This window comes from Lacerta agilis, chromosome 1, assembly GCF_009819535.1.
Source record: "Lacerta agilis isolate rLacAgi1 chromosome 1, rLacAgi1.pri, whole genome shotgun sequence".
In the NCBI taxonomy this organism is placed as follows: Eukaryota; Metazoa; Chordata; class Lepidosauria; order Squamata; family Lacertidae; genus Lacerta; species Lacerta agilis.
Window position 1 is genome coordinate 30403281 of NC_046312.1, and position 70537 is coordinate 30473817.

Below are 70537 nucleotides of genomic sequence, written 5' to 3' on the forward strand. Positions count from 1 at the left end.
AGGATGTCAATGAATGGTGCTTCGCAGACACACAAGACCTAATACTTGAAGAGAGTGGGGTGTCTGAGCATGTGCGAAGAGGGAGCCTGATCTACATTTCCATTTCATCAAATACACATACAACATGCATTGCAAAAAATAAATCCTGAGGAGAACGTGTGACACGAATACCACAGCAAATTATTAGTTTAAAAGAAGGATAAATAATATCTGCATTTTTAAAATGAGGGTCCAAAGGCTCTCAACCTCGTCTACTTACAAGGGAATAGAAAATTGTCAGTGCTTTGTATTACTGATAAAAAGTTTTTTTAAAAAATAGTCCAGTTTTTTTGTAGCCTGGAAATAACAGCTAAGTCGAATCCTCTTCTCTTCCTCTTGAGTGCTACACACTGAAGTTCATGTATCCCTTCCTCGCCCACCCCCACCCCTAAAGCCTTCAATGGAAGCATCATCAGGGACTTTGCCAAGCCATCACTGCTTTCTTCAAGGAGCAGTTTCTCTGCAGGTGAAAAAGATGCTCTTTATTGCCATCCACTCTGGGGAAGACTTGCCTGTAAGGAAAAAGGGGCTCCAGGTGTTCCTGATGCTGGGGGATATGTAGTAAAACCATCTGGTTGGGATGCATAGTTCTCCAGAGCAGACGCAGTGTGTGCCTTTTAAAGAAAAACAAAACAAAACAAAAGTATGTTTAAAAGAAGACCACAAGCAGGGCCCTTGCTCCTCTTAGTTTGTTTATATTTGCATACTTGGTTCTTAACCTATTTAGTTTATGCAAAATTTAGAATTTCTAAATAAGGATGATTACAGAAGATTGTTTTAAACTAATTTATTGGCAAACAAAACGATCTACATCTTTGAATAAACTTATTTTGCATTTTCAGACTCTCCCAACCCTGAAAACATAAATTTCACTCATTTAGAATTTTAATTGAGTTGGATTGGTAGTTTTGCTATTAGCTGTCCTGTGCATGGGATGAAGCAGGATATAATCGCTTAGAAAGTAAATGAATGTTTTGTGATGCGTACTGAGGCATAAATGATTGCAAGCATTACAGGACTTGTAATGATCAGTTGTCACAAAACCGGGGGGGGGATGCCACTTTCATTTTAATAGCACGCTTTATCCTCATGGTTATGGAAGAAACCTGTTAGAAGTGGCTAGTTAACTACAAAAGGCTTAAAAGACATCTGGGTGGCACATTTGAGTCTGGGGACTAAGATTCTTGCAATAGCCCCTCTGACTCCACTCTACTAATATAAAATGAGCCCAGATTTTCCTTCCCTAATTCCTATAATCTAGTACCAAGTTCTGGTCTAACCAGAATAAAGCATGCATATACGTTTGCAGAAATCTCCTTAACTGATTATCATTGTAGGCATTGGAACTTTTAGCATGGAGTTCTTGCTGTTTCCTTGTCCTTTGTTACCAATTCAGAAAGTGCCTACATTTTCCTTTTATGTTCTGTATTTACCTGCAGTAATGCAGACTGTGCAGCTGCACTGTGCTGAAGTTCCTGCAGGGAAGACTGTGTAGCACTCTGGGCAAGTCCAGGGATGCCAGGAAGAGAGAGGAGTCCAGGGAAAACTGTATTTCCAGGGGCCTGAAGCCCAGAAGTCAGGCTAAAATAATCAGAGGTAGAACATGTTAAACTCCAGGCACTGCGGCAACAATATACAAAATTCCAAAGTGTTTTATAGTGATTAGATTCTATGCTATGATCATAAGGTCATATACAACTAAATAGTTGCATTATTGCAAGGATTGGCACTAGCACAACAGGATGTTCCCTCCTCTCTTTCCCCTGCACATCCCATGCTTTCCCCAAATCTGCTTTGGGGGGTTGGGGGAACCCTCAGAACCAATTTAGGGAGAAAAGAGGTAGGGAAGAACATCTGATTGTGCGAGGAGAAAGCCTTGCTCAAACTGAATGTTCACCTTAGCACTATGTGGCATATAACTCTTACAATTTAAACACTGTATGCACAAATTTATTTGTGTGCTCAAGCACTGAATAGACAAGTTATCATTTTGCCAAGAGGGATTTTGCATGTGGAAATTGTTTTGCCAATGTCTGATATTTGGAGTTTGATTACCTCAGACAACAGATATGTGTAAAATACAGCCCAGTGCCATATTTGTTGGTTCTTACTTTAGGACTTCTCTCAAGGAACCTAGTACAAATTTAAGAGCCATATATCCTCTAGCAGGAAGACATTCAGTACTTATCAAGTTAGTAGGGTAGGTTTAAAGGAAATTATAAACTTATAGACAGGTCTCTGCCCGTGTTGAAAAATTTAGCCTGCAACACAGCGAGCTAAGAAACAGGGTATTCAAAACAAGTTATCAATACTTCATTATCCTTATGTTTAGAACTTCACAACCACCATATTAAAGATAATCAACAATTTGCCAAAGAGACCCCCTGACCTCTTGGAGCAACAACATACCCGGCCTGTGCAACAAGTGCAGAGTTGAAGTTTGAGCTAAAGGCCGAGGCAAACCCTGGCAGCACTGGAGCCGGAGATGGGGCTGTGGCAGCTGCCGGCAGTGGTGCAACTGCTGCTACTGTAGAAGATGCCTGGAGCCCAGGGAAAGAAGGGAGAGCAGGAGTGACAGAGGGAGTGTTAGAGACAGGGAAAGGAGGGAAGGATGAGCTGCATGAGCCTAGAGGTACTTGAGGAACAGAAAACAGCGAAGGGACGGCGCTGCACAAGTTAAGGGGGAATGGTGGAGTTGGAGCAGCCGCTGAAGCAATGAGCGTCGGGAGGGCACTGGTCGCAGAGCTCACATGGGGAGCAGGAATGCCTGATGTAGTCGTAGGTGGAATGGGCAAGAGAGACCCCGTTGGGGTAAGTGCTGGGTTGCCGGCAAAAGCAAAACTGCTGGCCAGTGACGTGAATGGAGGAAGTGCATTATATACTGGGGCTATTGGAGCAGATGAGCCATGCGGGGCGATGGAAGGAGAGCTGTTGAGAGAAGAGCTCAAGGAGGAGAGGCTAGAGAGTGCTGGATTCAGGGAACTGCCTGGCAAAGAACTAGTGGAGGTATATGCATGGCCAAGTGCTGACAAGCCTGAAGTGCTATGAGAAGGTCCGGAAGAATGGGAAGGGCCTTTGAAACCTGAAATTGTAGGGCTGGTGGGCTCAGTTTTGACCAGCACAGGAATTGCTGTGGCAGCTGGTGTGGATGAGGCCTGCTGTTCGGGATTAGCAGGACTTGGGCAATGTCTGTGAGCAGCTGAGGAAACACAACTGATGGGCATAATGGAGGATGGCCCTGAGGTTAAAGGGGACTGTGTTGGGGGAGTTGCGCTATTGTTAACCCCAGGCTGAGATGGAAGCCCTGGGAAAATGGACAGCCCTGAAGTGGAAGGGTGCTGGAGGGCAGAGGTAGCAGTTGGAGTGTAACATTTGTTACCGGACGAAGAGGGGGCTTCAGAATTCTGGCTGGCAAGACCAGATAGAGAGGCAAGTTCAGCTGTCACAGCCGAAGGCAGTGCAGCCGAATTCATTATTGAGCTATCGTTTACGGACAGGAATCCCTTTAAGACTGACAGGAGTGGGTTAGGCAAGTTAAGTGGGCAAGGCAGGCTAGTGGCAGGAGAACCAGCAATGGCGGATGGAAGGGGACTAGCTATCCCTTGAGGAGTGGGTGTCAAGGACAAAGGAAGGCCAGCAAAAGCAGATGACAATGAATTAGGGTTATTAGCTGAGGCAGTGACAGATGCGGCGGAAAAGGGCAGGGTGGCAAATGGTGTAGAAGCAGATGCAAAAGCTTCGCTCGGTACAGGAGTGGCACATGGCGTGGAGAGCCCTTGCGGAGCTGCTGTGGCAGGCAGCATGGAAGCCAGCCCAGAAAAAGTTGAAGGGAGGGGAGCAGAGGTGGCACAATGAGCAGATGTGGCAGGAACACCAGGCAGCGAATGGGATTTGATGACAGTAGGAGTCGGAGTCGATGGCTGTGATGGGTGGACCGAAGAGATAACCTGCCCAGAGAAGGCAGGAAGGACAGGGGTGGACATGCTTATCCCTGGGATGGTTGGCGATGCAAGTGCCGACGAGTGGCTTATTGCCTTAACAGATGATGGGGTTGGGGCTGGAGTAGCAGCAGGGTTAGAACCATGAGGTGTAAAGAGATGATTCGTTTGTGTAGCAAAAGCTGGAAAGAAACAAAACCAGTAAGAATTCTTGGAAACTAGCAGAAATGTTTGTATTCAACATGAATGCATTGTAACACAGTTTACACAACAGCAAAATAAAAGATGCTACCACCGTAACTTGCAAGAAGTAAAATGGTATGCAAAATGAGACACAAAACACTAGATCATTTATTGTTCTTTGCATTGTTAAAGAATAACTGTAGGACAAGCAAATATAAATACCAGTTTCACTTTCATATTCCATTATTGCTGCTGTCAGTTTAACTATATGGTTGTTGTTGTTTTTCCCCTCCCCCTCCCTCCTCAACTATATGGTTGTTAAAAAAATTAATGCCCATTCGTTTTTTCCAAATATGACGTCCATTTTTCTCCTAAGCATATAATAAATATTGGATAGATTACCAGACGTGTTGCCAGACAACTAGCAAGCAGGACTAGTACTGAGAAATAAGCCCTGCCCTTTTATACTAGCTTCATTAGAAGAGCAAAATTATTCACAACACATTTTATTCTAGGTATCAGAAATAGCTGGATTTCAGACTATCTTAGTTTTAAAATTATGTTTAGCCATCTTTTTTCTAAAAATATTTTCAGAAATACAGACAGTCTGCAAGGAGTTCTTATGTTTAGGAAGTGATCATGCCGTAATATATATTGGCCCATCTTTCTCTTGCTATCCCAGGTACCCAGCAATATATTGTCAGTGGTCCCTCATTTGTCTGTTTCTCCTGTTGCTGTACCTTCCAGTGTCTAGGTAGCCTTACATATCAGGACTAAAAGGAGGAATGCAAATGAGTACATTCATATACAACTTATTGATTTCCTTTAGGCCAGGACTGGTGAACCTTTGGCTCTCCAGTTGTTGTACATCAGCCCCAGACAGCATGGCCAATGGTTAGGGATGATGCGAGTTGTAGTCTAGTAGCATCTGGAGGGTCAAAGGTTCCCAAGACCTGCTGTAGGCATACAATATGCATTCTCTTACTTCAAAATCCTAGTTTTTCAAGACAAGGCTGGGACAGACATAATACCACTCCTTATTAACTATTGTTAAGAAATTAGGAGTCAGCCTTAGGGACACTTGTGCTTCATTGAATCACCTCCTCTCCCTGGAAATAGGTGTCCTCTCCACTTTCTGTGGTTAAGCAGAATTTGTCAGGATAGCAATTTTTGAGGATGAATGGCAGCGAATTTAATCTGAACACACTTTTTCAAGCAAGTTTTGTGTTTTAATAAGAACAAAAAGTGTGCTGTGAAGTGCTCTGGGATCATTTAGATGACGGGCAGATTATAAAATATTTTAAATAGATGCGCAAACCTAATTTCAGTTACTAAATTCTACATAATACTATTGAAAGTAGAATCGCTTGCAGAAGGCACTGAAAAGTCCTAAGTCGTCATGTTGCACTCGCAACACTTGAGAAATTTGGGGGTTTTAACAGGAAAGGAAAAACAGTATAACATGAAAAAGCATAGTGGGGTTGAAGATAGGGAGCTGGCCATTAGTTCTGGGTAAATGTGCTGCAATAGTTGATAAGCAACTAGGTGATGAAACATACCTTTGACTAGTTCTGCTAAACAGGGAGAAAAAGCAATCAACTTCTCTTTCTTTATAGCAATCTTACTAAGCAATTGGAGCCATTGCTGTCACCAATGCTTTCCAATTTTCCTGCAAGGCTATGTCAAAAACGTTTTACATTAGTTGAAGTTTGCTTTGGTAGCATCAAAACTGCTGACATTCATGAGGGTGAGAGCACAGGGAGCGGAACTAGTTATGCATGGAAGCCACTACAGACTCTCTACTCCAGGCATGGAGACTCAATGTGCTCACTCATTGGGGGGGGGCTGTAAAAATGGAGACTTCAGTAGATTTGGCCTTATTTCAATTGTGTACCTTGCTATTTCTCTGCCAAAGATGACAATAGCAGTCATTCGCTTCTCTGCCAGTAAGTGAAATGCTATAGTACAGGCTGCTGTTCAGGTCGTAGGGAGCAGGTTCTGCCCTCACCAACCTGATGTTCCAGAGTCTTTTTTTTGCACTACATTGTATGTTGAACGGTTACCACTGACTTCTGAGATAGCATGCAAAGCAGCACTGTGCCCCAAGCTCATGAAAGACATGAGCTTCGACCACAGTAAAGGGCTTTGGGAATAACAAATGAAAGAGAAAGTAGCTTATATTACTGTCAGGAAGGTACATGTTTTATGCAAACTTTTCCCCACCACCACCCACCCCAATGTTTATTTCCTGTTAAACCAAAAGTGATTAAGTTGAAATGAGGCTATTAGCATTTCCTGGGAAGGGAAGAAACTTGAAGCTCCTACCTAAATTAAATACAAGAAATTCAACTGGGTACTAGTAGCAGCATGTTTTTTGTCCCCTTGTGATAAACAAATACTTTTAACTTATGGGCTGAACTGTAAAAATCACCTCCTCCTCCCCCATCCTCAAATATTGCAAAATCTTAACACAATACTGCTTTAGGGTCCACGTTTATTGTCTATTCCATTATGTATTTAGAATTCACTATTATCAATGAAGCTAAGTTCACTCACAGGGACCACCAAATTATACATAGAAACATAGAATCTGAAGTGCTTCCGTTGTGATTATTCAACAGTGCTCAAAACCAGATAATGATAGTAGCTTTTAATTAAACATTATTGCATCAAAATTGAGCAAGTATAGACAATAGCAGTGATTTTTTTCACATGCCAAAGTTTTATGTATCTAACAATTTGGGCTAAGAAAGGTACTTATTTTTTCTGTACCTCAGCATGACATACACCGTATTTTTCCGTGTATAAGACTATGTTTTCCCCCCAATTTTTTAAAGTTTAAAATTGGGGGTCATCTTATACATGGAATGTTTGAAATATTTATTTCTTAATTTTGGACTCAAAAAATAGGGGTCGTCTTATAGACAAAAAAATATGGTACTTATGAATTTACTGCTGGTTTAGATAAAGCATCAGAAAAAGAAATTCTAAGCAATTGGTTTTAAAAAAAACCCAACACTCAGGAACATAGGTTGCTTACCTTAACATTTGCTGCTATTCAAATACAAATGGATTTATTTATTTATTTTTAAAGCAGCATTCAGCAGAATTAATAATGTTTATCATCCTCACAAACATATGCATTTAAGTTTCTACAGCTACAGCTTGTCTCTGCAAGTGGACAGCTTACCTTGGCTTTGGGAAGATTTTGTCTGATTGGAAAGTTCTTCGTTTTCTACATAAAGAACATAATTAATGATGTTAAAACAGAATTCTGTTGAGACTACCAAGTTGTTTAAAAAACAACAACTCCCTTTCATTGTTTTCATTTTAACGATCATTATGCCTTGAGAGACGGGAGGCCTTCCCCTCCACCTCAGGCCACTCCTCTCACTCCTGCCTACCTGTGACAAGCAGACTACAACTCTCATCAGCCCCAATGAGCATGACCAATGGTCATGGATGATGGGAGCTGTAGTCCAACAACACTTGGAGGGCATTATGGTGGCGACCCCTCCCCTCAAGCCCATTCTGAAGCAAATCTCTTCACGCTTCCCACCCTGCAGAAACTATTACTGGGAGGGAGGGAGCCTGACAGTGACTTGCTAGTTGTCAAGAGCAGGCTTGCGGCCCAAGACATCGGCACAGATCCTCCCACCGATTGATGATGCTGGTGTGTAACCAAGACACACGGGGCTTTCGTAGGGTTCTTGCTTTACCTGTTCCTACATGACTAGAAGCATATGGTGGTGGAGCTGGCAAGCCTGGAGCTATGACATTGGCCAGTGGAACAAGACCAGCATTGTTGTAAGCACCTAAGTAAAAGAAAACGGAAGGCAAACAAAGATGGTGTAATGAAGTTTCACAGATCATCTCCAAACAGCATATCAGTTACTCAATACTTTCAAGGGCTGCCTTCTTCCATAAGTTCTTTCCTATCCTTGCTTCAGATATCACCGCCAATGAGATATGGTGGGCAGCCACCTGGAGCAGGCAAAGGCACACACTTCAGGAAGCATCCTCTCAAGATGCTTCAACTTTGTTGTTGTAAATGCCTGGCAGAGACACGGCTGTTCTGAAAGTCTTGTTCATTGCTTTCTTAACCTCGTTGTGTTATTTTTAGTAATGTTTACCTCCATGGCTGATATACAGTACCTGATAATATTTTAAGTTGATACTCTTTTTTTTTTTACTTCTGGTATGACATGCTCTTACGAAAAGCTTGAATTCACTTTGTGAAAGAAGGCAGTTGTTTTAAATGAAGAAATAAATATAGCAAGTTGTTTGAATGGTTGAAACCGCATGCAGAATATCACCTTACACTGAATTCTCAAGCAGTCACAGAATCCAGAGCTTTCATCGCTAAACTAGTTAATTTAAAAGGTTACATCAGCTCCCCACCCCCTGCAAAAAATCCCGAGCTTTCAGTATTTCTTTAACAGATTAAAGTGTCGTTAAGTATTCAGCTGAAATTCCCCACATTTAAGATTAGAAACTATGAAAAGGCAGGTATATAAGGTGTCAAAAACTAGCAGCAAAGTGGATTTCTGCTCTCCCACCCAAGTGTCCAAACCCCTCAAGCAACTGCGCTCCAATATTTCAGAAATCTCATTTTTCTTTCACTGCTCCTGATTTTTCAAAAAACAAAGCAGGAACTATTCTTTCAGTTTAATTACTCATTAAGAGTCAATAAAGTATGCATAAGGGATTGTTTTAGGGTGGGTAGGAAGCAGAAACGAGTAGGAGAATCAGCTCCAAGACTCAGCAGCTATAGAACGATCTATGGAGAATTGTTTTGAGCTGCAAACATCACAACTGAAGGACATTAACAAGCTGGACAACATTTAGAGAGCTATGAAAGTCATTGAATTTTACTCCATCATGCAAATAGTGCAAACAGTAAGAGATCTGAAGCATATATTTAAGAAAAAACAAAATCGAAAATTCTTTCTAGTAGCACCTTAGAGACCAACTGAGTTTGTTCCTGGTATGAGCTTTCGTGTGCATGCACACTTCTTCAGATACACTGAAGAAGTGTGTATCTGAAGAAGTGTGCATGCACACGAAAGCTCATACCAGGAACAAACTCAGTTGGTCTCTAAGGTGCTACTAGAAAGAATTTTCGATTTTGTTTTGACTATGGCAGACCAACACGGCTACCCACCTGTATATTTAAGAAAATAAGTGAGAGCATTGCCTATCGAGAATGTGAACATTCTTCCACAGTGTAAAGGGGAAATGATCACAGAAAACAAACAGGAATGATGGGCTTACTTGGTGCAATGGTTGCATGTGGTCGACAAGGAGGGATGGGATAAGGAACAGGCTTGTGTGGATTGTATGTTGCTGGGGCCTAAACAAGAGGGACAAGAGTTTGTCAAAACTGAACATTTACACATTAATCTATTGCAAAGGCAACGGTAAATTCCCCCTTCATTTTGTAGCAGAAATTATATATTGTTTTTTTCACTACTGAAATATTTCGAAGGGAAGTGCATTTTGCTCAGTTCTCAAAATTCCAGCTGACCATTTTCACAGGCTTTCTTACTTGGTTTCGACTTCTGCATTGGAAGCCTACTGCCCTACACTGTAGTTTGCCTTTAACATGCCCCAATAACCAGTAATTCACATGTCTTATCATATGGCTTTAATCTCTATGGTGGAAAACCCTCTCTCAGATAGATTTAAGACTTCTTGAGCCACTACCCTTCTGCTATGAACAAATCAACTGAACTCAGGAATTTCTGATCTTGCCAACTGTAGCGAAGAGCTGCACTTTAGCAACAGATCATATGCTTTGGATGCAAAAGGTCTAAGATTCAACTCTTTTTGCAATCTTCAGGTAGGACTGGGAAAGATTCCTGTCTGAAACACTTGAGGGCCAGCACCAGTCACTGCAGACAGAACTGAACTAGATGGACCAGTAATCCAAGAGGTCTCTGCTTGTTTTTTTCCTGGAATGTCCTCTTCTTCCACCACATAATTCAGGATGGTGCCCTAACCTCCAATGGAGCATTTTTGGGGTACGGCCAGGGAAAAAGTAGTCAGCTTATGCTAGCTCCGTGACATTTGTTCAGCTGTGGATACAATGCACTATCACTGATTCTTCTCCTTCATTGCATTCAAACAGTATTTGGAAACTTATCTTTACCACCTCCTTTTCTCCTTCCTTAAAAATAAAAAACACCAAACTTTACATTGTAAGCATGCAAAAGTCATTCTTTTAAACTATTTTTATTACAGTCCCTTTTTGTTCTTGCACCATTTTCACCCTGCTGATACTTCTCTCCCAAGTAGATTCTGTTTTCAACAACAGGAGCAACCCCAATAATGAAGCTTATAAAAATGTAATTTTGTAGACCTACTGGTTTGGATGGTCCAAGGATACGAGCTGCTATTCCCTTGCCTTCATTAGTGTAGTCTTCATTCTCCTTTTTGACAGGTGACCCCTGGAAAAAGGAGGACCCACTATTAAAGACCAAGCTCTCTACTGTGTGGAAAGCAAATGCAGGTTACAGAAAGCACAGGGGCATTTGTAAGAGAGACAGACAGACAGACAGACAGACAGACAGGATATACTTAGAGTAGTTCTGTCACTCATTATCAGGAAAACGTCCCCACTGGACCATGAAAGGCAGCTTCACCAGAATAAATTAAGATTTTCTGTGACATTTAAGCAACGAAGGCTACAATCCGATACATTCAATTAGAAGTAAACCCGCTAAATACAGTAGAACAGTTTCTGAGTAAACACGCCTTTGGAGTGAAGTTTCAGACCACATGTTCTAAGGCAGTGGTTTCAACCAGGGTCCTGTGGAACCCTTAGGTTCTACAAGCATCCCTCAGGAGTTCCACAAAACTTTACAATAAATTGATGCAACCTGGAGTACTCTAGTCATGCAGGGTTCCAGGTTGCAAGGATGCCTTGATGCACACAGCTAAATGTGCAACAGCCCCTTTCCCATAGCCACTTGCCCTTTAAGTAAGCAGACACAAGTGGGAGGTGCTACTGGTCATGCCCAATGCTGAGGGGATGGCACTGCTCCCCCTTTGCATGGTGGGAGAATATATGTGCAATTCTTCTCAAGAGAACTACTACTGGAGTGATTTTTGGGTTTTGTGCTTTTAACAGGAACTGGATATTTTCTTCTTCACAACCAGTTATTCCAAGTAGAATTTAGTTACTGTATTCCAATTAGTATATGCTTCCCTATAATGAGGCATGTTTGTTGTTGTTTCTTTTTAACTAAAGAGAAACAAATTAGGAATTACATTATCTTTTAAACAAAATGTTCTTTTTATTATTTGCCCAATATTGATGAAGACAGGCTTGCCATTATTCTTTCATTTTTGTAGGCGATTTATTGCAGCAGTGCTACTTTTATATTCCACCACCAATCCCCAAACTGAAAATGACAAGTATATTCAGTAAGATCATACTGGGAAAATTCCATTTATGCGGCTGGGCTTTCCTTTTGGGTAAGGGTTTCCAGGAATCATGCCACAGGAAGATATCATAGCGTGAGGTGCTTTGCACCCTGCTTTGGAAGCCTGCAATATAAACAAAACAAAGGGCAGCATTAGATTCCGACACAACTATATTGAGTGGTGGCAAAATAGCATGTTTTATGAATATACAAGAATGGGTGTAAAGGTCAAGCTATCAGATTCCAAGGGCATCATGAACATTTCAGTACAGCCCAGACGGCTTGTTCTCACAAGCCACTGCCTCTCCATTCCCCTTCTCTAAGGCCTGATAATTCCCTTACAGCAGAGCTGAGTGGTGGTGGCCCAGTGGACATACCCTAGCGGAACATCTTTCTGCACCAGGGACTGGGATTAGCATAATCCTTAGGTGGAAAGCCTGCACTAAGCATGGGCCTTCTACCTGGGGGAAAGGTCATGTGGTGCAGCAGTTTCATATTAGGGATTTTGAAGAGATGTTCTGAGATGCTCTGGAGACACCATAAGCTTTTTGAAGCTGTTTGCTTTCAATTATCTCAAACATGAGACTTTCTTATTTGACTTTCCTATTATTACAGTATTGCATTCCAGATTATAATAGGCTGTGTTTGTGACTGGGTAAGTCATAAACTTGGCACAAAGGTTCAATTCCTACTCATCAAGGGACCAGTCAATGAAATGCCTCATAGAGCTACCGCATACATGTTTGTATGTATGAGTAGTGCATCTTTTAAAATCCAGAGACAGATGTAAAACAAAGAACCACAGCCCCATAGTAGCAGCAGAGCAAACTGACAATACAAGGGCAAATTATACATTAAAGGGAGAATGCAAAACTTGTAGAGAAAGTCTCAATTTCTCCATAGGCTCAGTCTCTTTGTATTGAGATGCATACAATATCATGCAATGTCCTGAAAACCTCCAAAACTATGCATTTTTGTCCCTGTGAGCTTCAAAGTTTTCATAAATGCAGCCATGCAGTAATACCTGTTCAAGAATTCTCCTGCATCTCTTCTTCTCAGACATGCTAGTTCTGAAGAGATCTTCAATAAGGCGGTAATTCTGAGCATCAATAATATTGCTATAAAATGAAGCAGTATGTTAAGAAACTGTTAGTGGCTCTCATGCATACAGTCAATAGTATTTATCAGAGCTTGTTGTGCTACTTAATATTCCTCAGCAGCATAATCATAACAACAAAGCTAATTTGAACAGAAAGGAGATGGACCAGTACTATACAAATATACACACACCAACAAGCTATCAGTGCAAGAAAATACCCCCCAGTCACAGCCCGTGAGGTCAAGGATCTTAACCATTCAAACCAAAACACCAAGAGGACATATACTAGTACTAACAGTAAGAGTCTGCATGGAATGCTAATCAACAGCCGATACTTACGAAGCCAACAGTTCTAGTGCAATAAGCTTGTCTTTGCTAAAAGTGAAGCAGTTCAGGATGTTGACCACTTTTGCTGCAGAAACAGCTACCATTTTCTAGAAAGAAAAGAAAAGAAAGTTTCAGCAATCCCTATTCACCTACATTGGTTGCACATGGCAGCATTAAGAGGATTATTATTATTTTTTTACAATCAAGTGGTATATAAAGTGTATGGGGGTGGGGAAGATCACTGAGTTTTTGGCAACCAACAATTGGATCAGAGTGCACAGACTTATCAAAGGTAACCAATGTGGTGCCCATCCTGATGTTGTGCTGCAACTCCCATCAGTTGCAGCCTGCATAAGCAATGATCAGGGATGGCTGGAACTGCAGCCTCCAGATGATGGACTAAATGCTGGCTACCTGGGTACAGACTAACGCTTCAACAGCTTGTTGAACAAGGCTTTTGTTCATAATGATAGCATGGAAAGGCAGTAGAGAACCTGAAAGTCACCTAGATCTAACCACTACACTGTAGCAGAACAGACAATTTACAAGCATAATCTTATTTCCAGCTGTAGGCCCACAGCACCCACAAGCTACCACCAGAATGTACATGAGATCACAACAAAGGTTGCATTGCTTTGCAACAGGACTTCCCCTTCCTCCCCACTGCATATCCCATTCTCTGCCAAATTTTTTCCACTTGCCTGCAACTCCCTCACTCCTCTCAAATCCAGAGAAGTTGGCAGACACAGGGGAGAGGTGTGGAAGAGAAAATCCTCTGGATACAAGCTACAGTATTTGAAAAATTCAGTACTGACTGAGCTAGTCTTTACAAAGCAGGGAGAATAGGATGGAATGCACAGCATTGGCTGAACAGGGAGGCTAAACGGCCCCCAAAAAGTGAGCATGTCAGAATCATGCACAATCAGGATTTGAAGTCATCTTTAAGGACTGTGGTGATAAAACAAATGAGCAGTCCAATCCAAACTTGCTGCTGGAAACCAAGTAAATGCTACTATGGCTATAGGACCAGAGAAATGCAATTCAACAAAATCTACTGCTTCAATGAAAAAACTTACATGTTGCAATGCCTTCATTGCTTTTAACTGTGGTTCAGCCCAAGAAAAGTACCTCAGTAATTCAACAATCTGCAATGAAAGAAATCCGACAGTTCATCACTCATGCAAAATCTGTCACTGAACAAATGCACACATTTGTAGCTAGAAGTAAAAAGGTTTTCTCAGAAACTTTTGTAGATTTGTTTTTGTTGATTCTTTAATAGATGTGAACTAGTTTGACGAAATTTAAATCTAAAATAGTACCACACAATTAAACATTTTTAGAAACAGAATTTCAAAGTTATCCAAATCATAAACCTGTTTAATAAGCTATTCTTTTGTAACTGAAATCTGAATGCAGGTGCAGCTACATTCATGGCAGCATCTGCCTTGTTGTAAGGCAGTACTTCTCAAACAGTGGACCTCAGATGCTACAGCCTGCCCAATGCCTCCTCACTTGTCTGCCTAGCCTGTCCCCTAGCCATCCCACAGCCTTTTGGTTGGACCAGTGCTAGCATCAGTGACTCCTTGCATGCTGCAAGGTGGCTGGGAGACAAACATTTTGGGCGGCTGGGGGGGGGGCAAGGAGGAGGAGGAAAGGAAGGTCTCCATCCTCTGAGGGAAAAGAGCTGGAAGAGTTGTGGAAGGAAATCAGAAAGTGATATATTTATTAATTCTTATTATTAATAATAAACTGAACATAGAAGGAAAGGGGAAAAGAGAAGAAATCTGCAATAGCAGGAAGCAGTGAATCTAACAGGAACATTTAGGAATAATGAAAGAAATTGTCAGTTGGGAGGGAATAAGATACAAACGTAAAAGAAGAAATTACAGAAAATGAGGAAAGATATTTTAATAGACATTGCAGGGGACAAGGGAAAAAATATGAAAGAAAAAGACTTCTCCATTTAGGGTCTCTGAATCGGCAGATTCTACCTAAAACTTCACAGTATTATGACTTGAAGAAAGTTGATCTTCTGAGCTCCTTGACGAAAATAAAACTGTGGTAAAGAATTCAGCCATTTCCATAGGTGGATTAGGTAACTGTAGAAACCACCCATGTCAGTAACTGACAGTTGCTCAGAAACTGAATCCATCTTGTGAATGGCTCTGCCCTACACCACCATTTTGTGACCAGTGGATTTCAGTAATTTCCAGCTGTCTCAAGTGGGCATTGTGGGTACAGAGTCTGAGAACCCCTGGTGTAAGGATCTGGTCCCACTACTGGAGCATAAACTTCACCCATACCCAGCAGAGCACAGACTCAGGCTTCATAAATATACTATTTTATTGCTTCACAGGACAGGGCCCTAAATTAGAGGGGGAAACTCAACATTTACACTCATCTCACTATCCCAAGCTGAGAGGAAAAACAAGGCACCTTTCACAGGATTGTTCATGCTGTAGCACAGATATCAGGAAGCTGTGGCCCTCCAGACATTGTTGGACTCCCAACTCCCAAGAGTTCCAGCCAGCATGGCCAACTACCAAAGATGAAGGGAGTTACAATCTAACAACACCTGAAGAGCCCCTGCTGTAGTGACAGTTGCCTTGTCATACTTTCCAGAGCTTTGCACAACTTAATTGTTCTTCAGCATTACCTGTTCGCTAGAAAAGTATCCATGTACATATTCAATAGCTTTTAATTTGTATTCCATCAACACAGCCTATGAAACACAAAAAACAATAGGTTAGTTTGCAAAACTATAGTAATGAAGGCATAAAACTATCAGAAATCAGAGCATATAGCAAGGGTGGCACACTGTAGGCCCAGGTCTTCTCTATACCTTCCTTGGATGCTTCTGCCAGGCTGGAATGTGTATTTAAATTTTGATAATGCCTTTGGCTTCCCTAGATTACATTGTGTGTATGTAAACCTCTTATGTTTGCATGGCTTTAATGTAACCTAGTGCACAAAGTAAAAGTCAGTTGCTCTGCATACTTTTGCCCCCAACCCCACCCAGTTTTGTCTCTGGCTCTGCCCACTAGAAGCATGTGGTGCTTGGAGGTTTGTCCATAGGAAAATGGAAAAGGTCTTCATCCCTGCTATAAATTCTGCAATGCTACACATACTTAGTACGAAACAAGTCCTATAAAAAATGAGGCTTTGGTTTCACTAAAGCATCTTTACTAACTCTGGCCCTGCTCAGAGTTGACCTACTGAAGTTAATGGACATGACTATCTTAGGACGACAGAGGATGAGATGGTTGGACAGTGTTCTCGAAGCGACTAACATGAGTTTGGCTAAACTGTGGGAGGCAGTGAAAGATAGGCGTGCCTGGCGTGCTCTGGTCCATGGGGTCACGAAGAGTTGGACACGACTGAACAACAACATCTTAGGTTCATTAATTTCAAGGCTTCTACTTAGAGTAGGGCTTTGCTGAGTATCAATATGTAAGGGATACCAAAGCAGTGGTGGGATGTGTGAAGCCACACGATGACCAATGGGTTCTTGTTAAAATCCTGGGAATTACTGGTTTTATAAGAAGGCACATTATATGCCATTTAAATGTTTTATGTTAAAGACACAGAACTCATGCAACAGAATATAGAAGACATATCCACACAATATTAAGTCTAATGTTTTTACATTTTTTACAGTTGCGCTACTGTTCAGTTATATTGGTTTAATCACTAATTACCTTTCTAATTTCATCAAGCACCATCTCAAATGCTTTTTTATCCATTTTGCTTTCTTCAAGATGTAACCCTTTGTCAGTTCCAGACAGTCTTTTGCAGAATTGCCTTCTGTTGAAAAAACACAAATAAAATAAAATGTGAATTCCTGCTCACACTGTGCACCTCACTGACCATGAAGTTCATCACTAAGTCTAGAATCGGGAATTGTTAACATTGAGAGAGCCTCAACTTCTGAAATATCTGCTTCAAAGGTAATTCCAAAACTCTTTATTCATTCTCTCATTGAAGCCGTATTTCCTATCCTCCCTAGCCCCAGCGTGGAAAAATGGCATGGTACTGTCCTCAAGCTCAAGGTAATACACAATGTCCTCAAACAGTCACAAATTGAGCAGCCTTCTGTCATAAAAGAACTTACCCAAGCCTTCTCAAATGTAACAGCAGTTCCTTTGAACTCACTCAGACGCACAACACAGAATCTGCATGATGCTGATTGGCAGCAAGATGGCCAGCAGCTATATTTTATTTATTTTAACATTAACGCACTGCCAATGTCGCTCCATGGAGCCCTCAGGACATCCATTTCTAGGTAGAATCCAAAAGACAGAAAAAACAGAACTCAGTAGAAGCTAACACCTCCTAAAGGAAGTTTATATAATATGCTGAGCATTCTTGCAACATTTCCTGTTGTCAAATGCTGTGACATACTATCCAACTTTCCGTAAAACAGATCTACTGTACATTGAAGCCTCTCTCCTAGTAAATTCTGAACCTTTAAAGGACATGTGAATAAAAGATATTTTCTAGTATTTTAAAAGAACTCCTGAATTCTAGAGAACAGTTTCAAATAGTACTATAACTTGGACCCAAAAGGGCCTTACATGTGCAGAATGATGCTTCTCTTGATACAAGGGAAGTTGCCGCCAAATTCTGTGAGTACCCTGAGTCCCACTCCTTGCCATTTCATTAGGTCCTTAAACCCTTTGGAGCTTTTTGGAGCAATATCTATGAAAGCCCCATTGTGCAAGTGAGGGTCTCCTCACACTTCTTTGGATCCAACCTGAATCATTTTTTTCCAAAATCCTCTATTTGCCTCTTTTTTTAAAAAAGGAAAGCACAGATCTGAGGTGCTCATAATTATGGAATTTTGTATTCAACCAGTGGTAAAGATAAGGAATTTGACATTATATTATAATATAGCTAGGGCACATAGCTAAACCATTACTGTCTGTTAAAAGTTTTACCTACAGCCCAATCCAAAAATGGCTCCGATCGAAGCCCATGGAATTTATTCCTAAGTGATCACAGAACTCCAGTCTCATAACACAATCCTGTCTACGCAAAAGTAAGTCCTAATTCAATGAGACTTACTTGCAGGCAAACAGAGCTTTGTTATATCTTGTGATTGCTGGTTAAGGCTGAAAACCTTACCACTTCAATACCTCCCAGCTCACCATGGCTTGATACCCTTCCACAATGCCCCATTTATCTCTGTAACTGGGCTGAGTAACTGAAGAGGGACCATGTGCAGCTCTCCACATCCCCTACAATGTCTCATTAGAGATCTGGGTGACCATCCTCAAGGGGGGGGGGGGCTTTCCCCTGACACTCCAGAGATATTTTGTGACAGGCTGAACAGGGTTGAGGACATCCTTGTGCAGCAGTGTTTGTATAAAATAACATGCAATTTTCTCTTTGCTTCTGTGTACTGAACGCACAAATTGTTTTTATCATATTTGAATGGAATTCTACAATAGCCAAGGATGATACTCAAAACTCCTGAGGGCTAATGTAGAGTGTGGGTCATCAATATCCAGACATTCAGGGGGAAGTAAAATCTGCCCATTCTACTACTTCTATCTCTCCCATCACCACTTTACACTTTCTTCTATCATCAAGCTGGGCAGACTAGACACAATATCCAATCTGTTCCAGCATGATATTCATTGCAGCCTAGTTTGATTCAACCATTCTCACTAAAACTATTTCGGAATTCCACCTTCGAAATAACTGAAGTTGAACCAAATCCAAACACAACCAGGAGTGAACACACACTAATAGGTATAACCCGAGCCACTCTGTGGACAGATCACCAAGCTTCTTTGGCACACCTGCTTCAAGGGATCCTCTCTGTGATGAACAACTAACTGATACCGCCCGGCAGAATCCTCTAATGCTTATTTCCGTAGGGCAAGGATGGGAAACCTGTTATCCTCCAGCTTCATGTTCCAGCAGCTGCATCCAGCAAAGGCAACAGCCAGGAACAAGACCAGTCGTAGTCCTACTACTTTCAGGGGTCCAGAAGTTCCCCATATTCGATAAGTCCCTCTGATGACCTAAATGAAAAATTGCCCTCGTCACCAGCCCAGCACCAACAGCTTCTGCATTGTGGGCTCTAAACAGATGGCTACATCAGGCAGCCGCCTTGCGTTGGACGCCTATGCTAAAGGCTGCCATTCAGGGCACACGGCCTCCCCTCAATCCAATCCAGGGGGACTTGCTTTCGAATAAACCTGAACAAAACCTCGTGCTCACACACGTATCGCGTTTGCTGTGACTTGAATCCCACTGAGTTCAACGGGGTTTAACTCCATCCCGAGGGGGCTCGCACGACGGGTTCCGGATTAACCAAGAACTCGAAGGGCGACCCTTGCCATGCCTACTCGGCAGTAAGTCCCACTGGACTTAGCGGCGTTAAACCCCGGGAAACACGTGCTTCGGGGCTGCCGCTCTGACCGAGGGAAGCGGCTCTGGGAGTCCGCGCCCCGCGTCGCTTCAAGGCTGCAGCACCCGAACCAGGCGGCGCAGGCAGGCCCGAAGCCCTCCTCGCCAATTATGGACGGCTCGGGGCCGCTTCGACCCCCGCCTTCCCCGCGCCCCTCCAGCCGGTGCTCGGCTTACCATCCGCGGCGGCCGGCAGGCGAGGAGCGGCCCCTGGCCGGCGTCAAGGCAACCCGCGCGCAACCCCCAGCAGCCCCCACCGCACGGAGCCAAACTTCGCGACTCGTCGCCTCCTGATGACATCACCAGAGAGTCACCGCCATAAGAGGCCTTCCTCCCGCCCCCCCCCCGTTCGGAGTGGATGCCGGGAAGGAGGAGACGCACCTGCTCCTGGAGTCAGCCCCGCCCACCCCTTTCCCACAGGAGGCTATTAAGAGGCCGGCTGCATCTTGTGAGGACTCAGCGAGGCTTATGGGCTCCCTGGGGGCGATGTTAGAAACTAAGATACGAAAACTAGGAGTTCAGTGACACCTTAAACTTAAGATATGGGCGCAACAACGGAATGTCTAGGCGCGCTTTTTTATAACAAGAATACAAAGCTGAAAATGAATGTACTGCAGCTAAAATATTATGAAACAAAATGGAAAATTCTTTTCAGTAGCACCTTAGAGACCAACTGTGTTTGTTCTTGGTATGAGCTTTCGTGTGCAGTTGGTCTCTAAGGTGCTACTGAAAAGAATTTTCCATTTTGTTTCGACTATGGCAGACCAACATGGCTACCCACCTGTACCTAAAATATTATGTTCATTTTTCACATGGTCTAGTTCTTCCCCTGCCCACACTCCTCATATTCTTAAGAGGGTCTCTTCTCCAGTCGTCAGAGAGTAGCTGAATTGGGGAGGCAGAAAAAAAGTAAAGTACGGTACTCCTTTCCTTCCACTCTGCAATTTTGAATCTGAAAGGCGTAGTACTGCGCCCAGGGCTCAGAAACTGCTCACACTAATGAAATTCCCTGTTGCAAAATGCGCATAGAACAATGGGAGTTTTGGACACTGCCTGGGGGTGTTAAAAAGGTGATGAGAGGCAGCCTCACTTGGGAGGATTCCTTTATTGCATTTACAGTCTACTATCCCACCTTTTCCTCTAAGGAGCTCATGGTGGTATACATGGTTCTGCCCCCTCCTCATTTTAATCCCCACAATGACCCTGTGAGGTAGGTTAGGCTGAGAAGCAATGGCTGGCCCAATGTCATCCAATAAGCTTCATGGCCAAGTGGGGATTTGAACTCTGGTGTCCCAGTCCTAGTCCCACACTAGGCCAGAGGTTTTCAACCTTTTGGGGTCCATGACTCCCTTGACCAACTACTGTACATTCTTTCTGCGGCACCCTGTGGGGCTCAAGAGCTCAGTTATGTCACCCCTTGCCTGCAGAGCTGGCAGCCTCTCACCCTTTTTTGAATATCCTTCCTTGTGGAGTGTTCCTTCAGCCTCCTCTCCTTGGGAGTCCTCCGGGCAGCCGCTGCTGCCACCCCTGGTCTCTGAGCTGCCCCTGCTGCCCCAAAGAGAGGTACCTCCTCACATTGCCCCACTGGGTCCTGAGACTTGTCTGTCCATTCCCAACAGCAAGGGCTGGCGGACTAGCTGGCTGGGCTCCCTGACCCACTTGCTTGCTTACGTTGAGGCTGCCACAGCTCTGACAAACAGCGCCCCTTGACCAGCCCCAGAGGCACCATTCGCCTGTGGAGCTTGTAGCCAGGGCTGCTGCAACAAACGGCTGTGCAAGCCTTCGGGAGACAGAGATGTGAGATGGCATCAGAGGAGGGAGGAGGAGGGAGGGAAGGAAAGAGGGACATAGGCCAGTGTTGCCCGTGGCACCCCTGGCCATCATTCAAGGCATCCCAGGGTGCCATGGCACACTGGCTGAAAACCACTGACTAGGCTGACTCATGTAGGGTTGACACCTTTGTTCTGACAAAATACAGGGCGGGGGGGGGGGTTGATGTTGTTGTTTTTTTAATCTGGTGCTGAAGTGACTTCAAAGCAATCTATTAAAATCTATTGCAGCCTAACAGGGTGTCCCTTCTGGAAATTTTCACACACATACACATGAATTTGTAAATCTGTCTGTTCTTTGCTACCCAGAACTTAAATACCTGACCTTTCACTACCCTTTTAAACACATGCATTTGGAGAGGTTCCCTAACTTGGCAGAGAAAGAGAAGACCTGAAATACAAGACAAACTGTATCAATAGCAGGACGTAGCATTTTACATTGAAATATGGGACGATCCTGTGATATACAGGACAGATGGCAATCCTACTCATGCATTATAGCAGTGTATAAGCTGCCATTTGAAAATCACATTTTCAGTTTCTAAAGGGTTCCATTAGTCTCATTTTCTTCAGCGTCTTTGATGAAACCAAAATATATTAAGATATACAAACAGTAAAAAACAAACAAACACCCTTCTATTGGACCTAATTTATTCAGCCTCCTGGAGTCCTGGGAGTATATTATCAAGGTTGCAGTCTCTACTGTGTTTACACAACCTCAGCCAAATTGCACTTTTGTAAAGTTTAGAAAATAGATGAAAAATGAAGCAAGGTGTACAAAAACATGCCATTAATCATTAAAAGAACACTGTGTACTATTCCAGTATACACATGAGATGCTTGGGAATTGGGTGGGGAAAGTGCTGTTGTGCTCATGTCTATCTTGTGGGCTTCTCCAAAGAGATGTCTGGTTGGCTCCCAAGATAAGAGTGTTGGACCAGATGTTTTCTTATGTTCTAATGACAAACTGTTTTCTACAAGGTTTTGTGTAGATAAAAGATTGTTTTGTCCTGCTTTATATGCACTTTTTCGGAGACAATAGCTTTACCGTAGTGCCATCTTTATGGTGTATTTTTGGAAAGTTCAAGAAATATCAGTTGAGTACTACTGTATTGTTCATATAATAGTTTACGTATTTTGGTTGCTGGTTTTTTGTTTTGCATTTTGCGTTAATTCAGATTATTGATTCTTATGGTGTTCTCACTATTTTCGGCTACAGGTAACTTTTTAATACTAAGATAATCAGTTAGGTTCGGGTGGATCGTTTTCGCTTCTGCTATTCCGTTCTTTTGGGTCTCCTTGTGAAAATAGTACTAAATGCCCTCCCTGTTGTACTCTGTTAACTGTAAACTTGTGTTAAATATGTTGGTCCTCCTGAGCGGAACCCAGTAGCTTCGGTGGGGGGCGAGGGCAGGTGGAAGGAGCAGAGATAAATAGGCAGGGAAAAATTAGGCTGAAATGTGACTGGATGCGGCTAATAAATATTTCCCTTAAGATATTAAAAGAAATCCATCCCTGCCTCTTGGGCTATGGAGCCAATGAGTGTCTAGTCATCCCCTTGCTTGCTTATCACGTGCAGATCAAGCAAAGGATCAAGATACCGGCATCGTAGGCAGGGTGGTGTGGGGAAGCAAAACTCCGTCGGACTCGGCAGCCGAAACAAAGACGGCCACTCGAACCCAGAGATAGAGGCAGAGTTGAGACCGCGGCTTGTCAGGGAAGAGCGCGAGGAGGCGGAGCCAGAGCGACTCCCGCATGCAGATGAGGCACCGCTGCGGAGCATTGTGGGTATGCACGAAACGGGCTTCGCGGGCCCTCGGAGAGGTCGGGATTCCGTCAGGCTGGACCTGTACATGATGCCCGACTGCGAGCGAGCGAGCGAGCGAAGGGAAGCGGGGAGGAGGCCCTCGGGCGGGGCTTGGTATGCTCGCTGTGCGTTAAAGGGGTGCGGGAAGACGGCGGCCCAGGGCCGGTCGGAGGAGAAAGCATACTTACCTGGCAGGGGAGACACCTTGATCATGAAGGAGGTTTTCCCAGGGTGAGGCTCATCCATTGCACTGCGGGTGTGCTGACCCCTGCGATTTCCCCAAATGCGGGAAACTCGACTGCATAATTTGTGGTAGTGGGGGACTGCGTTCGCGCTTTCCCCTGACATCTCGTGTGCAAAAAACAGAACTAATATGTTATATTAATATTTCTTTATGCGTTGTATTCCACGTTTAGATTTGTCGCAATTCTTATTCAAAGCAAAGAGCTCAGAAAAGTGGCCGCACTTTGCTCAGAGAAGTTGCGTGCCGACGAGTGCTAGTTGCTAGGAAGTACGAGCGCGGAATGACTCCTGTGCTCACGGCCTGCTTGTGACATTCACAAGACAGAGGCGTCCGTTTGGCCGTGACAAGAGCGTGTTGGGTTGGGTCTCACCCGCGTTTTCTTAGTGTTCTAACTACATGAACAGATTGGATTTCCACAAGAAACACTGCGAAGTTGCCCTGCCTTTATTAGCTTTTCCAGAGACAGTGGCTTTGCAGTAGCGCCATCCTACAGCGTTCATGGAAAGCACAAGATTTCAGTGGAAATCATGTAAATTTTGAATATTGTCTGCCTCCGTCTTGCTCAGTAGCTTTTACATGGGAAAGTGGCTCCGATCGCCTTCTCTCTAGTATTTTTGCTAACTACTGTATAAATTAGGTTAACAAAGTTTGTCCCGAACTGGACTCCGTAGCTGAAGGGTGGGGAATGAGAGGAGCACAGCAATAGAGGCGGACCAATTGGGCGGACCCAATGTGAGTAATAACGCCTTAGGAATCACTGAAATCTCTTCAGCGTCTGGGGGTGATAACCAGCCCCGGCCTGTCTCTTGGGCTGTGGAGCCAAAGCGCGTCTGGTCCTAGCCCTTATAATAATTGCAGGCAAGCCGCCGAGAGCTCGACGGTACAAGGACCACAACCCAGCCGGCCGCTGGAACAGAGAGACCTTTGGCCGGAGCGGGGCTCGGCAGGGAAGAGAACGAGGAGGCGGAGCCCGCATGCAGATGAGGTGCTGCCGCGCGGAGCATTATGGGGGAGCACGAAACGGGCTTCGCAGGCCTTTGGAGAGGTCGGGGCTCCGTCAGGCTGGGCCGGTGGATGATGCCCGACTGCGAGCGAGCGAGCGAAGGGAAGCGGGGAGGGGGCCCTCGGGCGGTGCTTGGTATGCTCGCTGTGCATTGAAGGGGTGCGGGAGGACGGCTGCCCGGGTCCGGCAGAAGAGGAAAGCATACTTACCTGGCAGGGGAGACACCTTGATCATGAAGGAGGTTTTCCCAGGGTGAGGCTCATCCATTGCACTGCGGGTGTGCTGACCCCTGCGATTTCCCCAAATGCGGGAAACTCGACTGCATAATTTGTGGTAGTGGGGGACTGCGTTCGCGCTTTCCCCTGATATATCGTGTGCAAAAAAAGCAGAAATAAAGATACTTTTATCTTAACCAGGAGCATTTTTTGCTGCACATGCCAGCTCCTTATCAGGATGTTTTCTGGTCCCCAATTTGACATATGAGCAGCACAGCCTACCTGTTTCGCTTAACCTGACAGTTACTTGCACCACCAAACTAGACTACTTGGATCCTAACAATGCCTCATGGCAAACTACTTTTGAAAGTAGTAGGTATCTGAAGAAGTGTGTGTGCACACAAAGCTCATACAAAGAACAAACTTAGTTGGTCTCTAAGGTGCTACTGGAAGGAATTTTTTATTTTATTTTGTTTTCACTATGGCAGACCAACAGGGCTCTACCTACCTGTAACTGGTACTTTTGAAAGCATCATTTTCAAACTGGGGGACACTAGGCTAGCCAAAGCCCTTTGCACTGGAATATGTAGTGGCTTTGATCCCTGTCTAGATCTGAATTACTGTTCTCTGTTCCTTAAGGAAATGTTGAGAGGTTTGTTTTGTTTTTTCAATCCAAGATTTCAGCAATCAGTATTCTCCATGGATGCCCTTTTCTAACCATTTCCTTCCTCACAGATCCTGAGCCCTATGTATTCCTGTCACTCCAACACTTATACTTTGAGCCTTCTTCTCCCACTAAACCGCCTCTCTTGTTTTTTTCTAGCTTGCATTCCTTCTTGTGTGAAACAACATACTATAGATCTAAAACTCTCTTCCAAGCCACATTCTGCAGAAAGAGTTAAATAAACAGGAAAGAGTGGCAGGAGACCTGTCAGGCAATTTGTCTACTTTCCTTCCAAATCTTTTGAAGACTGTGTACTGCGACCCCACTAACCAACGGGTGGACATGTTAAAGATGCCGAGCAGCGATAGCAGTACGGTAAACACAGGCCCCAAAGGGGTGATCAATGACTGGAGGAGATTCAAGCAGCTCGAGACAGAGCAGCGGGAGCAGCAGTGCCGGGAGATGGAGCATCTCATCCAAAACCTCTCATTGACATGCAGGTCCCACCTGGACGATGAGGAGGACAAGCGGAAGCAGCAGGAGCTCCAGAAAAAGCTGAATGGCAAGCTAACCCTGCAGGAGTACACTGCGCTGCGTGAGGGCCCAGATGATGAGGAGTTCCTGCAGCAATACCGCAAGCAGCGCATGGAGGAGATGCAGCGGCAGCACTTCAAGCGGGTCTTTGAGATCCACAGTGGGGAGGCCTTCCTGGACACGGTTGACAAAGGACCCAAGAATTCCCTGGTGATGGTCCACGTCTACGAGGATGATGTCCCAGGGGCTGACTCCCTCCACGGATGCATGGTCTGCCTGGCCACTGAGTACCCCCTGGTCAAGTTCTGCTGTGTGCGGAGCTCCCTGATCGGCGCCAGCTCCCGCTTCACCACCAGCGCCCTGCCAGCACTCCTGGTCTACAAGGGTGGGGAACTGGTGGGCAACTTTGTCCGTGTCACTGACCAACTGGGTGAGGACTTCTTCGCCGGGGACCTGGAGGGCTTCCTGCAGGAGTGCGGCCTGCTCCCTGAGAAGGACCAGGTGCTCCTCACCTCTGTCCTCAATGCCTCCTCCTCCTGCCTCAGCGAGGACAGTGACCTGGAGATCAACTAGGGGGAGCAGAGAGGTGCCTGTGAAGGGGCGAGTAGAAAAGCCCACCCTTTACTAGCCCCTGGAAGGCAGTTACCCAGTTGCCACCCCCCCACCCCCATTCCCAAATGGAGGAGCCACCTCAAGCCTCCTGCTGAAACCTGTCCAGCAGCCTGCAGCCCCTCTGCTCTGTGAAAAAGTGAATGAAAAATCAACAGAAAAGCAAGTATTTAACAGACATCATAAAAAATGAATGTCAAACTTGCTGTATTTTAATAAATAATTATCAAATCAAGTACTACCAACAGTCTAAATTCTGTTTTTCTAAACACGTTTGTGGAAAGCATGAACACAACACCTAGTATCAAAAATTATGCAGTTCTTGTATATCTTGTGTATACTTCTTGTGTATCTCCTGTTTTGTATAGGTAAAGGTAAAGGGACCCGCCGACTCTGGGGTTGTGGCGCTCATCTTGTGTTACTGGCCGAGGGAGCCAGTGTACAGCTTCTGGGTCATGTGGCCAGCAGGGGCGTCGCTAGGGGGGGCGGTGGGAGCGGTACGCCCCGGGTGACAGGGGAGGGTGGGGATGACAAGCAGCGGACCCTCCCGCCACTCCCACGTGCCGCTGCTCCGTCGCCCCAGGAGCAACAGTGCACGGCCAAGCGAGCATCCCGTCCTTGCAGCGCTGCTGCTCCTGGGGTGACTGGCAGCGTGGGGAGTGGCGGGAGGGGCCGTCACTTGTCACCCCCACGTGCCGCCGTTCGCCCCAATTGCCCCGGGAGCAGCAGCACCGCACACACCATGCGCTGCTGCTCCTGGGGCGACGGAGCGAGCGGCGGCGCGTGGGGGTGACAAGCGGCAGCCCCTCCCACCATTCCCACACGCTGCCACTCCCTCCGTCACCCTGGGAGCGGCAGCACACGGCCCGGCGACGGAGTGCGCTTGTGCGACATTTCATGCAGGCGCACTCTGTCGTCGGACCGCCGCTTCCATGGCCTCCTTTTGAGCCGCAGAGTGAAAAGGCGGCTCATGGGGCTGCCGTGCGTGATCCGGGTAGCGCGGAGCCTTCCTCCGCCACTGGTTGCCAGCATGACAAAGCCGCTTCTGGCGAACCAGAGCAGTGCACGGAAACGCCGTTCACCTTCCCGCCGGAGCAGTACCTACTTGCACTTTGACGTGCTTTTGAATTGCTAGGTTGGCAGGAGCTGGGACCGAGCAATGGGAGCTCACCCAGTTTTGCCAGAAGTGGCTTAGTCCTGCGGGATGAGCACAGTAACCCCAGAGCCCTCCATGACTGGATTTACTTGTCAGGGGTCCTTTACCTTTAGATTGGATTGCAGATAACTAATTTAAATACACCTCCCATATATTAACACTAGAAACTTTTGGATAAGATAGGACTGTCTCTTTCAGTCTGAAAAAACCCCCAAAGAGCAAAATGAACAGTACACAACAAAGCTACAAATAAACGGGGATAAGTAACATGCCTCAAACAGTATAAGAAGCTACATTATTTCTCAAACTTTTATTTCTGTTTTTTGCATACGATATATCAGGGGAAAGCGCGAACGCAGTCCCCCACTACCACAAATTATGCAGTCGAGTTTCCCGCATTTGGGGAAATCGCAGGGGTCAGCACACCCGCAGTGCAATGGATGAGCCTCACCCTGGGAAAACCTCCTTCATGATCAAGGTGTCTCCCCTGCCAGGTAAGTATGCTTTCCTCTTCTGCCGGACCCGGGCAGCCGTCCTCCCGCACCCCTTCAATGCACAGCGAGCATACCAAGCCCCGCCCGAGGGCCCCCTCCCCGCTTCCCTTCGCTCGCTGGCTCGCAGTCGGGCATCATCCACCGGCCCAGCCTGACGGAGCCCCGACCTCTCCGAAGGCCCGCGAAGCCCGTTTCGTGTTTCCCCATAATGCTCCGCGGCAGCGCCTTATCTGCATGCGGGCTCCGCCTCCTCGTTCTCTTCCCTGCCGAGCCCCGCTCCGGCCGCCTGGGTTGTGGTGCTGCCAGCAATTATTATAAGGGCTAGGACCAGACACCCTTTGGCTCCTCAGCCCTAGAGACAGGCCGGGGCTGGTTATCCACCCCCAGACGCTGAAGAAATAGATTTCAGTGATCCCTAAGGCGTTATTACTCACATTGGGTCCGCCCAATTGGTCCGCCTCTATTGCTGTGCTCCTCTCATTCCCCACCCTTCAGCTACGGAGTCCAGTTCGGGACAAACTTTGTTAACCTAATTTATACAGTAGTTAGCAAAAATTCTAGAGAGAAGGCGATCGGAGCCACTTTCCCATGTAAAAGCTACTGAGCAAGACGGAGGCAGACAATATTCAAAATTTACAGGATTTCCACTGAAATCTTGTGCCTTCCATGAACGCCGTAGGATGGCGCTACTGCAAAGCCATTGTCTCTGGAAAAGCTAATAAAGGCAGGGCAACTTCGCAGTGTTTCTTGTGGAAATCCAATCTGTTCATGTAGTTAGAACACTAAGAAAACGCGGGTGAGACACGTACTTGGTGCAACGCTCCCGTCACGGCGGCCAACCAGACGGACGCCTCTCTCTTGTCAGGCCGTGAGCACAGGAGCCCTTCCGCGCTCGTGCTTCCTAGCAAGTAGCACTCGTCGGCACGCAACTTCCCCGAGCAAAGTGCGGCCAGTTTTCTGAGCTCTTTGCTTTGAACATGAATTGCGACAAATCTGAACGTGGAATACAACGCATAGAAAAATACCAATACGGCAATATTAGTTCTGTTTTTTGCACACGAGAGATCAGGGGAAAGCGCGAACGCAGTCCCCCACTACCACAAATTATGCAGTCGAGTTTCCCGCATTTGGGGAAATCGCAGGGGTCAGCACACCCGCAGTGCAATGGATGAGCCTCACCCTGGGAAAACCTCCTTCATGATCAAGGTGTCTCCCCTGCCAGGTAAGTATGCTTTTTCTTCCGACCGGACCGGGGCCGCCGTCCTCCCGCACCCCTTCAAAGCACAGCGAGCATACCAAGCCCCGCCCGAGGGCCTCCTCCCCGCTTCCCTTCGCTCGCTCGCAGTCGGACATCATCTACCGGCCCAGCCTGACGGAATCCCGACCTCTCTGAGGGCCCGCTAATCTCCCGTTTCGTGTTTCCCCACAATGCTCCGCGGCGATGCCTCATCTGCATGCGGGAGTCGCTCCGCCTCCTCAACTCTCTTCCCTGACAAGCCGCGTTCCATCCAGGGGCTACCGCCTCTCAGTTCCAGCGGCCGCCTTAGTTTAGTGCACCGCCGGAGGAAAAGTTGTTTAAGAGTTAGACGGTTGCTAGCTCCCTTCGTCGTCCCCGCGCAACTGAGCCCTGGCGCCTTGTTCGCCAGGGCGATGACCAGACACTCTTGGCTCCACAACTAAAGTGTTTTCCTCGTTTATATTCTAACCCTGACCGAATCTATACATTATATCAAATGTGCTTTCAGAATATATGTGGAACCCAACCCGAAAAAGTCTGTCCTTAAAAGACATTTTTTTACACCTAAACAACAGAACCTTTGAATTCAGAAACATATTTTAAACAGTCACAAGTGGTGGGACATTTTTAGAGTTGTGGTAAACTTCGATTTGTGACACATTCAGAGTTTGAAATGTAGAGTACTGAGAATGTTGCCTCTTACCCCTGGCACTGGAATAATTCTAATAATACTTCTTATTGGGTCTTTTATATGGTTCTGAAAAAATAAACATGTTAGACAATGGTTGTGCGCATGGAGCGCAGCTCCCTTTCCCCAGATCATGGAAAACAATACTTAATTAACTGACCAATCACATCAGTTGTGCCCCTCCAACAAAAGTCCTGCCCTCCCTAATAAAGTCCTGCTCCCCCCCAAAATCCTGGGTATGCCCATGGTTGGGGGCCTGCTAACTCAAATGAAAAAGTAAAACATCAGAGGGAGTTAGGTTGGGTTTGTACAGTATATGGTGCTTATCCCTTAATACTGGCACTGTAGCAGACTTTCTCAAACTCGGCCCTCCAGATGTTTTTGGCCTACAACTCGGAGGGCCTCAAAATTATGGAGAGCTGGCTTTCCAAATTTCCAAATATACAATTACCATATAAAGTGCCCCCATAATACATTCAAATTGAGAGTCTAAATTCCAGCTGTATGTGAACATGTTGTTGTTTTGTAATTTAGTTAAAGAATAAAAGAATATCCTGGATGCCTTCTGTATACCTGTATGAGGTTACCTGGCAGGGGAGATACCATGATAACCATGAAGGTGGTTTTCGCAGGGTGAGGCTCATCCATTGCACTGAAAAGGCAGGAAACGTGAATTACCCCACCATGTAATTTGTGTTTTCCATGGGAAAGTGGCTACATTCATAAAATGTTGCTGTAAAATGTTTTCTGACAGAAGCCCAGGTCACCTAAAATGGGATGTGTTCTGGGAGAGAAATCAGACCCAGGCGCTGCTTTCCCAGTCATGGCAGCTTCATGACAAGAAATGCTGCACCTGTTGAACATATCAGTACCGTATACGAACAGCTGTCGGGAAAGGAGGAGGCAGTACTATGTTCAAGACCCCGTAAGAGTCAGGCATAGGGCTGACTTTTTCTTCTTCTTTTTCTGAGGACCAGTAACAGGCCTGTCCAGTTCTTTCCTGCATTGGGAAAAGGAGGAACCTTCCAATAGTAAAACGTGTTTATTGTGAAACACAATCTCTACAGGTGCTCCTTTAACCTAGCGGCAGCAGGAAGGTTTTAAGCTCCGGTCATCTTGGCCGTATTTGCTTTTTATTTACAGAACACTGTGTATGCCACCGTTTCATCAACAGAGGTCGATGACAACAAGGCTCGGACCAAAGCGCCTCGGCTCGCCAAAGCCCGCTTCGGCTCGCTTCCACAGCAGCCGCCGCCGCCGCCTGAGCCGTAGGCGGGGCTCCATCTTTCTCCGCCACGCTCTCATTCGCCGCCCTGCGGTGGAGGCGGGAACGAAAATGGTCCCGTCCCGAGACCCCGCCTCCCTCCGGGCTGTGCCTCGCAATGCGCGCTCCTTGCCCCTTTTGACGTGGCACCGGCTTCTCCCATCAGCCATGTTGGTTGCGTCGGCACCGCTCAGGCTGCTGGGTTCCCGTGTGAGGAGAGGCTGAGGCGAGCGGCGGAGGCGGCGGCTGCTGCTCCACTGGCTGAGCGACGCAGGTGGGTTGAAGCTGGGCGAAGGGAAGGGTTGCGCCACTTTCCGAGGAGGAGGAGGAGGAGGGGAGGCCGAAGTGGCAGCACAAGAGCAAGTCCCGCCGGAGAGCCGCTTACCGACTCGGCGTTGGGAGCGCACGCAGCGGGAGAGACGCTCCTTCTGATCCCCGGGCGCTTTGCTGCCTGTCGGGGACCCCCCCCCAGAAAAGATCCCCCAAGCCTCTCCCGTTGACTTGTAGGCTGAGGTAAGTCGTAGCAAGGGGTCAGCGACAGAGTGCGTGTTTTGTCCCACAAACCTAGAACTCAGGGTGGGTTCTCCCATGATCACCGCTCCCTTCTCCGTAATTGTGATTATAAAATACATATTTTTATATATAACTGCCCCCCCATTTCCCTCTTCCGTTCGCCCCCAGCCCAGGACGAGCGTCCCTCATACTCCCTCGCCCTCTTCTATAGGCTGTACTGTGGATGAAGTGTGTGTGAGAGGGAGAGACTGGGAGTGGGGAGGCGGTTGTGGCACACACGGTGGCTGGAGCATTTGGGAACCAAAGCCTTATTCTGCCCCTTCAACAACCCCGCCTCCCTCCCTGGTTTGGGCAGCGTTGGGTATAAAGGATTTCACAGCTGTACTTTACTGAGGGGACGACAGAGGATGAGATGGTTGGACAGAGTTCTCGAAGCGACTAGCATGAGTTTGGCCAAACTGCGGGAGGCACTGGAGGATAGGGGTGCCTGGCCTGCTCTCTGGTCCATGGGGTCACGAAGAGTCGGACACGACTGAACAACAACAACTTTACTGAGGCGAGGAGTCAGTGGCCTGAACTAGTACCTTATGCCCAAGAAACGCTGTATGTAGCCCCTTAACTGTGGGGTTAGGAGACTGAGAGATAGCACTGCTCTTCATCATCTGGATAGGCTAGAAATAAAATAGGGGATGCATAAGAAATGAAGCAGGGTGATGTACACAAAGATGTAAAGATGAAGGGGAAAGTAGGGATCTTAAAGAGGGAGCAGGAATTGTGCTACGTGACAGTGTATTTTGGTCCCTAAATCAAACTGTAATGTACAGTTTTAAAGACAACTCCCCCAATCAAACTGATGAAATAGGTAAACATTTGCTAATACATTGTTGCTTTGGTTCTTCGCTCAATGGTTTTTCTTCTTTTAGAATATCAGGAATGAATGGAATTCCTCTTCATGCGGTTGACAGATTGCCTCTGGCCCAGAAACGTTAATGCCACAAAACATTTGTTAATGCTTAAGGTGCCATAGGATTCTGTTGTCTGAGCAATGTGTGTGTATACTGTGTTCCCACACTGCAAAGCTGGCAGTATTTGGCACAAATAATGCAAATCAATTATTATTAGTAGAGTGAACAGATCTTAGAAAAAGTCATGCAGTTTCTTTCTGTAATACAAGAAGCCTCCACTGATAATCCCCCAGGGTTTTCAGAAAAACAAGCTCTCTCTCCCAAGAGCTTTATTTGCAATCATGTTTTCCTGGATTTAATATATATGTTGCAATAGCATTGAAGATTATTTTCCAAGGGAGGGCTGAATATATGTAGTTCTGTACATTCACCTTTGAAAATGATTCACTTCACAGGTAACGATATCATCTGCTATAAACAGACATGCAGTATGATACTAAACATACATTCATTGCAGCCCATTTCAGCCTTCTGACAGCTTCTATTGGTTTGTTTAGAAACTTTAGTTTAAAAGTTTTATAAATGTGGGGTATTTATTCTATATTCCACCTTTCTCCCAGTGAAGATCCCAAGGCAGCTTACAACACAAGTTAAAAACACAAATTAAAAATAAATATTAAAGTCACCCAAGCAAGTAGCACTATATAAGCAACACTGAAAACGCTGAAAACCATTTAAAAGCACAAAGAATGTCCACATCCACTCTCGGGTGACCCTTCCAGAACAGCTACTTGATGGCCAAAGGCCTGCTGGAACAAAAAAGTCCTTTCCTGCTGGTGAAAGAAAAGCAAGAGGAAGGTCAGTGAAGCCTTCCACAAGGTGGGAGCAGCCACTGACAAGACCCTCTCTCATGTCCTCAACAAAGGTACTTGTGAAGGTGGTGGAGCCAAGATAAAGGCCTCCTCAGAAGATGTCAAGGACCATAAAGGGAGATACAATTATTCAGCTACCCTGGATCCAAACCATATAGGGCTATGTCAGTCATAACCAGCAAACTGTACACACCAAAAAGTTTTCCTGAATGTTAGGTATGGAGATTTTGTTGAAGTTCAGGGTGTTAATTTTACATGTTATATTTTAGGGAGATAATAATCTCAGTTGGTGCGTAAGCATACTTAGGGCTACAGTTTCAAGCTCATTTACTAAGGAGTGAGTCCCATTGAACTCACTGGGATCTGCTTCTGTTTAAACTTGTTTAGGGGTCTTATGCTGGATTATAACTTGTTTTTAGATATGCTGTATATACTAGATGTTTGTATAGGTTTGTAGTACTTTTATGATGAGCATCACAGTTCTGGGCAAACTTACTTGGAGGTAAATGCCAGTAAAATTGGTACAACTTACAATAAAATGGGTTGTGTTGTGCCAAGTGTTTTAGGCTGTAATTCATGTTTGGAAGGCAAAAATAAAGGAAGAAGATGGGATAAATTCATTTGCCCAGATCAGGTTTTATGAGCCAAACTGTATGCATAAGCTTCGTAATGCCAGCTATGATGTGGTATTGAGAGGTAAGCATATTTTCATCCATTGGTCTTTAACTGGTGGGTTAGAACCCACAAATGATGTAAAAGGGGTTGTACTGGTGACATTGCTATCATTCCCTCCCCCCATATTTTAAGAAAAATAAAATAATTGAGAAGGGAGAGGGGAAGATAGTTAACACCAGTATAATAAACACATTAAGTTTGTGTCTTGTATTGTAGACAGGGGTTAAAGGTGAATTTCAGATCTGAAAAGTCTGAAGACGTCTGTTCTAATCAACACGTTGTGTGTACCTTGGTCTTTGTAGAATGTGTAAGCATGTAATAAAACAATGTACAGTGGCTTTTAAAAAGTGGAAGCATTTCATCTTAAGGCCCTTATCTCATGGAGAGTTAATGGATGGTATTCAGTTAAATAATTGTGTGAGGGGAATGACTTCAGCTTATGCAGTGGGACTCCCTCTCCCCTCTCTTCCCTCGCATACCTCCTAAATCTGTCCTGAGACGAGCCCCCCTAAATCTGTTATTTTCCACGTTTTGCTAAGTTATTCAACTTCTTCTCTCCATGCACCTTTTGATAACACAGTGTTGTGCTTTTTTGCATGGGCTTCGGACAGGGTAATTCTGTCAATGACAGCAGTAAAATAAGAGCTATTCATTAAAAGCAGAGCTTCAGGGAGCTGGCTGCGTATAACTGCAGGTCAGAGGGCTGCACTGGTAAGCTCTGCAACTTCAGCAGAGATTCTGCTCTCTCCTTGCTCTCTCTTTCTCTCTCCCCCCCCTCTTGCAGCATCACTTTGTACTGCTTGGCAAGCTGCTGTTGAAACCTGCAAGTTTCAAAAGTTTATTGATGCAGACTTGTTCAGTACAGCTGGATGATACAGCTATCAGAAACACCTAAATCGAAGCTTGAGGTTTCCCCCCAGTGTACTGAAGCTACAGCTGCTGCAATAAGTGGAAGGTATTTTGTGGGTAATAGCATTTTATGATTGTGGAGTTCATTATGGAGTAGGATCCTGAGAACAATCTTTATTGACCATGGTTCAAACTTCTTTCAGTAAACAGAGTTAACACTAATCATGGTTTGTCCAGGGCAAGACATAATGAGTTACTGTGGTTAGTTGAAAATGGAGGTGAAGGTTTCCACTCTTCTGGCTGCACTGGAAGAGGAGAGGGGAGCCCATGGTGCACTGTTGGATGTCAGTGCAGCCAGTATGATACAAATGCATTGTGCAATAGAGATGTGCCCAGGATAGGTTTTTGTGGTATTATCTTCCCATCTATGTGACTTCCTCAATAGTCCACTTGCAACATTGATACTTGCCTATAGTGCTTTTATTTATTTATTGCTTGATCTGTAGAACCTGCACAGCAGCTTACAATAAAATTACACACCTAGAATAAAACCATATGTGTACAATAGAAAGTATTTTGGCATTCAGCTTTGGAATTCTAACAAAGAAAACTTTTGGCTTTACGTATACAAAGCCACACGGAACTGTTGACAGGAGTTTGGTATTAAAATAACAAATATAAATCAGTCTGTTTATAAGTTTTCTCCAGGCAGGTTACAACGATATAATATTTCCCCCCTCAAAAAGTAAAACAATTAAAAGTGAAATAGAAAAATATAAATTCAATAAAAGAGGTGGGTCTCGCAAAACAAAATACCTTAACTGTCAAAGGCCAGGGTAAGGAGTTGTATCTCCAGCATACAGTGCAAGCTGCACAATGAAGATGCTGCCTAGGCACACCTCTGTGGGGAGGGAGTTTCACAGTTTAGGGGCTGCTGCAGACCCAGGATACATGAAGAATGTGTGGAATGGAGAGTACAGATAAATGGAATAATTCCTAGCCTATGTCATGAGTGGAAAGGTTGGAGGAATTTTACCGAAGACATGGCTGTCGCTGAGCTTGGTAGCTCTTGAATAAGTTCACTATTTTGTCTCCCCCCAACTCCTGTTCTGTATTGCTCTTCTAGTGTGCAAGTCTGGTTGGTCATATTTAAAAGGACAAAAGGTTTGTTGGTGTGATAATACAGAACTGTTGTATTACCTGTATACTAGATACTTTCATTGCAGTTCAATTTGTCCAGTGTGAGTGGTGTGCCATGGTGACTGTACTGCTGAGCTGCTGCCATATCTGATGTGTTTACCAAGCTTTGAATAACACAGCAATGTGTAGCAACCATATATGGTGGTGTGTATTGCATAGTACCAGTCTGAACTTGCTAGTTAAAGAACTTAAGAGGTGAATGAACCCTTCCCCTGTGCACACTGTTTTGAAATGAATGGGAGTGTGGTAATCATTGTGATATTCTTTTGGATAACATTTCTCAAATCAAAGTTACTTTGCAGGTCAGTGTACTTTCGAGCTGACACTTTATATTGCTGCAATATTACAGCTTCTTGAGAGATGTATGTATGTTATCTCTTTTTTAATATGCACACTGGCAATACTGTAGACTGCCCACTATCCAAATGCAACAGGCTCCTAGTTATTTTTTGTTTTCCTGCATGAAAATGTACTTTACTCTTATGCGTTTCGAGATAGCTAGTAATGCAGGTAACTTGGAGGTGCTCCGTAATGCCCATTCAGATGAAACAAGGATTGGTTTCTAATTCATTCTCCAAAGCTGGCATGTATCAATTAATGTGTGCTTCTGTTTCAGAAATAAGAACGCAGTGATGGCAACCTTCCTCGAGTTCATTCAGCAGAATGAAGACAGGGATGGTGTTCGATTCAGCTGGAATGTATGGCCTTCCAGTCGTCTTGAGGCTACAAGGATGGTGGTTCCTGTGGCCTCTCTGTTTACACCATTAAAAGAGCGGCCTGACTTGCCTCCCATTCAGTATGAGCCAGTCCTGTGCAGCAGAACTACTTGCAGAGCTGTTCTAAATCCATTATGGTAATTTCAGATAAAGAGTTTTAAACTTTGCATGGATATTAGTACTTTATTATTGTTAAAAAAGTATTTTATCTGTCATATATGTTTGGGAGTTTGAAAGACAAATTTATTTTCTCACCTTCAATATAAAAAAATGTTACAAATAGTATCTTGGGCATTAAAAAAACACCCTCACAAACCAATAGAAAATTATGCACAGCACATAAAAGATATTATCTGAAGTGCAGCTCATTATGGGTGATATCCAGCTTCAGTCATGCTTGGAGTAGACCTACTGAAATCAATTGAGTTACGTGACTTCATTGATTTCAATGAGTTTGTTTGGAGTATGATTTGGATACTTTCTAAAGTTGACAGTATCTGTTAGCATGCCTTATCTACAGAATTTTTCTTGCTCCATAAAGTTATCCATGACTGCAGTTAGAAAAAAAATGGCCAAAAAGTGTAAATGGTAAAAACAATTCTTATTTTGTAGTATTTTTTTCAATGGTCTTAATACCTTATTCCCACAAGATCTTTTTTAAATCTTTTAAGTCCTGTTGATTTTAACAGGACTTTAAAGACATAATTATAATGTATGGTTCTGTACTGAAGCTGTTTTCTCATGGATAAATTAACTGAAATCATACTGCCTCATGTGCACACAGAGCTTCTACCGGTATGTGATGCTTCATATGTGCGCTATTAAAACACTTATTGTTTATTTATTTTTGTAGCCAAGTGGATTACCGAGCAAAACTATGGGCTTGCAATTTTTGTTACCAGAGAAATCAGGTAAGAGAACTTTCAAGTGAATGCATTTTAAGATTGATATATGAGTGGTAGTAATATTAACATGTAAAGGGTGGGGTGGAAAAGACTAGTACTGTATAGATAAACCCTTTCCAGCTTGTTGCTCTGCAGATATTTTGAACTTCAGCTATCAAGAGCCCCACATATTGTGGCCATATGTCAGGGATGTTGAGAGTTAAATTCTAAAGCAATTGGAGGGCACCAGGCTAGGAAAGGCTGACTGGTATAGAAATTTATGCTTCAAAGTCTTTTTTGTTTGAATTTTTCATTTGATTGGATCCCTTTTCTCCTGCAGTTTCCTCCTACATATGCAGGCATATCTGAGATGAACCAGCCTGCAGAACTCTTACCTCAGTTTTCTAGCATTGAATATGTAGTACAGGTAAATACCATGATTAAAATCTTCGGGATACTTGGGTCAGAAAAGTAGCCACTGTGATGGTCTCCAATATGTGGAGTTTGGACAAGGACTCAGCTATATATTTTATTTAGGACTTTAAAACGGATACAACCATGTTAAAGCCGGTTTTGCATGAGTATTCCCAAGAAAGCATTTGATCAGTTATAGTTTGGGGATAGTTACAATAAGGCTGTTTCTGACTTTTTCCAGTAACGTTAATGCTGCAATCTTGTTCACTTTTTCTTAAAGCGTGGACCTCAGATGCCTTTGATATTTCTTTATGTTGTTGACACATGTATGGAAGATGAAGACTTGCAAGCTTTGAAGGAATCCATGCAAATGTCGTTAAGTCTCCTACCTCCAACTGCTTTGGTTGGACTGATTACTTTTGGGAGAATGGTGCAAGTTCATGAGCTTGGCTGTGAGGGGATTTACAAAAGTTATGTTTTCAGAGGCACAAAGGATCTGTCTGCAAAACAGCTTCAGGTAAATATAAAATTAATATTAAAAATGGTATTTCCAGTTTTGGAGCTGCTCTGTCTTTGAAGATGGAAGTAAAAAAAATCTGTACCTTACTGAACAGTTAAGGAATTAAGTAAACATTTTCAATGTGTAAAATGAGACAATTAATATTATAAAGACGTTTCTAAACTTTTTTTAAAAAAGGAAGATTTTTTTAATTAAAAAGATGGGGTGTAAATGAATAAGAAATATTTCTTAATTTTCTTTAAAATGTTATTGCTGTTTATATGCTGAATATGTAACTATATTCAACTTTATTATGTTAAATATACTCACAGGAAATGTTAGGACTTACAAAAATGAATGTTGCACAAGTGGGTCGTGGCCCTCAAGCTCAGCAGCCACCACCATCAAACAGGTATTTGTTTTTATTAAGAATAATAATGTACTAAATTGTTTTACAGTAAGCCCTGCTTTGTAATTTTGCAGTATAAGAGTACTCGGAGGAAAGGTGAGTTATAAGCATAATAATAAATAGATGAATAAAAAACATTAAAGTCTAAGATACTGAGGTCAATCCCTGTTCCCAACTCTCTCTTGCAAGCAAGTGTACTCAAGATGCAAACCTTAGTTTGAGCCAAATCCTATTCATTCATTCATTCATTCATTCATTCACTTACTTACTTATATATATATGCATGCCACCCAATAACAAGCTTTCTGAGTGACTCACAATGAAAGTAAATCAGTTGCCAACTTAAGTCATACTTGGGGTAGAAGCACTGAAATCAATGGGCTTAAGTTAGTCATGAATAATAATAATAATGAGTAGCTTGCAACATAATATAAAAACACAGGGAGACATCAAGCATGAACTAACCTACTGTAAGTCTATTGATTTTGGTAGTTCTACTCCAAGTATTACTTAGTTGGATACCACCCATGTAACATTAAATTTATAACAAAATTAAATTTGTATTTAAAACACTATAATTGTAGGTCAGTACTTTGCAAATATATACCGTATTTTTTGCTCCATAAGACGCACTTTTTTCCTCCTAAAAAGTAAGGGGAAATGCCTGTGCGTCTTATGGAGCGAATGGTGGTCCCTGGAGCTGAATTGCCCAGGGGCCAAAAGAGGATCATGCTTTTTATTTTACAAAGAGAAAAGGGAGTGTTGAAAGGACCCCGCTCAGCAGCTGATCAGCAAGAGATCGGGAGAGAGATAAGAGTCCCGGCTCCCTTTCAGCCCCGCCCTCCATTGTTGAATGTGCTGCAGAGGGAGGTTGTTTGTTTCCCCAGGACATGTGACTGGCTGATTAGATTATCTGTCTGGAAACTGTAGAAATGGCTCCCTTTCCTTAAGATTTTTCAGAAATGTGAGTTAAACCTCATAAAAATGGGGCTTTTCCTCTTTGCTTTTCCCCCTTTGCAAAAGGAGCTTTGCTTTTACCCCTTTGCAAAAAAAGCTGCAAAACCTAGCTGATCCTCGGGGAAAAAAACCCAGGGCTTTTCCCTTTGCAAAAAAAGCTGCAAAACTTTTAGCTGATCCTAAAAAAAGCCTTTTGCCTTTGCAAAAACAGCTGCAAAACTTTTAGCTGATCCTCAAAAAAGCCAGGGCTTTTCCCTTTGCAAAAAAGCTGCAAAACTTTTAGCTGATCCAAAAAAAAAAAAAAAAAAAAAAAAAACCACAAAAAAGGGCTTTTAGAGGAGGAAAACCAGAAAAATATTTTTTTCCCTTGTTTCCTCCTCTAAAAATGAGGTGCGCCCTATGGTCCGGTGCGTTCTATGGAGCGAAAAATACGGTAAATGGTCTAGAATCATTTGAAAGCTTGTGCAATCAAGGGAAACCTCTCTTTATCTTAATGTTTTTCTTGTCTCCAGGTTCTTACAGCCTGTCCAGAAAATTGACATGAATCTCACTGATCTTTTGGATGAACTGCAACGTGATCCTTGGCCTGTTCCCCAAGGGAAAAGACCTTTGCGGTCTTCTGGAGTGGCACTTTCCATAGCTGTAGGACTGCTAGAGGTAACAAGTTCTCATTTATGTGCATCTTAGAATCATAGAGTTGGAAGAGACCACAAGGGCCATCCAGTCCAACCCCCTGCCAAGCAGGAAACACCATCAAAGCATTCCTGACAGATGGCTGTCAAGCCTCCGCTTAAAGACCTCCAAAGAAGGAGACTCCACCACACTCCTTGGCAGCAAATTCCACTGTCGAAAAGCTCTTACTGTCAGGAAGTTCTTCCTAATGTTTAGGTGGAATCTTCTTTCTTGTAGTTTGAATCCATTGCCCCGTGTCCGCTTCTCTGGAGCAGCAGAAAACAACCTTTCTCCCTCCTCTATATGACATCCTTTTATATATTTGAACATGGCTATATAAAACTGCAACGTGATCCTTGGCCTGTTCCCCAAGGGAAAAGACCTTTGCGGTCTTCTGGAGTGGCACTTTCCATAGCTGTAGGACTGCTAGAGGTAACAAGTTCTCATTTATGTGCATCTGAAAGTTCACTACCCTTATCTGGGTTACGTGAATGAATTAAAGCAATGTGAATTTGATTTGAAATTGGAAAAATGTTGAAGGTTGTTCCCTCCAATTGCAAACAGACTTTCCTGAAGCTTTTCCTGTTCAGCTGTTTCTTTTTGCAGTTACAGAAAAGTGAGGTACTATAGAGCAAATACTAAATACACTTGGTTAGCTAGGTCTCAACATTAACCTTATGTCATATTCACAGTTCAACCTATTTTAGAACTCAATCAGCAGTTCCAAATATCATCGCAATATGTCTTTGAAACACATCTTTTTGCTTTCTGACTTTAAAACATTTATTATCCCACAGTGTACTTTTCCTAACACGGGTGCCCGTATAATGATGTTTATTGGCGGACCGGCTACACAGGGACCTGGGATGGTTGTAGGAGATGAACTTAAGGTGCCTATAAGGTCTTGGCATGACATTGAAAAAGATAATGCCAAATATGTAAAAAAGGGTACTAAGGTAAGAACACATAAGTTTTAAAATCTGTAATTAAATTATTTGGAATGTATGTAAAGTAATGTGAGATCTGCACATAATTTATTCAGTGACTGCATATTTTCCAAAACTAACCCCCCCCCCCAACTTTTAGAGCCTGAGTTGTACCGCTCCAAAACAAACTGGTACATTTTCATTAACCTTGGAGGGATATTTTGTGTGCTTGCGTTGACAAAGGGTGACATAAGCATAATGGAACATTGTGGGGGGAAATAGCATGTAATTCTCCACCTCTCCAATACTTCATGTAGCATCTCTTGAAACTGTAGTGTGATTATATGTCTTCCTTCCCTTCAAGACCACAGTGTAGTGACAGCCATCATGCCAATGGAATAAAGTTTAATCCAGATAAGATTGTTGATGGATGGGAAGTTGAACTAGGAAAAAGTGTTACCTTCTAGATGAGGTCACAACATCCCCCCTGAAGTATCAGATATAGGGCTTGGGGCTGCTCCTTGATGCAGTTCCGCTTCATCTTGTTCAAACTGCATATGTTGTCCAGAATCCACCCCCCACCCGGCCGCCCTAAAATAAAGGTAGCTATTTTGACTTATACAAAATCAGAACAATTATGAATTAAAATATATTTCTGTTTTAAATACTTATCTAGTCTTGTATAGTATCTGAAAAGAATATAATTTGGCAAATACACTTTATCTTCCGAAGAATATTTGAAGCTTCAATGTAAAATGTGGAAAGTTTGACCTGCATTGTTTAGTAAAAGATATGTTTACATTTGTGTCTCTAGCATTTTGAAGCTTTGGCAAATCACGCTGCTACAACCGGTCACGTTATTGACATTTACGCATGTGCATTAGATCAGACTGGTCTTCTGGAGATGAAGTGCTGTCCTAACTACACTGGGTATGTGTTACATTTTACAGTAATGTAAAAGAGGCTGTATGCAGAAACAGTGTTCTTGTGTAATTAAGAGAAAAGCTATATATTGGAAGTCAAGTGGACTTGCATATGTTTGCATGGTTGTGTCTGTGTGAGCAAAGTTGTCACTACAATTAATCTTTTTCAATCATGAAAATATAGATTAAAATGAATTTTCATGTCAGAAAGCAATACTCTTTGACTAGTACTCTTAATTGCAATATATTCCTTTCTCCTGTGTAATTTTTTTTTTATCACACAGCTATTAATACTCAGCATAATACTATTCTGGGGAGTAATCTTAAAGTGTGATTTTTCTCTCTACTGAGAAAGTTAAATGCTGCTGCACAGAAGCACTATTGTAGGATGATAGTGCTGGAAAGTATCATCAAATCAAATCTAACCTCCTGTCCTTTGTCAAGCACCAATGTTTTCTTTCTTCTCCTTCCCTAACACCCATAATCTACACCATGGTGTGCTGCAAGCATGAAAGGCACACCCTGCAAAATCAATGGGTGATATCCAATTAAGTCTTACTTGAAGCAGACCTATTCAAATTCTGCCAGCGCTTCTCAGGAGCTACATCAATATGTTTAAAATGGTCTGTTTGTGAAATAAATTGTTTAGGGATGGGGACTGGGCCCTCAGTGCTGCTTTACATGTTTTATTACTACATTATGCCTCTTCAGGAATGAGCTGTGGGTGAGGTGGGGAAGCCAATGCATTTAAACTGATACTGCAGTGCTTCCATGAGTGCCTTGTGATGGTCATTTTTATACATGGCATGTAGATCTGTAATATCACAAGGAAATTTGGAATGACAGGAGTGGAGCAGAAATCTTTACAGGTGAACTTGTGGTAGCAGCCTAGAGTGTGATGACTTAGAGCAGTTCCACATTCCATTATAACTGCTCTTTCGCGTTTTTCATATATTGTTTGACTTAATTATTCATTTTTTTCCATGTAGGGGTTACATGGTAATGGGAGACTCTTTCAATACATCCCTGTTCAAACAAACCTTTCAGCGTGTGTTTACCAAAGATGCACAGGGGCAATTCAAGATGGGATTTGGAGGTACCTTAGAAATCAAAGTAAGATTTGGAATTTTACTATAAATATTTTCAAAGGTCTTGTGTTGTTATTCCATCGCATTTGTTTACTACTAATTAAACTATTGCACTAAGGTATTATTGCTAGTAACATTTGTTCAGTCAGCATTTTAGTTTAAACCTTTAGCGTTGGGGTCGTAGTATTTTATTTTACAGTTAAAATAAACACTGGAATTTAGTGTGACTGTGATCCAGCATTCATTGCTTGGCAAAACTGTTATGAATTCCTACCCTTGACTTACAAGATATGCAACTAGGTATCTTTCCAGTACCTTTGCAGACACAGCTCACTCTAACATCTTGTGATCTGTTGATATGATATTTAGATGCCACTCACAATACATACTGAATCGTCAACAGAAATATTTCTCTGTTGTTGCAACAGGGGCATAAAGGTGCAATTCCTATAACATTTTTTCTTGCTGGTATGGAACATGGGCCGCAGAGCATGAGATCCAAGGGATGGTGTGGTGATTTGTCCATATCCTGCTGGTCATATGAATATGCTGCTGAGAAGAAAAAATCATATTTGGGAAGGGGCTGTTGCTTAGTGGTAGTGCACGTGGTGTGTATGTGGAAGGTCCTCGACCCAGTGTCTGCTATCTCCACAAAGGATGTTGCCGTGAAAAGTCAGAGTAGACAATACTGAGCTGGGTGGCATTTTTATAAAACAACTCCATATGTTTACCTGTATGGAACTGTGGGACTCTAAGGAACTTTGAGGGTACTCTGGGTCAGGTGCCTGTTCTGAGATACGATTCATCATCTCTGCCACCAATGCTTGTTCTAGATTGGACTCGTAAAGGAGATGTGAAGTTAAAGTGTATAGGCTTCTACAAATTAGAGGAATGAAGTCTCATAAGTCCTTTTAGTGCAAGGAGTACTTTTAGTTGATCCATTGAGTTGTGTAAGGCTGTAGTTCTCTACATACTTACCCACGGTGCAGTCTCATAGAAACCATTTTTACTAAAAGAAAAGCTGTCTAGTTTCTGCTCCATTCTGAATAGAATGACTGTTCAGACCTTTGTTAGCACTGCTGTTTACTAGTAAATGAGATTTATAAGCTCAGACTGCCAAGATGAAAGATTATCCTACATTCTGCAGGAATAATCATTTGTTCTTATTTTATTTTGCTCTTCAATCTGTGTAGACTTCAAGAGAAATAAAGGTATCTGGAGCTATTGGACCTTGTGTATCTCTCAATTCTAAAGGGCCTTGCGTATCTGAAAATGTAAGTTGACTAACCTGTAAATCACTTATGCAATCTCTGCTTTTCTCACTTTTCACACACAAAATGCTATAGAAATTAAAATCTTGTGTAAAATCCTATTAGCATGTTGCCATTTTCAAAGGCACAGTTTTACAAAAGTTTTGACTTTTTTCCCTTCAGGCCGAGTGAGCAGTGAATTGTGTGGCTGTCGGATGGTTTAGAACAGTTGATACCGTTTTAATCCAACCCTTACACCTGTTACATAAAAATGCAGTAGATCCAGCTTTTTCTGATGTGACTAAGCATTAGTGGGTATCATATTGCAATTACACTATACCACTCTGTGTGTGAGTAATTCAGTGTCACACTAAGGTGATGGTTCTGACAGGGAAAGCATTTTGGCTTGCCTGAAGGAACAATCCCCCTCCTCACCCCTATGTGCCGTTCTAGGGGTTCTCCCGACTCCCCTAGAGACAATTTCATGTTTGCGCAGGGTGATGTGAAGGGAAAAGCCCTGTTGTACAAGAAGTCCTTATGCAGGGCTTCCACTGACAGGACTTATTAGTTGAATCCTGCCGTGTGTGTGTGTGTGTGTGTGTGTGTGTGTGTGTGTGTGTTTGTATATTTATCTCACTTGCCACTCAATTTCCAAAGTAGTGAATATATTGTTGAGGAGTAGAAAGTTCTAGGTAGCAATAAGCACATCACATATATTTATTTATTTAAATATTGCACCTCTTGTAGTGCCTCCTGGGTTCAACAGTGCTCAATATATATATGTCAGCATTATAAACTTAACTATTTGTCCTACTAATCCTGTTGTTCTTTGGATGTGTACCAGTAATGTCTTGCTTAGTGCCGGTATAGTGGCTCAATGTTTTGTTTGGCTTTCTCCACTAGCATAAGTTGGCATTATTTCCTTCATGCAGCCAAAGTATACTCTAGTCTGTGGAAATTCATGTTACAGTAAAATGTTAACAAAATGTTAAGTGTTATGTTAGTAGAGGGGAGAAGTGAAGCATTTATAACAAAGATAGGTAACTGGGTTAGGAACCATTGAAAACAGTGGTAAAGGTAAAGGGACTCCTGACCATTAGGTCCAGTCGTGTCTGACTTTGGGGTTGCGGCGCTCATCTTTAGTTACTGGCCGAGGGAGCCGGCATACAGCTTCCAGGTCATGTGGCCAGCATGACAAAACCGCTTCTGGCGAACCAGAGCAGCGCATGGAAATGCCCTTTACCTTCCTGCCGGAGTGGTACCTATTTATCTACTTGCACTTTGACATGCTTTTGAACTGCTAGGTGGGCTGGAGAAACAGCAGTACATTTTCCCATAACCTACAATTTGCTGTGTATAGCAAATGTACCTTTTGCTGAATTTTTTGTAATATTTTTGCAGGAGATAGGAACAGGAGGTACATGTCAGTGGAAGATTTGTGGACTTAATCCTACCACAACCCTAGGATTGTATTTTGAAGTGGTTAATCAGGTAAGATAATTTTTTTAGAGCACATGTGCATATTTAAATAATTTTACTGAGGTAGGTGGCTGACAAAGCACAATTCCCACTTCCTCCTCTCTATTTTAATTGGAGCTTGTGAGGAAGTAACTGATGTGGTCTACAGAAGTAGTTTCTTTCCAGAATTATGTGGTGTGTGTTTCACCACTTGGGGAGGGGGGAAAGCAAATTATAGTTTCCCTCATTTTAATTAGGAGCATTTTATGAGACTTACTGTAGCTTGTAGTACCACAAGGTGCTAAGCAACAAACCAGGAAGTCCCTGGTTTAGTTCTCACCTGTGTAATGAACTCTGTGTGCGGCATTAGTAGTTTGCCTGCCTTCAGCTCTCACATCTGCAATATGAGGGTAGTAATACTTGTCTACCTAATAGGGCTGTTTGTAAGAAATACTGAGGTTGTGAAGCACTTGGCTGCTCTAAGTAGCTATATAGATATTACATTGTATTATCTTGTATCATCTACTGTGCTCCTGTCTTGCCTTCAGATTTGTAGATCTCCTATAGTATTTTCTCTACTGTTTTGGAAGCTGCTCCAGTGTTGAATTAATTTGTAGCTAAAGATAGGCAGTAAGCTTACTGACTTAAATTTTTCATATTTGTACAGCATATTGCACTTATTAAAGTAGCTTCTGTCAGATAACCTCTAATTATAGAATTGACAGTGGCAGTGATGGGATTCTTAATGTGATCATGCTGCACAATGTTCCTGTGATTCTGTTCAATTTAATCTCTTCACCATTTACCCTTCGAAACAGCACAATGCTCCAATTCCTCAGGGTGGGCGAGGTGCAATCCAGTTTGTGACTCAGTACCAGCATTCGAGTGGACAGAGACGAATTAGAGTGACCACTGTTGCCAGAAAGTAAGCCTTAACTTCTGATGTGTTATTCTAGAAATTGGTGTGGTATGCACACTGTTTAACAAACAGTATTTTGCTTAGAAGGTAGACCTTATGTATGTAAGGTCTGATATTGTATGTAATGCTGACTTTACACCAGTGGAAAGCACTTTGATTCATGCACAGCAGAGCACCTGATTTTTGTTAATCTGCCAATATTTATTTATTCGAAGGAGCCCAGGGCAGCAGACACATAAACAAGAAACAATGAAAACATATTAAATCCAGGACAGATGAGGTCTGGGAAGGAACTCTCCACTTAAAAGACTTTTTGGAAAGGGAAGCTTTTCAGTAGGTGCTGAAAAGGCAAACTTGTCTATTATTTAATGGGAGGGAATTCCAAAGAGTAGGTGCCACCACACTAGAGGCCCCATTTCTATATGGAGATGTACCTCCTGATGAGATAGTATCTGCAGGAAGCCCTCACTGCAGAATGTGCAGTGATTGATTGAGGATATGAAGGGTGAGATGTTATTTTAGGTAGCTGGATCCCAAGTTATATAGGGCTTTATATGGCAGAACCAGCACCTTGAACTTAGCTTGATTGCAGATTGGCAGTTAGTCCCAATTGAATTGGATACCTAATCATTGCAGTTTCCTGTTGTTGTTCAGTCGTGTCCGACTCTTTGTGACCCCATGGACCAGAGCATGCCAGGCACACCTATCCTTCACTGCCTCTCACAGTTTGGCCAAACTCATGTTAGTAGTTTCGAGAACACTGTCCAACCATCTCATCCTCTGTCGTCCCCTTCTCCTTGTGCCCTCCATCTTTCCCAGCATCAGGGTCTTTTCTAGGGAGTCTTCTCTTCTCATGAGGTGGCCAAAGTACTGGAGCCTCAACTTCAGGATCTGTCCTTCTAGTGAGCACTCAGGGCTGATTTCTTTAAGAATGGATAGGTTTGATCTTCTTGCAGTCCATGGGACTCTCAAGAGTCTCCTCCAGCACCATAATTCAAAAGCATCAATTCTTCGGCGATCAACCTTCTTTATGGTCCAGCTCTCACTTCCGTACATTACTGCTGGGAAAAACAGCACCTCCACAACTGCATGATCACATTAGCAACCATTGAAGTGGGTTGTGTGTGATTATGATTCAGAGTGTGGTGTGCAGACTGCTATATATGATGCCTTTCCTTCAGGGGATCATGAATTGCTGGTGATTCTGCAAGGCCTGCTTCTGGCACAATGTCTAAATTGGCTCTAAAGGAATTGTTGTATTTGCTGCATAGTGAGCTTCCTGCATATTTTATGTTTCTCTTAATTGCATAAGGGAGCTTTGTTTTGATTTGGAGGAGCAACACATGGATTGGAGCCGTTTGTTATTAAACTGATTTTGCTTCTCTCTGATGACGCGTGGTAAACAAATGCTATTCTTTTGCAGTTGGGCTGATGCTCAGACACAGATTCAAAACATCGCTGCTTCTTTTGACCAGGAGGCGGCTGCCATTCTTATGGCCAGGCTGGCAGTGTACAGGGCTGAGACAGAGGAAGGACCCGATGTTCTTAGGTGGTTGGACAGACAGCTTATTAGACTGGTAAGGCATTGCAAATGTTTTAAAATTTTGATTGCTCCTCCCATCTGAGATTGTATTTAGGGAGAGCTTAGGACTGGACCTGGGACTTGTGTCCGCCTTCTCTGCCCCCAGTGCAAATAGCAGATATAGAGGTCCTGATCCAGAATGCGCTACTGCTCCTATTATTTACTTTAAAAAACAATAAAACATTTGTGCAACTGATGATTGTGTGAATGATGCCACATCTTGTTTGTTCCTAAGACTGCAATCTGATACATAGTTACATTTTGAGAAATGTATATTTTGAATAGTTTTAAGCTGTGTGCTTCTAGTGCTAGAGTTAAATTTGGCTGGCTTATATACAGTGTATAAAGTTGCAAAGGAACTTATTGAAAGATATTAGAAGGATGATGGCTTTTCACAGTGGATCTACTTTGTACTATAAAGTGCCAACATAAATAAGCCAAAGGTTTTGCTTGCCGTAATTACCTCTCTAATTGTTGCATTTCAAAACTTCACCCCACCATTTTTAAAGTCATGTTTTTTCTCAATAGATATACTGCTCAAGTAAAACTTAATTTTCCGGAAGCCTCAGCTGTATTCCTCCCTCTTTTGAGAGCTGAAAAATAATATACAAACATTAAGATTGTTCCTAACTATTAAAGTTGATGTGAATGTTTCCACAAAATCTGTGGGTCTTAAACATTTGGTATTGAATGAAGCATTTTGGTTAGATTTCATTCTGGGATCTATGTAACTATGTACTTGACACTCTTGAACAGAATTTTAGAAGCCTCCCCATGCTACTTCTGTGAAGTTAGGTTGTTTTGTAATGTAGTGAAAGTAGAAGTATATATTTCTGAAAATGTCATGATAGTATTTGAAGTGTCACACTGAAAACTTAAAGACTTCTTAAAATTTATCTAGTGTCAGAAATTTGGAGAATATCACAAGGATGATCCAAGTTCCTTCAGATTTTCAGAAACCTTTTCCCTTTACCCGCAGGTGAGTATGAATGAATAGAGAACATTATATATCTAGTATGATGCTTAAATTTACTTTATTGTGAAATGTCCAAGTGTTCTTGATTAGATAGTTTGCAGTTTTAAAAGAAGTTATGCTTCATGCTAGCATTTTGGGATTTGTGAAGCAGTACAACATAAAACTGAATAGTATTTCTCATTCTAAGCCTTTTAACTTTGGCTGTTCTGAATTTCTTAGACTAAGAACCTTTAAAATCCCTACTTTTGAAAAATACTGTATCATTCTAGTATTGGGATCAATTGTGCCACAAGACTGCCATAAATTTAAACACTCGAGAGCATTTATATAAATATAAACCATGCTATAAATATAAACATCTAAGTGTGATACAGTCATACCTCGGGTTGTGCTCGCTGCGGGTTGCGCGTTTTCGGGTTACAGATGCGCTGAACCCGGAAGTACCGGAACGGGTTACTTCCGGGTTTCAGTGCTTGTGCATGCGCAGAAGCGCTAAATCGTGCTTTGCGCATGCGCAAAAGCGCCCAATTGCATCACATGCGTGCGCAGATGCAGCGCTGCGGATTATGGACGCTGCGGGTTGTGAACGCGCCTCCCGTATGGAGTCCACTGTATTAACTATAACATGACTTTTCATGTTTAAAAATTACGCGTTCATTGAGAATTTTCCTTTTTCAGTAAAACAACATAACTGCAAAAAGATCCCCAAGGGCAATTTTGGTTCACAATGAAAAAGTATACAACACCTACAAGAACAGTGTGTGCGGTTTTTAAACATAAAACTGCATATTATACCACTAGCATACATACAAGTATAACAGTGCAGTAATCATAACTTGTAAATTACATGCAATGTCAACAATTTTCACAGGACTTGCAGCCCTAAACACCTCATTTCACAATTGCATTAGACTACTATCCAATGAACAGACAAAATTGAAGTACATTTTTTCTGTGATTTTCTATCATTTTGTTGGCCAGAGGTAACACCTGGTCTTTTCCTTGCCATCAGCATTGTTTTATTTTATTGAAAAATAATAATATTAAAACATACTAATAGACACATACAAATATATATACACACATACATACATTCCCCCATACATTGTGTAGAAAATGATTGGTTATGACTATAAATAACATTTTATACATTCCCTTTCACCCCTCTACCACCCTTAACCTCCACCCCCCACACCCCACCCAGGGCTATGCTGTTACCATACCAATTTGGAGGTTGTCTTTCTTTATGTCCCAGACAAGCTAGATGATGTCACTAAACTCAGTGACATAAACCAGTATCAACTTTTTTTTTGAGAGAAACATGGCTACTGTTGACATAGCTGGGTTTGTGGACAAGAAACATTGGGGGAATTTCTGGTTTGTTTTATTTTGCAGTTTATGTTCCATTTAAGAAGATCTCCTTTTTTGCAAGTCTTTAACAACAGTCCTGATGAAAGTTCCTACTATCGCCATCATTTCATGCGGCAAGACTTGACTCAGTCCCTTATAATGGTTCAGCCAATTCTATATGCCTATTCTTTCAATGGACCCCCAGAGGTATGTTGGCGTGTATGACCTAGTGTGTATGAATAGCTGCAAAAAGAAAACTTGAAAATGAAGAAGACTCATTAGTGTATTTTTGGGAAAATAATTTCAAACTAAATTAACACTTTAAATTAAATGTAAAGCAGTTTTGCAAAGGAATTTTTTGGGAGCAATTGCTTCCTCGTGTTATGTGGCTTGCTAATTGTAACAGAGAAAGCTGAATTTTAATAAATGGATTTCTCTGTTTTGTATATGTAGTTAAGACACTTTTTTGTTTTTATATTAGCCTGTTCTTTTAGATAGCAGCAGTATTCTGCCGGATCGCATTCTTCTCATGGACACCTTTTTCCAGATCCTAATTTATCATGGAGAGGTAAGATCAAGTCACTTTGGCTTCCATATCCTACTATTTTGACTTATTAAGACTAGTGGCTGTCACCCACACATGGCAATAGCTCTGTATTGGAGGCCATTTCTTACGCTTTGTCCAGTTTTAGGAGCTGCTTGTCATGTGGAGTTGCTTCTGGGAAGAGAAGGGTTCAGAAACCTTACTGTTACATTGCAGAGGCCATCACAGAGCCTTTTGCGGTAGAGCTCTGTCATGTGTCCATATTGGTAGCTTCTCAAGGCCATCATGGTACTTGAATTTTCTATGAAAGTGCTCATGTGCAAAAATCCTTATAAGTTGAGGCCTTGAAAGCTAATACTTTCACTACCTGCTGTAGTTATGGAAGTTGCTGTTGTCAGTAAACATACATCCTTGTATTTCATTTAACAAATAACACCAAGTAGGCAATTCTATTACTACTTACTATGGCATACTTCCACTGAGGATGATGGCACTAGGTATCATGTATGATTGCTGTGACAGCTGCTGCTTGAAAAATGAGAAACTATTGAGCATTTGTTATTCAGAACATAATGGAATATCACAGTTATTATTTGCTCTTGGTAAAAATATAATTACAATAGTGTAATTCTGGTGATTAAATCACTGCTAAAACATTAATTGACTGACCTGTTCCCCAAGATTTCTTACTGCTTCCTACTCAAACTGGATGATATAAAACTTGTTTGAATGAATAAAACAATGTGTGTTAAATTAATACTCTATAGACCATAGCTCAGTGGCGCAAGTCAGGCTACCAGGACATGCCAGAGTACGAAAACTTCCGCCATTTGCTCCAGGCTCCAGCAGATGATGCACAGGAAATTCTTCATTCCAGATTTCCAATGCCACGATACATAGATACAGAGCATGGAGGCAGTCAGGTAAAGCATTGTTGCTTCAGTTTATGGCAGAGGTTTTCAATCTTTTGGGGTCCACAGCTCCCTTGACCAACTACATTCTTTCTGCAGCACCCCTTTGAGGCTCAGAGCCCAGTTATGTCACCTCTTGCCTGTAGAGCTGGCAGCCTCTCACCCTTTTTCAAACACCCTCCTTTGTGGAGTGTTCCCTCAGCCTCCTCTCCTCTTGCCTCTCCTTTGGGAAGCTGCAGCTGCCGCCCTGGTCTCTGAGGTGCCTCCCCACCCCAAAGAGAGGTGCCTCCTCCCACTGCCCCACAGGGGCCTGGGAAGCACCCCCTGGCCAGCCTCAGAGGCAACATTTGCCTGGAGAGCTTTTAGCCCCAGCTGCTGCAACAAACAGCCGTGCAAGCCTTTGGGAGGCAGAAACATGAGAGGGCACAAGAGGAAGAGAGGGAAGGAAAGAGGGACAGAGGCCAGTGTTGCCCGCAGCACCCCTGGCCATCATTCAGGGCACCCTAGGGTGCCATGGCACACTGGTTGAAAACCACTGGTTTATGGAATCATCTTGCTAAATGCAAGACAGGCCAAATCAATATTGGACTTGCATTAATAAACTTTCAAGTTTCATGTAGATGAAAGAGGTATGGATTATGACTCAACTTCTAGCATACTGAGCATGTGATGGCTCATGTGCTGGGCTGAAGATTTAAGCTGCTTTTAGATGTTCATGACTCAATCCCCCCCCCCTTTCTGATGGGATTTAGACAAGACAAGCAGCAACCCCCTTACTATTGTTTGCATAGGCTCCCAGAACATAGCTCACCTTCATTCAGTCTTCTCAGGCCAAACTATATGTGGTAGGGCTTTATACGTTTATTCCTTGTTGTTGCTCACTTAGTACTTTTTAATATTTCATACTTAACAAAAGCTAAATGCTTTAAAAAGAAATAAAAGCTAGGATTCTCTGAATGCAGACTATATAACAGGCACCTCAGGGCAGCCTGCAAATGGCAGGTCACATGATGGTCATTCTTGTTGGAGTGTAAATAAAGTCCATTCTCGTTGGACTGTAAAAATGATTTAGAATAACTTTATTTTTCTTATTTTTGTTTAAAGGCTCGTTTTCTGCTTTCTAAAGTGAATCCCTCTCAGACCCACAATAATATGTATGCCTGGGGTCAGGTAAGTTTCAGGTGGATTAACCAAAAGGCTAAGATAATAGAAATAATGTTTCCTGCTTTAACTCTCATAAAACAATTTGATAGTTAATCAAATAGGGAGTGATTGCCAATATTAAAACTTGAATGTCAAAAACAATACAGTATTTTTAAAAGTTGCCATCCAGATTAAGGAAATGTTATGTTGCTTTTTTGTTGCCCTTAAAAATAAGCATTTCTCGCAGCCTAGAAACAATGTGTTTCTCTCCTTCTGGGAGTTCTGATATGATACAAAATATTCAAAGGTCTTAAAAAAAATAAGTAGAGGTGAAGATTGTTCTCAGTAGAAAATGTACTAAAGCCAGTTTTGTTGATGAAACCGAAGCCTAAAAGCTTATATTGTATGAAATTCATTACCATTGGACCTTAAAGAAAGGTTAGCAGATTCATGGAGGGTCTAGGACTATGGCGGTAGTTCACATGCTTAATTTGCAAAAGGTCGCAGGAAAATACTTCCGAAACCCTGGAGAATCATCATTACTCATCGTCGACAATGTAGACTATACAGTGCAGACAATATTGAGGAAGGTGGGCCAATTACAGTTGTACCTTGGTTCTTGAACAGAATGTGCTCCGAGAGTCTGTTTGACACCCCAAACCATTCGAAAACCAAGGTGTGGCTTCTGACTGGCTGCAGGAGTGTCCTGCAGCCAATCAGAAGCCGCGGAAGCAGCACTGGAAGTTCAGCTTCCAAAAATTGTTCGAAAAAAATGGAACACTCACTTCCAGTTTTTGATCGATTGGGAGCCGAAACATAGAAGTTCCAAGGTACGACTGTAACTGATTTGCTGTGTGGCAGATTCCTACGTTCCAGCTAAACTAATAACGCCAGGTTCAGAAGTTGTTTTTTCAGTGGGATAAGGAAGGGTTAACTGGGTTGGGTAATCACAAGCTATGAGGAAGGCAAGAGAGCAGAACTGGAGTGAATCCCCTCAGTTTTTTCTCTACTGCCTTGGTGAAACAGCTCGTTCCTCTAGACTCTCTCTGTTCCTGTCAGTTAACTGTCCCCCCCCCCCTTTCAATATTTTCCATTTCTTTCCTGCGGTTCCTCTGTGTGTGTGTGTGTTTACTGCACTTTGCTTCCCTTGTCAACTTTTCCCTACTTTGTAAAAAATAAATAAAATCCTGTCTTTCTCTTCTTGTTTTTCTGCTCCTCTTGTGCCTTGAAGCTTCTCTGCATTCTTTCTTATTTCTTTGTTCCTTTCTGCTGCCTGTGTTCTCTATATTTGCTGAGGGGACAGTTGCCAGTTAGGAGAAGCCATTGGTCGTCCATTTTTCCTCCTTGCGACTGCCGTTGCCCCTATTGGAACAGCTGTTAATTGTCTAGTAAAGGAAAATGTAGAAGTATATTGGTTACTTAATTACAGTGATTAGACTTACTGATTTTCATAGTAGATGTTCTCATGGAATATTTTGGCTTTGCTTAATGAATTTGACATGTTTTCTAATGCTTTCCCTTTTCTTATAGGAATCTGGAGCACCCATTCTCACAGACGATGTCAGTTTGCAGGTTTTCATGGATCATTTGAAAAAACTTGCTGTATCAAGTGCTGCCTAAGTGTGGAGTGCAACAGATGTTGATTAGCTGAATCAACATTTCAGCTTTGTTTTCCATTTGATGTACTTGTAAAACAAATGCTCTGATGTGTTGCAAGCTGCCTAACTACAGTACATCTTAAAGTAGTGTAGTGTTCAGAAAAAGAGCATATCAAAGGCCTAAGTACAAACTACAGTTTGGAAAAGCAAACCAAACTGGGATATAATTGGTGGGGGGAGCTTTTTTGGTTTCCATGATACTGTAATTTGTCTTAGTCCGTTGATTATAATTTTGTACTATCTTTTATATTTGAAAAGTTAAAATTATCATTCTGGCTTGCACTGCAGAAACACTAAATGTTGTAAAAAAAAAAAGTCTATTGTCAGCAATGGGCTTTCATGATTTGCCTTCTGGCATATTCATGTTTATTCTTCTTGGCTAGAAAAGAACAAAGAAACTGACTATAAAATGCTATAAATCCAACTTCTTGAAATCGAAAAATATTTATTTTCTGCAATCAGCTGTATGTTGATGGTTTAGTAAGTGTTCATTTTTGTTTGGTTTTTTTGTTAGGAAATCTTTTATATATTTTCTAAGTGAAGTTTAACAAGCAAAAATTGAAACAAAATTGTCAATTGTTATCCAAAGTTTACAATTTGACAATCATTTGGATAATCTCTGGTAAAGCCTGTAATTACTACACTTAATTAAAACACTATCAAATCTGGGTGTTTTCAAAACAGAGGAGAAAAATTGATGTCCTGCACCTGTCCACAGTGTCTACACAGGGAAAAACGCATAGTATAGTACCATAAACAAAAACATATTGCTGCCTATTTCCATAAGTAGAGTATGCTTGTTTTATTATAGCCATATAATGTTATGACATTGTGTGGTGCTTGTTTTTTGTTCTGCTTCTGTTTTGTTATAAATTATGCAGGTTATGATTCTTGTTGAAGCAGTATTACACAGTACACACCATAATTGTAATAAATCTGGTAATACTCAGTTTTAGCTTTGTTTCCTTGAGAACAAATATATTTGCCTTTTAATAATAAAGTTTTTATGTATAGAACAGATGGTTGCATTTGTAAGCCTATGTCTATATGCAATAGCTGAATTTGATCATAATCATTTGATAAATAAAAATGTATTCTTATATGTAAACAATCTTATACTGCTTCCCCCTAGCAGAACTCACAACCACACTTGGCAGGCTGTTGCTGACTAGTGTAAGTTTGAGCAAAAGGACCTGAATTGAGCTCAAACTACATACTCCCAAATGTTTTCATCTAGCCCTTGAATCATAGAGTTCATCCAGTCCAACCCCCTGCCAAGCAGGAAACACCATCAAAGTATTCCTGACAGATGGCTGTCAAGCCTCCGCTTAAAGACCTCCAAAGAAAGAGACTCCACCACACTCCTTGGCAGCAAATTCCACTGTCGAACAGCTCTTACTGTCAGGAAGCTCTTCCTAATGTTTAGGTGGAATCTTCTTTCTTGTAGTTTGAATCCATTGCCCCTCCTCTATATGACATCCTTTTATATATTTGAACATGGCTATCATATCACCCCTTAACCTTCTCTTCTCCAGGCTAAACATACCCAGCTCCCTAAGCCGTTCCTCATAAGGCATCGTTTCCAGGCCTTTGACCATTTTGGTTGCCCCCCTCTGGGCACGTTCCAGCTTGTCAGTATCCTTCTTGAACTGTGGTGCCCAGAACTGGACACAGTATTCCAGGTGAGGTCTGACCAGTGCGGAATACAGTGGTGCTATTACTTCCCTTGATCTAGATGCTATACTCCTATTGATGCAGCCCAGAATTGCATTGGCTTTTTAAACTGCTGCATCACACTGTTGACTGAGATGGGTCTCAGCACTAAAGTGCAAGAAAAAAAAGTTACCTAGCATCATTGACTCTGGGAACAGTACGTCTATTCTTGTCACCAACACATTGACATTTTTCTCAAAGGATTTGTTTAGCTTGAACTGCCTTTGAGCCACATATTCCCTGCCTAAATCTAAACATTGTCCATTTTAAATCTCTCAGCCTTATGTGATCTAGCCCCTTAGCTCTGTCGCTGTCATGGATGTAACACTTAAAGATATTCTAGGTAGCTGTGATACTAGCCAGGAGGGAATGTGAACTTTGCTTCCCATTGGCCAATCAGTACCTATGTGTATTCTATCCACCCAGATTGGTCTTACTGCCTGACATCAGTGTCCTATCCTAAAGTGAAATACCTAATACATGGGAAATAATTTTACTATCTCTTTTGGTCCAGTGTGACTGGAAGGCATAGTGACACAGGTTTAGGGCTGGATGAATTCTAAACTCATTTGAAGGGAGGTTGCAGGAGAGAGAGAGAGATGGGAAGCAGAGACTCTGCATTGGCTGTACTGAAAGACTCGCAGCTGCATCAGGTTCCTTTGTCCCTCACCCATCATCTGGCAGCTGCTTTTCTCTTCACTGGGGAAGATAAAACCAACTGGGGAAAATTTGTTGGCATCTGTCTGTCTCAAGAGACAATGGAGTGCACCTCCGGGGGGCGGGAAGTCCAAACTGCTTTATTAGCAGCACCGAAGTGACCTTCCCAGGGATCAAGCCTGGGCACTGTGTATGGAGGTCTTTGGCTAGCCAGACAACAAGACCCCCCTCTCGGCCTCACTGGTGTGGTCCAAAGGAAAGCAGAGCAATACTTTTGACACTGGCTTGGCTGCAGGAGTTGCCAGAAGGAGACGTACAACATGCCATCCAACCAACTTAGGGACTCCATTCCAGATTTGTGTAGGGTTTACTCCTTAGCCTTTTCTTCTCCTGAATAAATCCTGCAAGGAAGCTACCTTCCTAGATGGGCTACCTTCCCAGGTTGACAAGCCCTCATCTGCCCCTCACCTCTCTACAGCACATGCAGAAACCGCCTTCTTGGCCATTTGACCCACTATTGTCTCATCTGCTCAACCCACTGGGACCTGTCTTTGCATCTATGGGAAGTCCCTAACTCAATGAGGGTTTGAGATCTATTGGCTACCCATATCTAGCTTAGCTGGCTAGTCAAAGCCATTCCTGGGATGTGGCCACAGTCGCACGCTGACAGCTAGGAGCCACAAGGGAGAGCTGCTTGTAAGGTGGGGACCAAAGGTGGGCAAACTACCCCTGAAGGAGCACGACATGTCCCCCACCAGAGGTGCTACCTCTCTCCTACGATTTGGTCTGTGACCGTTTAATAAAATTTAATTTGATTTGATTACCTCTCTCCTAACACCCCATACAACCCTGGGGGAAAAGATAACAGGCATCAATCTCTTTCGAGTGAAAGTAAAAACAGTATGACAGGTTTGGGGGAACAGATTAGGAACTCTCTTCCTGTGTTGCACTTCCCCTTCAAATGGCAGTATCGGTGACTGTATTCTATCAAAACAACACAAAACAGTCTCTGAAAGGAATCGTGGAACTGCATTTAGCATGTGACTCTCTTTCTGAGCAGGTTTTTGGAAACCTCAAGAGGGCAGTAGCAGCTTATGCTACAATTTCCCTTCAGATCCAAATGGTATCCATGACCTGTGTAATTCTATTGCAGTTGGTAAAGTCAGGTCTGATTATACTGTAATCTATTACTAGGCTCTGTATCTGGCATCTTCATGTTAAAATGTAATTGTCCTTTCTTGCTTTTTGTACTTGGCAAGTCAAAATGACACTTCGAGTGGCTGCATATGAAGGGGCTTTTTTTGTTTTTTGTTTTTAAAAAGTAAGTTGTCTTCATTGAGTAGACTTCCCAGAAATAATTCTACAATTCACTGGTATTGAAGGGAATCATAAAGCATCGTTTTTAAAAAGATTGCATTGCATGAAATATAATCAATGCATGTGTTCTGAGTGTCAAATGCTTTAATGAATCAGCAAACATAGATATGAATTTTCTGCTTTATTTCTGCCTTTCATACAGGTGCTTTGCTTGTGTAAGATGCCCTTTAGATTAAAGCCTTTCTGGATCTGCCTGGTCCTGGATACAAACTGCTTTCCTCTCCATGACTGGGGATTTTTGCCTGGGAAACTGAAATGGTTCCTAAACTCTTTTGCCCACATGAAAATTGCTCAGGGTCTTGGCAGACTGCTTAAAACAATTTCTCTTGTAGCAGTTGTAATGTTCTGTGCTAGGTGCAGTAGGATTTTTAACTGTATTTTTACAGACATGCTACAGATCACATGAAGAAAACCTGCAAATCACTGGTGCTCCGTGACCCAAAGTTGGGAACCCCTATACTAGGGGATGGGCAGTGGGATCTACCAGTAGATCTTTGGGTGATTTGTGTGAGATTGGCAAGGGCTTCTGATTCCCAATTGTTTAACAAAATTGAAAACAAAACGGAGCTTTTGTTTTCTGTGCTTAAAGAATGGTTACCAGGCAGCCAATCCCATAAGCTTAGACACACCAACACTCTTTCCTCCCCGCAGGATGCCAATTGGGACCAGGGAATGAAAGACCTATGGATCACACACATATTTGTGGATTATTCACACACATTCTTCAGGGGCAAAACATTTCATTAAGGAGAAATGGCTCACATGCATGCACTCAAGGGAGTGTATAAGAAAGAAACCAAGAACCAGCTCTACATATTTTTTAGATATAACCCCCCCTTTTAAAAAAAAAGCCTAGGAATTCAATGTTTTCCTCATATGTTCCCCTTATACTGTCTATTGCAGGGGTAGGCGACCTAAGGCTCGTGAGCCGGATGCGACCCAATTGCCTTCTCAATCCGGCCCATGGACAGTCTGGGAATCAGCGTGTTTTTACATGAGTATAAAGTGTCCTTTTATTTAAAATGCATCTCTAGGTTATTTGTGGGGCCTGCCTGGTGTTTTTACATGAGTAGAATGTATGCTTTTATTTAAAATGCATCTCTGGGTTATTTGTGGGGCATAGGAATTCGTTCACCCCCCCCCCAAATATAGTCCAGCCCACTACATGGTCTGAGGGACAGTGGACTGGGCCACAGCTGAAAAAGGTTGCTGACCCCTGGTCTATTGTGATTGGGTCGGGAGGGCAGAAAGCTAGCAAAAACAAACAAATACCGTATTTTTCGCTCCATAAGACACACTTTTTCCCTCCTAAAAATTAAGGGGAAATATCTCTGCATCTTATGGAGCAGAGCCCAATTGCCCAGGGGCCAAAAGCAGATAGTCCTTTTTATTTTACAAAGAGAAAAAGGGGTGTTGAAAGGACCCCACTCAGCAGCTGATCAGCAAGAGATCGGGAGAGAGATAAGAGTCCCGGCTCCCTTTCAGCCCCGCCCTCCATTGTTGAATGTGCTGCAGGGGGAGGTTGTTTGTTTCCCCAGCAACATGTGACGTGCTTTTGTGAGGATCTTGTATCACTAGAGGCAATAGGCCAGCAGGGTTTAAGTTTATACGGAGCCAATAATTAAAAGTTCTTTGCCAAGCTCGAGTTTCAACGGAGGGAAGACTTGCCTCCAGTCGTAGTGCAGCATTCGGGACAAACGGTGGTACTGAGAAAATCTGTCTTAGAAATTTGGATTGGACAGTTTCAAGGATGCTACAATAATTGCCCGTCCAGATTTGGGCCCCGTAGAGTATCTGTCCAAGCGGCTTGGCTTAAAAAACTTCTAGGGCTGCTGGGATGAATTTGCGGCCCTTCATATGAAAAAAACGGGATAGCATCTTTGCACTTTGGGCTGCTTTTTCTTTAACCCATTTTTGGTGTACCTCCCATGACCCCAATGACTGGAAGACTATGCCCAGGTATTTAAAGGCTTTGACCTGCTCAATTGGGTGGTTGTCCATGCTCCAGTTGTGTAATTTATGGCAATGGAGGAAAAAAGTTAAATCTGATCAAGGCAAAACCAGCTTTAATTATATTAAGCCTTAATTTGCATCTCATTTCCCAGGAAGATCATTCACAGTGGCACCAGAGCAATTGGGGTTTCATAATCTAGTAATCATATGTACAGATAACAGGGCTACAAATTAGAATAAGAAATCACAGGCTGGAGAAGATGGGAACATTGGAACAATAACACCGAGAAAGTATTGCAGCAGGAGCCTGCCTCAAGGCAAGATAATTAGGAACAGATTTGAAGCTTATTTACACTGGTGAAAAGTTGAACTGAGAACGATCATTCTGAAACCCACAGAGCCATACTACATGCAGAACACATGACACCAGTGAAGTTATTCATGAGGTTTCTTCAGAGTTCCACTTGTTCGCCCTCTTTCAATTCTCAAGCGATTGAAGCAATACGAAGCAAACTAGTGCAACCCGGGTCATGGGGAGGCATGCCGGGCCATCTCTTCGGCAGCTGGGATTATTGTTCAGATACAAAGGTTCATCAGAGCAAACTGTATTTTATGGGGATTTGTTTAATTCAAAAAGCAGGACACATCTACTTAATACACCTCCAGCCATTTTAGTGGAAGAAGATATACCATCATGGTGTAGTTGTAAGTTGGCAACTACCTACCCGGTAATAGGAAACATGCACTAAGGTAGAGCCACAAAGAGGTCTGTGGTGGAAAATGGAATTTCTGAATGAAGTTAATTTGCATATAAGAGGGGACAGCAAAGTTTCCTCTTTTGCAAGTGCAGCACAACCTCCTCTGTTGAAATGAATGAAGAAACCCTTGCAGGTGGGCAGTTTGTGAGCATCAGCGCTCTTGGAAATCATTGGCAAGCTGCATACAGTATAGGGTCTCTTAAAATTTTCAGTACGTAGCAAATCCGATATAAAGAATCAGAGCAAAAAATGATGTGCTTGCATATTGAAGCTTTACAAAGCAACCCTAGCTATAGGACGCTGGTGAAACTGAAGCTGGCGCAAGTTATCCCTATTCCAAATACTTTTTAGGAGTCACTGTCTACTGCCAACTGAAATGGCAGGTGAGAGTGGGCCCAAGTTTTTAGGTTTGGGCCCTAGGTCCCATGACCAAGCAGACCATGGTTTGGATTAGGGAATTAACTCTGGCATATCTCCAGGTCAGCTGGGGCGATGGATTTTTTTATGCTGGTGTTGCTCTAGTCTAGGTGAATGCCCAAGACCAGCTGAATCCAAATTTTGATTCTAGTGGATCTTGGACTTGGGTTACACTAGAACTGGTCTAATCAACGCAGTGGTTTTTTCCACCTCCAGTTTTTTTTTTATATATATAAAAAGAGCGGGTATATTGTTTAAGCATAAGTGAACTGGTTGGAGGAGACCCACAGGCTTGGTGTGCAGAAGATTACAGCCAAAGGTGTTGAGGCTCAGGGTGGCAATTATTCATAGAGTTGTAGTACAATCAAGGGGTCACAAAATACTTGACTTCTGTGTTTAGCAATGCTGTAAAACCGTCTCCAGTGCAATAATATGACACATAATTTTAGTTCAGTGACTGAACGTATTTTTGCAACATCATAAAATCCTTTGATCTTTTCAGCCTGTTAATTTTACCACATATTGGAGAAAGTCCCATTACTTTCTCTGAGAAGTGGTTCCTTAGTCACACTATCTTAGCATCCTGTTTCTGCAAATAATATCTTCATGTATTTTTTCTCATTGCTTAATTTTTTAAAAAATATTTTCAATTTTTAATGTGCCTTGTTAACATGTGCAAAAAGTTAACAAGGCACATCTGTTTTGTTACCCTCCAAGCGATCTGTGTTTTGCCCTGCAGAGTTTTTAAAGTGGAAAAAAAACCCTTTAAAATCCACCCATTTTTACAAAAAAAGAGAAGTAGTACTTACAAGGTGGTCTGAGGGCTGCCTCTTTCTTTAAGCACGCTAAGCTGCTTAGAAGAGCTTCATGGCTATGCAGTTTTTACAAACCCCTTTTGAAATGCATTCAGAAAGTGGCTGTGCATCATAATGTGAAGCCTCTTCCAGGGAAATTATATGGAGGAAAGATGGCTGCTGTGTTGTCTTCAGCTGCTCATGTCTTCCGCTTTTCAGCCTGGACATTTCTTTCCCCCAAACAGTTAGTCTATGTGAGGATATTCCCTAAATTACTTTGAGTTATTTCAAAGCAAGTGTTGCATCCCCACCACACCAATGCCAGTGATATTTAGATGTGTTTCTTTTTAAATGTAAAAGCTGGGATTCCAATTGTTGTTGCTTAGGTGACCAAATTCTTCAAGAGACTGTGATGCATGGGATGATCACAGTCATTTACAAATCCACTAATGCAAGACTTTCTCCATAAGGCCAAAATGTTGATTAGGCACTAGTAACAGTGAGCAGGCTTGTTTTTGTAAATTCACTGCCTTTCTATTCTAGATTTTGTCTATGAAGGCAGTTGCCTCTTTCGTCATGGAATGGAGAGCCAGAGTCCTTTTGCCCCCCCCCCCCGGGATTACATTGTTGGTTCCTCCTTTTTGGAGTAAACTGCAGAATATTTACAAAACGCCTACAGCTTCCTGAGGAGGTATGAATAAATACCAAGTAATTTATTCTCGCTTAATAACAGAATTGAACTAGCTACAAATCTACAGGGTTGAAGCTGCCTGCCTTTATGTCAGCTTATCAGTATCAGGCAGCTTGCTTTTTACACAAATGCCATCTTGCTGGCCCATTAGAGGAAATTGCTGCCCAACCTCCGCCTGCTTTTCTTTTTTCTTTTTTCTACTAGTTAGTAAATGAAGAGTCGGGCTTTTGTCTTTTCTCTCTCTTTTCTTTAGGAGTGTTAATCATGGCACACTGGCAGCGCTGTCTTTAGCATATGCGCCGTTGGGGTGCAAAGATTCATTCAGCACCCCCAAATTTAGTTTAGCCCCCAAATTAACTTTTATTTTGCTTGTGTCAGACACCGCGCTTACGCCTTATCTCTTGTTTACGAAAGAAGGAAGGAAAAAGAAACAACTTTTTATTTGCTTATTTATTTATTTATTTATAATACACTTATACTTAAGTACACAACACCACCACACTTAAACTTATAAGTATTGTTAGGCACCTACTTAGGAGAAACATCAGTAATAGTACCACGGTATTCCGCTCTGGTCAGACCACACCTGGAATACTGTGTCCAGTTCTGGGCACCACAGTTCAAGAAGGATACTGACAAGCTGGAACGTGTCCAGAAGAGGGCAACCAAAATGGTCAAAGGCCTGGAAACAATGCCTTATGAGGAATGGCTTAGGGAGCTGGGTATGTTTAGCCTGGAGAAGAGAAGGTTAAGGGATGATATGATAGCCATGTTCAAATATATAAAAGGATGTCATATAGAGGAGGGTGAAAGGTTGTTTTCTGCTGCTCCAGATAAGCGGACACGGGGCAATGGATTCAAACTACAAGAAAGAAGATTCCACCTAAACATTAGGAAGAACTTCCTGACAGTAAGAGCTGTTCGACAGTGGAATTTGCTGCCAAGGAGTGTGGTGGAGTCTCCTTCTTTGGAGGTCTTTAAGCGGAGGCTTGACAGCCATCTGTCAGGAATGCTTTGATGGTGTTTCCTGCTTGGCAGGGGGTTGGACTGGATGGCCCTTGTGGTCTCTTCCAACTCTATGATTCTATGATTCTGTGTCAAAGGTGCTGCTGACCCCGCTGCTGCATAGTAGCTCAATACAACATTTAACATAATATTTTGATCTAAGAGTTAATTTCGCATCACGGCGCCATTGTGAATGACATGCGCCATTGCTGAGTCTGACAAGCGCCACTGTCTTTGGTAAATGAGCGCACAAAGTCGAAAGTCCTTTAGTGAAACAGTAGGTATACATTTTGGTAACAGATCCTGAAGTTGAGGTTCCAGTACTTTGGCCACCTCATGAGAAGAGAAGACTCCCTAGAAAAGACCCTGATTTTGGGAAAGATGGAGGGCACAAGGAGAAGGGGACGACAGAGGATGAGATGGTTGGACAGTGTTCTCGAAGCTACTAACATGAGTTTGGCCAAACTGCGAGAGGCAGTGAAAGATAGGTGTGCCTGGCGTGCTCTAGTCCATGGGGTCACGAAGAGTCGGACACGACTGAACGACTGAACCACCACAGGTATATATGTATTTTGTTTTTCTAGCTTGATCAGAATTATTTATTATTTCATAACAGGTAGATAGTTAAGAGCTTAGGCTGCTTCAGTGCTGGGTGCCAGGCGCCCTCCAGAATTTGGGACCCTGGTGCCCCGCACCCCCTGCACCCCCGCGTAAAGACAGCCCTGCATATTGGTATCCAGGCTATGGTCACCTGCTTTTCCTGCTACTTCTCTTGGTTCACTGTACAACAAATGGGAAAATAGCTATTAATAGAACTGTGTTCAAGGTTTGTGCAATCAGTATTGTGAAGCTCTGCCATCCTTCTCTCACTCTAGTTCTCCAGTGGAGATCTTTGGCTCCTGATGAAGCACAGGACCTTGAAATGATGAACTGGGGGAAAAGGGCTTCAAATGTGTCTTTGGTTCCCCGGCTCTGTGTGTGTGTGTGTGGGGAGTCAAAAGGGAAAAACGACCTTTCATACATAAGTTTTCTTTTTCATTTGATAAACTAAAATTGTTCGTAGAGGCAGGTTTTGGAGGATATTGTCTTCAGAATATGCTCTTCCTCTTCAGCGTATTAGTTGCTTGTTATTTCAAAGGTCTTCAGGAGACTTATATTCACAAAAATAAAAATGAATACATTATACTATTAAAATTCACACAAAACACCCATCGGTCCATCTAACTATCTGCTACACTGGGATAACTCTGTTGGTAGAGCTCTTAATCTCAGGATCGTGGGTTCGAGTCCCACGTTGGGCAAAATATTCCTGCATTGTAGGGGGTTGGACTAGATGGCCCTTGTGGTCTCTTCCAACTCTACAATTCTATGATTCTATGAATTATCTATCCATACAACCCCTCTCCCTAGTAACAGCCACAGGAAGCTTTGGCAGCACACTAATAGCAGAACAAAAGCAGCTCAGTCCATCAAAAGCCTACAGAGAAAAAGGTAAGTCTTTACCTGGTGCTGAAATACTGACAGCAAAGGTGCCAGGCTGATGTCACTGGGGAGATTCCACAGATGGGGATCCACAAGGCTATCTCCCTTGTCATCGCCCTCTGAGCATCCCTCAGATAAGGGACCTGGGGAAGGGCCTCAAATGAAGATCTAAGTACCCAAGAGAGTTCCAGAAGATATTGGAGTCCTGAACCATCAAGAACTCCCAGGCTTATTCAGCTTCCCCTCTGTGCCAGATCTTATAAGTCCTGAGGGGCAAGGATCTAAAACACAAGTGGTTGTACAAACCTGGCCAAGTATTTTGTCCATACCCGTAAGGATACAATAACTGAAACTTATCTATTGACTTTGGACAAGAAAGCACTCTAGACATCTCCCCAGGATCATCACCATCAATGATGGAGTCCAACCCTGCCATTTTTAATTTGAACCAGGCATTGAACCTTCCAAGGGAAAAAGAGACCAAGGGCATCCTTATAGGTGCTCAATGACCCCCATGTTTCAAAGCTGAGCAAATGTGGATTTGAGAATGTGTCTGTCACGATAATGTCCACTCTCAGACTCTTAGCCACCAAACTAAAGGATGGGGAGCCTACAGCCTTTCTGATATTGTTGGGACTCCACTTCCCATCAGGCCCACCCTGAATGGCTAATGGTCAGGCTTGATGGGTGTTGGAGTCCATCTGAAGGGTAATATGTTGGTGAGAGATGGGTTAAGTAACTCTGTTTTGAAGCCAGTTTGCACTGCAATGGGAGTCAGGAAAGCTTTTCACTAGCTCCACCCGGTGAGAATTCTGCAATTCCTCCCTCTGGGTTTGTCAGATGCTATTTTTCCAGTTTTCTCAGAATCTCAGGAAGGCATTGCCTGTGCGAGAATATGAGTAGTACCCTAGAACACTGAGCTTACCCTGTGAGAATTTATGGGGATTTTCATGGCATTTTATACTACCCCTGTGCTCTGGTTTTGATTCTGATCTTCTCTGCACCCAGTTGTGCTCCTACTTCCTTCACTTTAGTCCTGTCTCCACAATAATCAGTTGCACATGAAGATAACAAGAGGTTGATGAGAACAGTCTAAACAAGAGCTTATCAATTTTGCTTCCCAAGAGTGTTTTTGTCTTCTTTTGTCTGGGTATCTACATCTTTCTCACTTTCGGAGAAGTCTAGAGGGGAAAAGGTTAGCAAGCTTTTCGCCCTCCCTCACCAGCAACAAAATGTCTGGAGCCAGTCCTCTGTCACAGTCAAAACATGGTGTTATCTGCAGTATTTTCTTTTCACACTATCTCAGTCAAAGACTTTAAAAGTTATCAAAACAACACAGAAGCACAGAGATTAATGTTGGGAACTGGGTGGTTGGGGCACAATTCTACCCCTACAATTGTAATGCCAAGAAAAATGTTGCATGAATTTATTTACATTAGCAACGTGGGGGGGGGGGGCTGAAGGGAGAATCTGCTATGCCTACCAACTATCTCCTGAGATGTAAGTAGCTTAAATGTGGCTGTGTACAATTGCCCCCACAAGCTTGACAGGCTAAGAACCACCCAACAATGCAAATGGAAAGCATTTCCCCTTATTTTTTAACTCGAGTCAATTTTCTGAATGCATGTCTTTGATCTCAAATTCACCATTGAGCATCTATCCAGTTGCACCTTGTTCTTCATAGTGCACAGTCCAATGACAATTGCTGCTCTGGAAAATACCTTAACGAGCAGCATACATGCATGTGATTAAAAAATAAAACTGAGGGCCGAACCTGAAGGCTGTGATAGTGTAGGAGCTCAAGAACGGTTTTGCAGGGTTAGCTCCTTGTCTCCTCATACAGATTGGCAGTGAATGATACATGGGCACCTGCACTGTGGTATGGCAGAAGAGGGGGCGTGCTGGAGGTTTTAGTGCAGCTATACCTGCTCTCCTGGCCGATGGATGCCAAGCAATCTGTTAACCCTCTATAGCAGAGTGTGTGATTCAGAATCCTTATCTTGTCCTACGTCTCCCTACTTTCAGTCAAGATAGTGTTGCTGGAAGTTCAACAGCAGGCATCATTGTTTGTAACTCAAAGGTTAATTCTGCTAATGTCACCTGCCAACTGGTAGAAATGCTGCTTAGCAACTGGGCAGTATACCTCTTTGCTGAGGTATCACATGCCCTGATTGGCTGTGTAGTTCTGAAGAAGTTTTTCCCCTCTGTATGTTTGGTTGTATGTCTCCCTGCTATGTATAAGGCCTGACATAAGAAAGGTAAAATCCCTCTGTTCCTTTCTCCTCAAATTATACATGGTGCTTTATCAGTACTTTTCTCTCTCTCTCGACTCCATCTGCGTTATCGGTGACTTTGCCAGCAGACAAAACAGAATTGAGGCAGTTAACCCTAAGTTGTAACAATGCAGCCAGTCACTAATGACTGAAGTATACATCATGCGGACTGAGGTGGTAGCTGCTTGAAGTTGGGGCAATAATAACATACCCTTCAACATTTCTCTGATGAAAATAGGAACATCCTAAGGAAAAGTGGGACATTCTGGGATCAAATCAGAAGCTGGGCAGCTTCTGTAAATCCAGGACTGTCACTTAGACTTCCTCTACATACTAAGAAGTAATGTATACAACCACTGAGAACTTGGTGAGAAAATGGCTGTACATAATTTATGCAACTGTTCCGTGTGTGTTTATGTGTTTACATACTGTGAAGTTTTTAAAGGCCTTTCAAAAGTTTACAAGGAATCTATAAGAAATACAAAGAGCTAAAATATAAACCAAAACTCAGATCCAGAGGAGGAAATTTTCTGCTCACATAAGCCAGCAATTATTAATAGCATCACCTCTAATGTTGCTGTACAACTAAGGGATTTCTCAGTCAGAGCCAATCTGATTTGGGAAAGATTCTTACAATGTATTCAAGGCCAGGTTTAATTCTCTTGTTATCTGCAGGAGTTTTGCCATACATCTTGAACAGGTCGATGATTCTGTGGTGGCTTATTTTGTTAACAGCAGATATCAGCCAGCCATCAAGAATTCTGCACTCAGCTATAGACCTTTTTTTTAAAAGGACCCTACACTACAAATCCTTTGCATTTGTGATTGCCAGTGTAAATTAAGATGGAAACCAGTTCCGTATTGAACAATCTGTACCGAAGAAGTTGAAAACATCATGAAACCAGTGGCGTAGCAGGGGAGGGGCGATGGGGGCGGGGCACCCCGGGTTCCAGGGGTGGGGGTGACACTCGGCGGCCCTTCCTACCACTCCACAAGCCGAGCCCCGCTGCCCGGCACCCCATCCGTGCTGCTTTATGGACGGCCGGGGCAGCCCCACAAGCCGCCGCCGCTCGCTCGGTGGCTCACTCGGTTGCCGCGGGAGCAGCAGCACTGGGTCAGGGGGGTGCCTCCGTGCGGCATTTGCCACCCTGGGCGGCCAACAGGCTTCCTCCACCCCTGCATGAAACCATAAACTGCAACATGACACAAAAATATTGAGTACGATCCAGCCAAAACTAACCATATTTAAATACCAGTTGATTAAGGCTGGGTAGACACTTACCTGATTGCGGCACAGTGAAGTAGTGCTTCTCAGTTCAGAACCATTCCTGCATGTCCTGAACATGCTGCTTTCTATCTAGGTTGATTTTAGATCCCGCACCCACAAGGGTGGCTGTGGACACTTGCTACACATTGAAAACCTTCCCTTTGATTAGTTTAACCACACCTTTTGCTAGATTTGCAGCCAGATGTCATTTTGGTATTATGAGATGGTTGAAGAGAGGATATCTGTCATCTTCAAGGTGGCTACAATTTTCAGGATGGTTTCTTGGCACCTGCACTGATTTCTTTTCACCAATAAACAAAAAAATCAAAAAGTTGCCCAGTAGCACCTTAGATACCAACTAGGTTTGTTCTGGGTATAAGCTTTTGTGTGCATGCACACTTCTTCAGATACACCAGATACCAGTACTTCAGATACTCTTTTCACCAAGAGCCTCACAGATGCATCAATCAATCAATCAATCAATCAAATCAAATCAAGCTGCCACTAACTTGTAAGAGGCAACATGCAGGCTTTCGCCTAGTAAATACAGGTTCCCATTCACATTTTGATGAACATGCCATTGTTTGTACCAACAGAGGCTGGAGCATCCTGCATTTGCTTTGCCCTAACTAAGCTAACCTGTTCCTGATTGCATCCTGCAATATATTGTGAAAAACAATATG

At 43.0% G+C, this 70537-nt stretch overlaps 3 protein-coding genes and 4 non-coding genes across 9 annotated transcripts; 4 read left to right on the plus strand and 3 right to left on the minus strand.

The window, feature by feature from the left end:
- Nucleotides 1-422: 422 nt before the first annotated feature.
- Nucleotides 423-19730, minus strand: PROSER1 (proline and serine rich 1). 2 transcript variants are annotated; one of them, XM_033143050.1, is made up of 15 exons: nt 19608-19730; nt 17125-17291; nt 16712-16817; nt 15670-15735; nt 14090-14158; nt 13026-13120; nt 12612-12705; nt 11601-11711; nt 10526-10609; nt 9435-9513; nt 7880-7975; nt 7351-7395; nt 2449-4159; nt 1473-1620; nt 423-653 (listed from the first exon to the last, which is right to left on the minus strand). In XM_033143050.1, the coding sequence occupies exons 3-15, from the start codon at nt 16754-16756 to the stop codon at nt 522-524; spliced, it is 2775 nt and encodes a 924-aa protein (XP_032998941.1). In that variant the 5' UTR covers nt 16757-16817; nt 17125-17291; nt 19608-19730; the 3' UTR covers nt 423-521. The 2 variants fall into 2 exon arrangements, with proteins under 2 accessions (XP_032998941.1, XP_032998949.1); XM_033143058.1 differs by lacking the exon at nt 19608-19730 and having other exon boundaries at nt 17125-17367.
- Nucleotides 19731-23246: 3516 nt separating this feature from the next.
- Nucleotides 23247-23410, plus strand: LOC117061628. Its single transcript, XR_004428115.1, has one exon. It is a non-coding gene; the product is annotated as a U1 spliceosomal RNA (small nuclear RNA).
- Nucleotides 23411-23999: 589 nt separating this feature from the next.
- LOC117043426 (phosducin-like protein) lies at nt 24000-26573 on the plus strand. Its single transcript, XM_033143070.1, has 2 exons — nt 24000-24042; nt 25352-26573. Exon 2 carries the CDS (start codon nt 25535-25537, stop codon nt 26297-26299), a length of 765 nt encoding a protein of 254 aa, XP_032998961.1. The 5' UTR covers nt 24000-24042; nt 25352-25534; the 3' UTR covers nt 26300-26573.
- Nucleotides 24515-24678, plus strand: LOC117061631. Its single transcript, XR_004428116.1, has one exon. It is a non-coding gene; the product is annotated as a U1 spliceosomal RNA (small nuclear RNA).
- Nucleotides 26574-27829: 1256 nt separating the features above from the next.
- On the minus strand, nt 27830-27993 carry LOC117061636. Its single transcript, XR_004428118.1, has one exon. It is a non-coding gene; the product is annotated as a U1 spliceosomal RNA (small nuclear RNA).
- A 1058-nt stretch (nt 27994-29051) lies between these two features.
- On the minus strand, nt 29052-29215 carry LOC117061641. The gene has a single exon (XR_004428119.1). It is a non-coding gene; the product is annotated as a U1 spliceosomal RNA (small nuclear RNA).
- Nucleotides 29216-31282: 2067 nt separating this feature from the next.
- Nucleotides 31283-56485, plus strand: SEC23A (Sec23 homolog A, COPII coat complex component). Of its 2 annotated transcripts, XM_033143093.1 has the most exons (21): nt 31283-31448; nt 36805-37041; nt 37758-37815; nt 38129-38215; nt 38483-38719; nt 39034-39113; nt 40580-40665; nt 41113-41171; nt 41537-41695; nt 42480-42595; nt 43578-43701; nt 44870-44950; nt 46328-46417; nt 47203-47309; nt 48727-48880; nt 49787-49864; nt 51257-51418; nt 51693-51779; nt 52523-52678; nt 53771-53836; nt 55340-56485. In XM_033143093.1, exons 2-21 carry the CDS (start codon nt 36821-36823, stop codon nt 55427-55429), a joined length of 2298 nt encoding a protein of 765 aa, XP_032998984.1. In that variant the 5' UTR covers nt 31283-31448; nt 36805-36820; the 3' UTR covers nt 55430-56485. The 2 variants fall into 2 exon arrangements, with proteins under 2 accessions (XP_032998984.1, XP_032998975.1); XM_033143084.1 differs by lacking the exon at nt 41113-41171 and having other exon boundaries at nt 40580-40724.
- Nucleotides 56486-70537: the final 14052 nt, after the last annotated feature.

Coding starts and splice junctions, on each gene's coding strand:
- LOC117043426 (XM_033143070.1), top strand. CDS start 25,535: ATGTTAAAGATGCCGAGCAGCGATAGCAGTACGGTAAACACAGGCCCC.
- PROSER1 (XM_033143050.1), bottom strand. CDS start 16,756: ATGGATAAAAAAGCATTTGAGATGGTGCTTGATGAAATTAGAAAG. Junction 12,706..13,025: donor GCACTAGAACTGTTGGCTTC/GTAAGTATCGGC, acceptor TTCATTTTATAG/CAATATTATTGATGCTCAGA. Junction 10,610..11,600: donor GCATAAATGGAATTTTCCCA/GTATGATCTTAC, acceptor TCCTTTTTCCAG/GGGTCACCTGTCAAAAAGGA.
- SEC23A (XM_033143084.1), top strand. CDS start 36,821: ATGGCAACCTTCCTCGAGTTCATTCAGCAGAATGAAGACAGGGATGGT. Junction 37,816..38,128: donor TTTGTTACCAGAGAAATCAG/GTAAGAGAACTT, acceptor TTTCTCCTGCAG/TTTCCTCCTACATATGCAGG. Junction 51,419..51,692: donor CTTTCAATGGACCCCCAGAG/GTATGTTGGCGT, acceptor TTTTTATATTAG/CCTGTTCTTTTAGATAGCAG.